Here is a 71,870-nt window from a genome sequence, read left to right as displayed (position 1 = left end):
AATCCAGTCCTCTTAGAATATAGAAAGTTATGCCGCGTCACACTATAGGCTACACCCACTTAGCTTTGTTAAGTTTTGGAAGCGGTGAGCTGAATAATTATAGCTGGCTAATTAGCATGAATATCTGGGCACTGCCAAGAGCAACAACAAAAAAATGGTGTTGGCACTGAAACATGGATTAACATTTGAGACATTACAGTGCATTTGGAAAGTATTCAGACCTCTTGACATTTTCCACATTTTGTTACCTTACAGTTATTTTTCCTCATTAATCTACACACAATTCCCCAGAATGACAAAGCAAAACTTTTTTTTAATACATTTTAGCAAATGTATAACAAAAACTGGAAATATCACAATTGCATAAGTATTCAGACCCTTTACTCAGTACTTTGTTGAAGCACCTTTGGCAGCGATTACAGGCCGACACTTCTTGGGTATGACGCTACATGCTTGGCACACCTGTATTTGGGGAGTTTCTCTCATTCTTCTCTGTAGATCCTCTCAAGCTCTGTTAGGTTGGATAGGGAGAGTCGCTGCACAGCTATTTTCAGGTCTTCCCGGAGACGTTCGATCAGTCCGGGCTCTGGCTGGGCCACTCAAGGACATTCACACACTTGTCCCAAAGCCACTCCTGCGTTGTCTTGGCTGTTGGCTTAGGGCTGTTGTCCTGTTGGAAGGTGAACCTTCACCCCAGTCTGAGAGCTCTGGAGCAGTTTTTCCTCAAGGATCTCTCTGTACTTTGCTGCGTTCATCTTTCCCTCGATCCTGACTAGTCTCCCAGTCCCTGCCGCTGAAAAACATCCCCACAGCATGATGCTGCCACCACCATGCTTCACCTATAGGGATGGCGTCACGTTTCCTCCAGACGTGACACTTGACATTCAGGCCAAAGGGTTCAATCTTGGTTTCATCAGTCCAGAAAATCGTGTTTCTCATGCTCTGAGAGTCTTTAGGTGCCTTTTGGCAAACTCCAAGTGAGCTGTCATGTGCCTTTTACTGAGGAGTGGCTTCCGTCTGGCCACTCTACCATAAAGGCCTGATTGGTGGGGTGCTGCAGAGATGGTTGTCCTTTGGAAGGTTCTCCCATCTCCACAGAGGAACTCTGGAGCTCTGTCAAAATGACAATCGACACAATCCTGTCTTGGAGCTCTATGGACAATTCCTTCAACCTTATGGCTTGGTTTTTGCTCTGACATGCACTGTCAACTGTGGGACCTTTCATAGATAGGTGTATGCCTTTCCAAGTCAGGTCCAATCAATTGTATTTACCACAGCTGGACTCCAATGAAGTTGTAAAAACATCTCAAGGATGATCAATGGAAACAGGATGCACCTGAGCTCAATTTCGAGTCTGAATACTTATGTAAATAAGGCATCTCTGTTTTGTTTAATTCATACATTTGCACAGATTACTATAAACCTGTTTTCACTTTGTCATTATGGGGTATTGTGTGTTGATTGATGAGGGACATTTTTTATTTAATCCATTTTAGAATAAGGCTGTAACGTGACAAAATTTGGAAAAAGTCAAGGGTCTGAATACTTTCCAAATGCACTGTATACAGCAATGTGCATAAATTCCTTCTATACCCTGAAGAATGTATTGAGAGGGACCTGATAAATGCATTTCACCAGGAAGGAGAATAGAATCAGAAACTTCTCATGAGGTTCAACACAGCATGGGAGGCTGCAACTCTTCTAAATGGTAAGCAACAACCTTTATGGCCCTGGCCACCATGCCAGAATGATAAATTAATTGGTTTTCCCTCATGTAAGCATACTGGTTGTACGGCAGATTTTTAATGTATAGTTTACGCATTTGCTTTTTGCTTCAATGCATCGTTTAGATTTATCTGTGATTCTTAAAAGGTCATTGCTTGTTTGATTTTGCAGGTCTAATTGCTATTGATAGATATACAGCTTTGCATTATTTTTCGGGTATAGGGACAATGACCAATGCAGCCTATTGGTTGTGCTCTGAGGCAACGCTGAAATTGGCAGTGCATCTAACATTATCTTTCCATGGTTCTGAATCAATGGTTAAGTGTGCTGTTTTAATGAGCGGATCTTGGGCTACCAGTCCTCGAGGGGCTTTTCTTCAAAAACAATTTGTGTGCAAAATGACAGTTGTTGTGTATATGGCTTCATTTCAGATAAGCTTACATTTTTGTAGATTTTGTATGTGGGACCAATACCATGTGTAGCCTGCTGAAAGTAGGTAAACTTTCACTCTGTAATCATTCATTTGCATTACACAGTCATTGTGTGATAGGCTACCGTAAATGTGATGTCAATACTAAACGACATACAGACTACTTTTTCGCCCCCACCCTGTTCTCTTGCTATAGCGTGTATACGTGTGTTGCTCTCGGAAAGGGCATTTACTCTTATTCACGGCAGATTCAAATTAGCTACTGATATTTAGGACATTTCACATCAACTATGACTATAGAATATGCACTCAGTTTGATTTAGTTTGCTTTTCTGAAGCTCTCACACACAGAAAATATTGAACACATGGAGAAGTGGCAGCAGCCTCTGGTAAGACAGAGTGGGGGCCTATGCATTTATGTAAACAACAGCTGGTGCACGAAATCTAAGGAAGTCTTGAGGTTTTGCTCGCCTGAGGTAGAGTATCTCGTGATAAGCTTAAGTTTAATTTTGTCTGGCTTGCCGTTCCAAAAATATATATATATATTTTTTTGTCATTAGGTGTAGGCAGGGCCATGAGTAAATAGGTAAACTGGGATATGACTAAAGAATTAATTAGTGGGATTTTTACACAAAAAAACAAGACCTTATCTAATTTAGCTAACTTTCTATTAAAATGTATTGATGTGAGATTATTAATTTATTTTGGGACATGAATACCGAGTATGTCCACTTCACCATCAGACCATTGTATTGGTAAACTAAACGGTAATTTAAAAGTTGTATTTTGGCATCAAAACACTGAAGTGTAAGTGGTCTCCAGTTTTTTAGGTGGACTGGATCTTTATATTTACCACCTGGGTCCTGCTTCTTGCTGAGTATCTGATAATTTACATGTTTTATAGGAATGGTTAAAACATGTTAAAAATTGACCTTTGAGTACATTGAAAATTGCCATCCAGACCTGGAGTTTTCCTGGACTTTAATTGCATCTAGAAGTTCCTCCTCTGTAATTAAGCTTTCACATGAGTCTTTCTGTACAATTTTACACTATTAATATAAAAATCCTTGCAATTAACTTCAGTTACTGGAGACTGCAATGAAAACACATGTTTAAAGAACTTTGCTTCCTCTTTCAAATATTGTTTGGTGAATCATGGATGACTCTGTCATTTGTAACAAGTTTATGTAATTTATTTTTGGTAGAATTTCTATGTTTAAGATGTAAAAAATATTGAGTGCATTTTTCCCTATATTCTTTGCAGTTCGCTACATTTTTGTAATATATTACACTTGATCATTCTTGAATAAGTTCCTCCATTTCTTTTTCTTTTTTTCCTCTAACTTATTCTGTGCCTCTACTTTACAGTTTTTATTGCTATCTGTCTGTACTGTTAGTTCCTCTATTTCCTTTGTTAAGATGAACTCTTTTGACCTACATTTTTTTTTTTTTTAAGATGAGTATTGAATTGCATGACCTCTTAAGGTACATATAAAGTGTCTCATACAATAAGGGAATCTGCTGTACCTATGTTATGTAGGAAAATGTATGTTATAAATTCTTCTGTCTTGGTTAAAAACAAGTTGTCATCCTCTAGGCTTTTATTAAATATCCAATATCTTTGCCCTCGTGGAAAATCTGTAAGAGTAATGTGTATATCAATTATTTGATGGTCCGACCGTATTCTGTCCCCTATCAACACTCTTTTAACTTTTGGTGCCAGCGGAAATGATGTAGGAAAGTACTCAAGACGACTAGCTTGACTGAGCCTCTGCTATGTATATGACACTGGTCAGGATATTTAAGCCTCCATATATCCACTAGTTCCAATATATCCATAACATTCGTGATTTTCTTAAGTGCATGATGGTGAGAGTTTGTAGTGTGATTTCCTTTACGGTCCATTTAGTTACTTAAAACAGTATTATAATCTCATAATAATTGAGTCATGGATTGCCTGTTAACTGGATAAATTATTATATATATTTTCAAAGAAGCATGGATCATCATTATTTGGATGATATAGATTAATGTGCCAAATCTGTTTATGGTCCAATATCATATTTAAAAGGATCCACCTTCCTTGCTGATTCAGATCAAAATTATTGTTAATTAATATCATCACCCCTTTTTAGTTTCTTTGCCCATGGGAGAAATATATTTCACCCCCCCCCAATTCCCTTTTCCATACAATTTTGACTAAAGGTGTAGAATGAGTTATATTCCTTCTCTTTTAGCCAGGTAAAAAATGATTGTCTGCAAAGCCATTACAATTATAACTAGCTATACTTATTTCACCACTTACCATAATGAGATACACATTTTGATTATAGTTACCATAATATATGTTTGTAAATTTACCATTAAGAAGTACCATGATAATTGAGTGTCCATACCATGATATTTGCACTGTTAATACTGTAGCTACAACTAAGTAAACCTCCAATATTCCACCCGCTAAAACCTCCCCCCATCCCATGTTGGGTTGCCGTCCCCGTGACTGGCTGACCACCCTTGTACACATGGATCCTAGAACCTTTGAGAGATAGGGGCCCACATCCTTTAAAAAGAGCACATGGTGCCACCTACAGTACAGAACCAGATTTGCAGCCAACAGCATTTCTAATACACTCGGTTGTACTGCACCTATTTATTAAAAAAATCTTGCATATCTTAATTTATTCCAAAAATTGACGAAATATATGCATAATAATACAAGCACTTCTACGAAGGATTGTTAACTATAACAATGACTGGCAGTAGAAAATCTACATTGTTGTCAACAGAGGTGGTAACATAAACTCACTCACCCCGCCACTCCCACGCACACGCACTCTCACACAACAACAAGCTCAAATGTTCAACAGTTGTTCCATCCCCAAGCCCAATTCAAGAGAAGACTTGATGTGTGAATGTCAATAAAGTTTGTCTGTTTAAGAAGACGTGCTGTCACGACTTCCACCGAAGGTGGCTCCTCTCCCTGTTCGGGCGGTGCTCGGTGGTCGTCGTTGCCGGCCTACTAGCTGCCACCGATCCCATTTTCCTTTTCGTTTGTGTCTGTCTGTTTTTTCACACCTGTGTTCAGTTAGTTGATTTCGGTGGGTTTATCTACACCCCGCTACATGCTAGGCTTTGTGCAGGGTTGTTTGTATGCATTTCATGTTAGGGGTGCGTGCCTGCACCACAGGGTTTTCGATTTGTTTCGGTAGTGTTACCGTGTTTTTTCGAGACTTTGTTTAGGAGTCAAGGTTTCTCCTCCGTGTGTAGTTAGTTTCCCTGTGGGTGGCGACTTCGCTTTGTGCGTGTTTTTCCCTCTTGTTGTACTGTGAATTCGGGACCACCTTATTAAACGTTTTGTGCCACTGGAACTTCTTTGCTCTCCTGCTCCTGATTCCTACACCCCCCCCCCCCCCCCCCTCCTACTAGGAGGCATTGTAACACGTGCCAAATTGAGCAGGAATGGGAAGATTTGATTAACCAATATCTAGTCCTAGCTGATGGAGCTCGGATACGTCCCTTTCCTCCAACACACACACGCTTGTCTCCCATTGTAACCCATCTTCCGAAGCACCTCTGTGCAGTCAAACCTGTTGATTATTCTGTGTCGCCAGGGCCACAATAACATGCCCCCTCTCTGAATGGCTAGTGTGACTCCCACCCCATGTGTTACTGCAGCCAGTGTTGACAGGACTGCCACTACCTGTGTTGTGGTACTCCAATGGAATTCCCATCAGCTAGGTACGAGGTTATCAAGGTTCTCATTAGTAGCTTTGAGAAAATACTTGTATATTATGCTCAACCATCCGGGGACTTTGGCTTTTGGACCAACCCTGCCAGGCAGGCTCAGACTCTTGAGGAGGCGGTGGGTTTGCATAAGTGGGTCTCTCACCTTTCTGTCTTGGCTGCATAGGCTACTTGCAGTAGGCCTAGGAAATGGACAAGGACTTCCTTAGTGGGTGGATTGCTCAGGTGGCTGTCTAGGATATAGGTTTGGCATCGTTCCATCATTATAGGACAAAAGATAAAACCATATATTTGTAATTTTATTTTTAAATGTATATCCCATATCTGTGCAAAACGGAATACTCTTGCTCTGTCACAACTCCTGCTCACAGGCACACATAGCCTCTGGCATTTGCAACCATTTTCCTTACTCACTCACATAACTCATCACACTTTTCCATTCACAACATTATTGACATCCTTGATAAAGATTTGCGAAAATGACTGTATAAAATAAATAATTTAAATACTGAGCTATATTTTATGCTAAAAAAATTGGGAAATTAAATTATTTTATACTACATAATATAATTGCTCCGAGAAAGAGATTTTGTTTAACAAGTAATACAACAACAAAAAATCGGAAAAAGGTAGTCGTCAAAATTATTGACACCTCTTTTTTCAATACCTTTCAATACCTCACCTTTTCTCACCTCACCAATGATAACACCACAGAGTCTTTTTATCAAATATTTTATGAGTTAAAGAACACATTAGGAGGGATCTTAGTATCCTTCCAGATCCTTCATATCCTTTGTCTGTGCGTATGAACTGCCCTCTTGAATTCAAACCACAGGTTTAAAATGGGTTTCAAGTCTGGAGACTGAGATGGCCTTTGCAAAATGTTGATTTTGTGGACAATTATATTTTCTTGGGGTTATTGTTTTGCTGGAAGATCCACAAGTTTTAGCCTTCTGGCAGAAGTAACCAGGTTTTGGGCTGAAATGTCATAGTACTGGGTAAAGTTCATTGTGCCATTGACCTTAACAAGGTGCCCCAGGACCAGACCTGCTTCCTCTGGTCCTGGGGCCCATGTTAAGGTTATTTGTTCTTAACTGACTTGCCTAGTTAAATAAATGTTAAATAAAATAAAAATCCCATCAGGTTGTGGTACAGCCTGGAATCAAACCAGGGTCTCTAGTGATGCCTCTAGCACTGAGATGCAGTGCCTTAGACCACTGTGCCACTCAGGAGCCAATGTGTAAAAACAAATAGGAGTTTGTCTTTAGTCACATAACGCACAGATCACACAACAGAAGGGATTTCTACCTCTCGTATCACTTCGTGTTTCAGTGTTTCCGTGTCTCATCTACTTGCAGAATAACGTCCTGTTGTTGCTGATGAAAGTTAGTCGTTTCCATACTTCTGTTACATCTAAAGGCACAGTGAAGTAAAAGTAACACCTCTTATTTAGTTAACCTGTTTGGGATAGGGGGCAGTATTTTCGAGGCCGGATAAAAAATTTACCCGATTTAATCTGGTTACTACTCCTGCCCAGAAACTAGAATATGCATATAATTAGTAGATTTGGACAGAAAACACTCTAAAGTTTCTAAAACTGTTTGAATGGTGTCTGTGAGTATAACAGAACTCATATGGCAGGCCAAAACCTGAGAAGATTCTATACAGGAAGTGCCCTGTCTGACAATTTGTTCTCCTTCTAGGGCATCTCTATAAAAAATACAGCATCTCTGCTGTAACGTGACATTTTCTAAGGCTTTCATTGGCTCTCAGAAGGCGCCAGAAAGTGGAATGAGAGCTCTCCAGTCTCTGGGCGAAAAACAGCAGGAGTTTTTGTGAGTGGTCCTGCTGAGAACAATGATGACACTGGAGCGCGCGTGCACGAGACGACTCCATGTTTTTCTTTCAGTGTTTGAATGAATACAACGTCGCCCGGTTGGAATATTATCGCTATTTCACGAGAAAAATAGCATAAAAATTTATTTTAAACAGTGTTTGACATGCTTCGAAGTACGGTAATGGAATATTTTGACATTTTTTGTCACGAAATGCGCCCGCGTGTCACCCTTCGGATAGTGACTTGAACGCACGAACAAAACGGAGCTATTTGGATATAACTATGGATTATTTCGAACCAAAACAACATTTGTTGTTGAAGTAGAAGACCTGGGAGTGCATTCTGACGAAGAACAGCAAAGGTAATCCAATTTTTCTTATAGTAAATCTGAGTTTGGTGAGGGCCAAACTTGGTGGGTGTCAAATTAGCTAGCCATGATGGCCGGGCTATGTACTCAGAATATTGCAAAATGTGCTTTCACCGAAAAGCTATTTTAAAATCTGACACCGCGATTGCATAAAGGAGTTCTGTATCTATAATTCTTAAAATAATTGTTATGTTTTTTGTCAACGTTTATCGTGAGTAATTTAGTAAATTCACAGGAAGTTTGCGGTGGGTATGCTAGTTCTGAACATCACATGCTAATGTAAAAAGCTGGTTTTTGATATAAATATGAACTTGATTGAACAAAACATGCATGTATTGTATAACATAATGTCCTAGGAGTGTCATCTGATGAAGATCATCAAAGGTTAGTGCTGCATTTAGCTGTGGTTTGGGTTTTTGTGACATATATGCTTGCTTTGAAAATGGCTGTGTGAATATTTTTTGCTGGGTACTCTCCTGACATAATCTAATGTTTTGCTTTCGCTGTAAAGCCTTTTTGAAATCGGACAATGTGGTTAGATAAAGGAAAGTCTTGTCTTTAAAATGGTGTAAAATAGTCATATGTTTGAGAAATAGAAGTTTTTGCATTTTTGAGGTATTTGTATTTCGCGCCACGCTATACCATTGGATATTGGTGAGGCGTTCCGCTAGCGGAACGTCTGTCCCTGACAGGTTTTAAATGTTTTTATTCCTTCACCATCTCCTACCCTGCTATACCAAATACTGATGAACTTGGAGCCGCGTCCTGGTTTTGTTGCTGAACAGATAATTACGGTCACAACTAACTTCCTCTTCTCAGTGATCCACAGTGGCTCCTGTTCCTGAACTGCTGCTGGCCATTCTGGATGGTCTGGTAACAGAAGAGCTGAAGAGTTTCCAGTGGTTGCTGACCCAGGACCTTCTGGAAGGCTTTCCACACATCCAACGTGAACTAGCTGGAGAATGCTGCAAGACTAGACACTTTGAATAAGATGGTGGAGACCCATTGTCCTGAGGGAGCTGTGAATATCTTACTTGAGATCCTGAGGAACATGAACCAGAACCAAATGGCTGAAACGTTAAAGAACAAGTACGACGAGGGTGTGACCAAAGAAGCAGCAGGTTAGAGGATTATAAAAGATTACAAAGCAAATAACAGGAAATTGATTATGCATAACAGGTAGACTGTAGAACGTAGACTAGACAACCCAACCGAATGATTATACTAAACGATTGTTCTCTCTCTTTTAGCCCAGAGTACTACAGTGGTTCTAGAAGTCAGAGGTAAACAACTCCACCCACCGGGAAGAATTTGGTATGTGACGTCATTATGATGTCATATTCTGGTTGTAAACTGTTTTTCTGGATGAAAATACATCTAACCCAATAATTTTCTGGCCGCTAAAAATATGTTTTACAAAACAACCTGATCAAAACACGTTGTAATGACATCAATTCAACCAATTCTATCTGCTGGACAGGCAATGATTATCGCATTCTGACTGATCCAATCCAGACACACACAAACACATACAATAATCACGGCAGTAATATAACTAATACATTCACTGGATCGTTATTTTTCCTTGCAGTCGAAGACAAACTGAAATGCTATCTTAAAATAAGTACTCCTGTATATATGAGGGCACGTCAAAGGAAGGGGATTTTATTCATCTAAATCAGATCTACACTGAGCTCCATGTGATCAATGGGCCTTGGACAGGGGGTCATAGATGAGCATGAGGTCATACATCTGGAATACAGATCACCAGCCACAGGAGAGACCACCATTGAAGCCTGCAACATTTTCAGATCCCGACCAGATCAAAAGAAGCCAATCCGAACAGATGAGTCTTCAATAAAGACTTACAGGTTGAGACCGAGTCTTCGTCTCTCACATGGATAGGCAGACCATTCCATAAAAATTGAGCTCAATAGGAGAAGCCCTGCCTCCAGCTGTTTGCTTTGAAATTCTCGGGACAATAAGGAAGCCTGTAGGACCAACTCGGAAGGATAGGTGGGAGCAAGCCCATGTAATTTAAAAAAATTACATTTTATTTCATCTTTATTTAACCAGGTAGGCTAGTTGAGAACAAGTTCTCATTTACAACTGCGACCTGGCCAAGATAAAGCAAAGCAGTGTGTGAGGAGGTAAGGCAATAAATAGGCCATAGTATGGGAGTAATTACAATTTAGCAAATTAACACCTTAGTGATAGATGAGCAGAAGATGATGTGCAAATGCTTCGTAGGTTAGCAGTAAAACCTTGAAATCATCCCTAGCCTTAACTGAAAGCCAGTGTAAAGAGGCTAGCACTGGAGTAATATGATACATTTTTTGCATTCTAGTCAAGATTCTAGCAGCCGTGTTTAGCACTAACTGAAGTTGATTTAGTGCTTTATCCGGGTAGCCGGAGAGTAGAGCATTGCAGTAGTCTAATCTAGAAGTGTCAAAAGCATGGATTAGCTTTTCTGAATAATTGTTTGACAAAACCTTCCGATTTTTGCAATGTTAGGAAGATGGGAAAAAAGCTGTCCTTGAAATATTCTTGATATGTTTGTCAGAAGAGAGATCAGGGTCCAGAGTAATACCTAGGTCCTTCACAGTTTTATTTGAGATGACTGTACAACTATCAATGTTAATTGGGGTGGCAGGTAGCCTAATGGTTAGAGGGTTGGACTAGTAAACAAAAAGGTTGCAAGATCAAATCCCTGAGCTGACAAGGTAAAAAACTGTTGTTCTTCCCCTGAACAAGGCAGTTAACCTGCTGTTCATAGGCTGTTGTTGAAAATAAGAATCTGTTCTTAGATGATCAAATTGATTTGACAAAAACTTGCCTAGTTAAACAAAGGTTAAATAAATTGTCAGATCCAACAGCATATCTTTTCGTTTCTTGGGACCTAGAACAAGCATCTCTGTTTTGCCTGAGTTTAAAAGTAAACATTTCCCGCCATCCACGTCCTTACGTCTGGAACACAGACTTCCAAAAGTGATTGAGTAGGCTGCATAGATTTCATGACTAGAAGCTCAAAAGACAAAAACGCGGTCATTTTTATTAAATTTTTTATAGAAATTTGCTGTCGTAAATGTTAGCAACATCTCCTCCTTTCCTTTCCGGGATGCGGGGGGATATGGTTACTAGTGTAACCAGGAGGAGAGGCCTCATTTAACACAATACATTTCATCAGGCTTGAGCCATGTTTCAGTCAGGCCAATCACATCAAGCCAGGCCGAACACTGCCATGTTTAGTTTTGCCCAACCTAGATTGAGGCACAGACACGGTCTCAATGGGCATAGCTGAGCTGACTACACTGACTGTGCTAGTGGCAGACTCCACTAGGCTGGCAGCCTGGTTAACAGCCTGCTGCCTGGCCTGCACCCTATCTCATTGTGGAGCTAGGGGAGTTAGAGCCCTGTCTATGTTCGTAGATAAGATGAGAGCACCCCTCCAGCAAGGATGGGGTCCGTCACTCCTCAACAGGCCCGGCATGGTCCTGTTTGTGGGTGAGTCCCAGAAAGAGGACAAGTTATCAACAAATTCTATCTTTTGATAGGGGTAGAAAACAGTTTTCAACCAGCAATTGAGTTGTGAGACTGCTGTAGAGCTCATCACTCCCCCTAACAGGACGGTTGCCTGAGACAATTACTCGATGCCGACACATCTTTCTAGCTAAATTACACTCTGAAGCTATGTTGCGCTCCGTTTGTTTTGGAGGTGGAAAGTCCACTGGACTCCTCTCCTCTCTGTTCCCATGGGGAAGTTTACAACTATTTGTTTTATGCTCTGTCACCCCCCCCCCCCCCCCCCCCCACCCCCCCACCCACCGACCTCGATGTGGCTCATCATCGGTCTGTGCTAGTATACCCCCCCCTTTGTGTCTCAGTACTCCCCCACCAGCGGTTGGTGTTGGTGTCCGAGGCACAAACGAAAAGATCGGACCCCATGTCAGTGACCTCGTTGTTATTAGATTGGCTGTAAACTTTCAACCAAATCTCCTGATGTTTGTGCTTCAAAATGCTCAGTGGCTGTCGAGGCCTGTCAGTCACCACAACTTCCACGTGTGGCAACCTCTTCAGTACCTGCGAACTGAGACGAGGATATCTGTCTGTGATATCACAAAGTGTTTCACCAGTGGGAGTCATCGGGTCAGTTGCGGGACTGACGCCATTAGTGTCATTGTAAGGGGTGACAGACCCCCACAAAGTGGAAACTGTATCATTGGAAGCAGAGTACACTGCGTGCCGATGCTCTTATTGCTGAGACGGCCACAGAGCTTGCGGAAGTGTCCGAAGGGCCGGAAAAGTTCATCTCAACTACAGGGTTGCACGACTTCAAGGAGGAGGAAAGTTGCTCATTCACAGAGATAGCTGGCTCAAAATCATGAAAACTATGGTCAATCAGGTTTGCTGATGGAATGTGTCGAGACACTGTGATATCTCCTTGGGTCAGATTCTGCACCAAGAGTTTTCTAAACATCTTTTCCCAAGGGGTGCTTTCGACAGATACCCCTCCTGGATGACTGCGTTGCAGCTAGCGTCAGGGGAAGACAGTGTGGTCAGCGGAGAAGGCACTGTGACCTGTGACCATACATGCTTGGTTTTCCAATCCATCAGTGGGAGTAAACGATCCATCAAGTCTGCTGCGAGTAGCAGGGGTTCAGATTCGAGGCTGGTAACATACACAGGGTGAACAAGCAATACTTCCTGGAAGTGTAGTTTCAGCATGATTCTCAATGTGAGAGGCGAGGTAGTCTGAGTGAAACCTTGAAGTGTAGTGTCGCATCGTCGACTTTTAACCAATGTTTAGTTGGTTAAATTTAACAATGTTTGTGAGATGAGCGATATTGTTGTGCCCGAATCAATTAGCTCATTACAAGCTAAGCAGTCCTTCAGGACTGTTTACAGGTATGGCCGTTTAGAGTTGTGTTTAGTAGACATATTCCCCACAATGTGGAGTGGTTGTTCGCAACGACTTGATGTGTCATTTCTGTTCAAGGTAAAAGCAGATCAACTTGTCAGATTTAGAGTGGACATGGCTTTTGCGAAGCTTTTGACCTTTTTCTTCACAACCTTTGTCTCAGAGTCTATAGACAAAGCCTGTGGGCTTGTGTCCTGATCGAGCGGTGCCCTGGATTGGGTCTCACGTGAGAGCATGAGAAATTCAACTTTTTACGTCCTTGCTAAGGTTAAAATTCCTGCGGACCTGGTATCCGTCAATTCCCCGTCTAGTCCTTGTGACTTACCATTTTCCATTTTCTAAACATTTTCTCACTTTAGTTCTTTACGTAGTTGAACTTCTAGAGAACATTGGTCTACATTTTGATTGTCCTTGAACCTTTTGTTACCGTTGTGCTCTGACACTTGGGTTGGGTGCAGGAACTTAGCGATCAGGTCGATTGTAGCAGTAGTAATTTTGATGGCGACGTACTTTACAGTTATTTTGACCGTGGTGGGTATTGGTATTGTGGTTTCGTGGTAGAAACCGTTGTTGTGCGTCATCTCTCAACGATCCAATACCTGATAATGCACCCTCTGACTGGAGTGAGTGCTCATGGTCAAACTTCAAAACCGAGATGTCAGGGCTTTTAACGTTGACTGCTTTTGATCAAATCAAATCAAATGTATTTATATAGCCCTTCTTACATCAGCTGATATCTCAAAGTGCTGTACAGAAACCCAGCCTAAAACCCCAAACGGCAAGCAATGCAGGTGTAGAAGCACGGTGGCTAGGAAAAACTCCCTAGAAAGGCCAAAACCTAGAGAGGAACCAGGCTATGAGGGGTGGCCAGTCCTCTTCTGGCTGTGCCGGGTGGAGATTATAACAGCACATGGCCAAGATGTTCAAATGTTCATAAATGACCAGCATGGTCAAATAATAATAATCATAGTAGTTGGCGAGGGTGCAACAAGTCAGTAACACAAGAGTAATTGTCAGTTTGCTTTTCATAGCCGATCTTTGAGAGTATCTCTACCGAGAGAGCATATTTAAATTCACACAGGACACCGGAAAAGACAAGAGAAATACTCCAGATGTGACAGACTGACCCTAGCCCCCTGACACATAAACTACTGCAGCATAAATACTGGAGGCTGAGACAGGAGGGGTCAGGAGACACTGTGGCCCCATCCAATGAAACCCCCGGACAGGGCCAAACAGGTAGGATATAACCCCACCCACTTTGCCAAAGAACAGCCCCCACACCACTGGAGGGATATCTCCAACCACCAACTTACCATCCCGAGACAAGGCCAAGTATAGCCCACAAAGATCTCCGCCACGGCACAACCCAAGGGGGGGCGCCAACCCAGACAGGAAGACCACGTCAGTGACTCAACACACTCAACCCACTCAAGTGACGCACCCCTCCCAGGGACGGCATGGAAGAACACCAGTAAGCCAGTGACTCAGCCCCTGTAATAGGGGTAGAGGCAGAGAATCCCAGTGGAGAGAGGGGAAACCGGCCAGGCAGAGACCGCCTCAAAAGCTGTGTTTGCAAGCTCTCTGAGTTGTTAGATAGGCAAGCCAACGTGGGCTGTAGGGCCCAAGTAGGTAATGAAGGTGGGATACATGTTCGACAGAAACATTTGTTTGAATGGTAACAACTCTTCCATTCCTGTTTCAGTGAGTAGGTCAAAGTAAGCTGAACGAAGCATATGATAGTAAGCTGTGTTCATTCCGAGCTTCTATGACAGTGTTAGCCAGTGAGCTACCGTGTTTGCGAGTCGCAGAACCACTGAATTCTAATTTCAAAGCTGTGGCAAGTTTAGCGTAGTCATTTTGCACATGTTGCAGTTGTAGAAGAATGAACCTCGTCACTTGTCTATTTGACGTTCACTTTAATTAACAGGTAAAGCCTGTCAGAAACCTTTGTGTTCAGGTAGCCATCCAGTGCTTCAGCTAGGAACGTCTCAGTATCGTTTGGCTAACTTGGAATGGGGTCAAAGGTAGGGAAGTTTTTGACGAGTTTGTCAAGGCGCTCCGTCAAACGGGCTGAGAAGGTTGAATTCATCCAGTGGGTTAATTGAGGCCGAAAGGCCAAGAGGAGAAGCCAAACTTTGGCTTTGTCGGCAAAGAGGCGCCATATTACTCTGTTCCAAATGGCCAAGAGGAGAAGACTAAGGGACACATGAGGGAGGTAAAGTCTGAAACGTTCTTTTGTCTTCACTCCTTTGAGTACCGAGCTCCGGTTGCTTGGTTGGGAATTAGAGTACTGATTTTAGACACTTGAGTGTCACACTTGCTCCATTCGGCCTCATACTTATCTGTCATGGTTTGCAGGTAGAGGCCAAGAGTATGGAGCGAGAGATTCAGTGATGAGATTTCCTCCTCTTGTTTAGAAATCAACATTTCGATCTTCATCCCCTGAGTTCTCTCATCCTTCATTTCGTCAGCGACTTCAATGAGTTCTGCTGATTTGTCATCCAACTTAGTCATTGTGTTCATTAACTGATCATCTTTGGTTTGCAGCATTTGGACTAGAACATTATAGCTTTGAGTAACGTTCATCAAAACTTCCTGCATGTTATCAAATTGTGGGCTCCTGTTTGTAGATTTATCTAGTTTAGCGTGGAATTCATCGTATTTAGTTTCGGCTAAGTCGAGTAGTTCCTGTGGAAAACTATTTTGTTGAAGATTTTGTGCTCGTTCATTGTCATAATTATTTGTAATCACTTTTAATTGTTCAGTTTTCAAATGCAGGTCCTCGGCTAGCAGAATGTGTTAATTTCCTGCTTTTGTCACTAGTTGCTCGGTTCTCTCCACCTCTCCCTTCATACCAGCCATGTCTTGCACTTGCTTCTGCTGAGAACTGCGGTACTGGACCGATGCCAATATTTGATGGCGACACATAAGGGCTAAATTGGAGAGAACCTTTACAACGCTTGCGCACGATGGTTGATTTTGGAGAGCCTTTTTTGCAATTTCTGCTGTCTTTCCGCCAATGGCATAGTTAGGGTTTGTATCACTGCTGAGGTCAGTGATCAATCCTTTAATGGGTGAGGGTTCACTAATTAGCGGGGGACTGGGAACCACGCCCTCTGATAGCTTGCACATTATAATTCTTTTTTTATTTGTATTTTTTCCAAAGTTTGGGTTTTGAGTTGGTGGAAGCTGCAAAGACGATTTTTATCTATTTAAATACGTTAATGAACCATCAATACTGGATTTGCAATGCGGGAGTTGAAAGTGAATGAATTTGCAAAGGCAAATTTAAATTATCAATCAATGTCAATGATAAATCAAACCTGTATAGGCTATTTGGGAATTACACTTGAATTAAGTTGAATGCGTAGCTGTATCAAGGTTAATGGGGTGGCAGGTAGCCTAGTGGTTAGAGCATTGGACTAGTAACTGAAAGATCAAAACCCTGAGCTGACAAGGTAAAAATCTGTCTTCTTCCCCTGAACAAGGCAGTTAACCTGTTAGGGCTAGGGGGCAGTATTGACACGGCCGGATAAAAAACATACCCGATTTAATCTGGTTACTACTCCTGCCCAGTAACTAGAATATGCATATAATTATTGGCTTTGGATAGAAAACACCCGAAAGTTTCTAAAACTGTTTGAATGGTGTCTGTGAGTATAACAGAACTCATATGGCAGGCAAAAACCTGAGAAGATTCTGAACAGGAAGTGGCCTGTCTGACAAGTTGTTGTTCATCTTGGCTCTTTTTATTGAAGACTGAGGATCTTTGCTGTAACGTGACACTTCCTACGGCTCCCATAGTGTGGTTAGATTAACCTCTTACATCTAGACGTTCCGCTAGCGGAACACCTGCTCCATTATCCAATGATGGGCGTGGCGCGAAATACAAACTCCTCTAAAATACAAAAACTTCAATTTTTCAAACATATGACTATTTCACAGCATTTTAAAGATAAGACTCTCCTTTATCTAACCACACTGTCCGATTTCAAAAAGGCTTTACAACGAAAGCAAAACATTAGATTATGTCAGCAGAGTACCAAGCCAGAAATAATCAGACACCCATTTTTCAAGCTAGCATATAATGTCACAAAAACCTAGAAGACAGCTAAATGCAACACTAACCTTTGATGATCTTCATCAGATGACAACCCTAGGACATTATGTTATACAATACATGCATGTTTTGTTCAATCAAGTTCATATTTATATCAAAAAACAGCTTTTTACATTAGCATGTGACGTTCAGAACTAGCATACCCCCCGCAAACTTCCGGGGAATTCGCTAACATTTTACTAAATTACTCACGATAAACGTTCACAAAAAGCATAACAATTATTTTAAGAATTATAGATACAGACCTCCTCTATGCACTCGATATGTCCGATTTTAAAATAGCTTTTTGGTGAAAGCACATTTTGCAATATTCTAAGTACATAGCCCAGGCATCACGGGCTAGCTATTTAGACACCCGGCAAGTTTAGCACTCACCAATATCAGCTTTACTATTATAAAAGTTTCATTACCTTTTGTTGTCTTCGTCAGAATGCACTCCCAGGACTGCTACTTCAATAACAAATGTTGGTTTGGTCCAAAATAATCCATCGTTATATCCGAATAGCGGCGTTTTGTTCGTGCGTCCCAGACACTATCTGAAATGGTAAATCAGGGTCGCGCGCGTGGCGCAATTCGTGACAATAAAAATCGAAATATTCCATTACCGTACTTCGAAGCATGTCAACCGCTGTTTAAAATCCATTTTTATGCCATTTTTCTCGTAAAAAAGCGATAATATTCCGACCGGGAATCTCCTTTTAGCTAAACAGAGGAAAGAAAACAAAGCATTCGGTCGACGCGGGCACGCGCCGAGTCTCACAGTACTGTAACCAGCCACTACCCAAACACGCTACTTTGTTTCAGCCAGAGCCTGCAAAGCCACGATTCAGCTTTTTACCGCCTTCTGAGACCCTATGGCAGCCGTAGGAAGTGTCACGGGACAGCTAAGATCCTCACTCTTCAATAAACAGAGACAAGAAGAACGACACCTTGTCAGACAGGCCACTTCCTGCCTGAAACCTTGTCAGGTTTTTGCCTGCCAAATGAGTTCTGTTATACTCACAGACACCATTCAAACAGTTTTAGAAACTTTAGGGTGTTTTCTATCCATATGTAATAAGTATATGCATATTCTAGTTACTGGGTAGGAGTGGTAACCAGATTAAATCGGGCACGTTTTTTATCCAGCCGTGAAAATACTGCCCCCTAGCCATAACAGGTTAACGAGAGTCTTGTCTTTAAATAGCTGTAAAATAGTCATATGTTTGAGAAATTGAAGTAATAGGATTTTTAAGGTTTTGAAAATCGCGCCACAGGCTTAAAGTGGCTGTTACGTAGGTGGGACGAATTCGTCCCGCCTAGCCCAGAGAGGTTAACCCACTGTTCCTAGGCCGTCACCGAAAATAAGAATATGTTCTTAAAACTTCTCTAGGGTAGGGGGCACTATTTTCACATCCAGATGAAAAGCTTGCCTCAAAGTAAACTGCCTGCTACTCAGGCCCAGAAGCGAGGATATGCACATATAATTGGTAGATTTGGATAGAAAACACTCTAAAGTTTCCAAAAATGGCGAAACCCCAGGCGAAACCCCGAGGACAAACCATCCCAAAAAATAATAATTTCAGCCTACCACTGTTTCCAATGGCTGTCATGTTTATTATGAGGCAAAATCCTCCCAGATTGCAGTTTCTAGGGCTTCCACTAGATGTCAACAGTCTTTAGAAGGAGTTTCAGGCTTGTTTTTGGAAAAATGAGCTAGACTTTGTAGTTTTCTAAGTGGCTCCCATTTTGGCTGTAGTGTTTTTATGCGCGTAGATGAGAACGCGTTCTTTGCTGTTTATCTCCGGTAAAGACAATAACGATTCTCCGTCTGAAATTGTATGGTTTATTTACGTAATAGGGTACCTGAGGTTTGATTATAAACATTGTTTGACTTGTTTGGAGAAGTATTGAATGACGCGCGCCAGCTAAACTGAGTTTTTGGGGATATAAAGAAGAACTTTATCGAACAAAAGGATCATTTGTGATGTAGCTGGGACCTTTTGGAGTGCCAACAGAAGAAGATCTTCAAAGGTAAGGCATTTATTATATTGCTATTTCTGACTTTCGTGGCGCACCTGCCTGGCTGCCCGGAGGACTGCGCAATCAACCTCCTTCCTGGGGCATTGCCCCCTAAGGGTCGGATCTACCCCTTGTCCATCCCAGAGAATGAGGCTATGGACACCTATATAGAAGAGGCCCTTGACATGGGATTCATCCATTCACGTCTCCGGCTGCATCCAGTTTCTTTTTTTTTTTCTTTCTTTTTTTTAAAGATAGTAGTCTCCGTCCCTGCAAAGATTACCGACCCCTCAATGACCTTACCATCAATAATCGCTTCCCTCATCCTCTTATTCTGGCCACAATAAAAGAAGTTGGACAGGCTAACATCTACGTCAAACTGGACCTACATAGTGCTTACAACCTGTTCCGTATCCAAAGTGGGGATGAGTGGAAGACTGTGTTCATCACCGCTAGGCGTTACTACAAATACCTGGTTATGCTTCACGGTCTCACCGAGTCTTCCAGTCCTTCACGAATGAAGTTTTCCAGGACATGATCAACCAGTTCCTCATGTACATTGACGATATCTTTATCTACTCTCACTCCAATGCAGAACACGTACAGCATGTGCAAACAGGTCCTCTAACGGCTACAGGACCACCATCTGTATGTCAAGGCTGAGAAGAGCTCCTTTAACCTGTTAGGGCTAGGGGGCAGTATTGACACGGCTGGATAAAAAAACATACCCGATTTAATCTGGTTACCACTCCTACCCAGTAACTAGAATATGCATATACTTATTACATATGGATAGAAAACACCCTACATTTTCTAAAACTGTTTGAATGGTGTCTGTGAGTATAACAGAACTCATTTGGCAGGCAAAACCCTGAGACATTTTCTGACAGGAAGTGGATACCTGATGTGTTGTATTACCTTTAAACCTATCCCATTGAAAAACACAGGGGCTGAGGAATATTTTGGCACTTCCTATTGCTTCCACTAGATGTCACCAGCCTTTACAAAGTGTTTTGAGTCTTCTGGAGGGAGATCTGACCGAACAAGAGCCATGGAACGATGATGGCCCATTAGACACCTGGCGCGCGAGTTCATGTTGGGTACCCTCGTTCCAATACGTTATAAAAGAGTATGCATTCGTCCACCTTGAATATTATTCATGTTCTGGTTAAAAAAGGCCCTAATGATTTATGCTATACAACGTTTGACATGTTTGAACGAACGTAAATATATTTTTTCCCCTCGTTCATGACGAGAAGTCCGGCTGGCTTAGATCATGTGCTAACAAGACGGAGATTTTTGGACATAAATGATGAGCTTTTTTGAACAAAACTACATTCGTTATGGACCTGTGATACCTGGAAGTGACATCTGATGAAGAGAATCAAAGGTAATGGATTATTTACATAGTATTTTCGATTTTAGATCTCCCCAACATGACGTCTAGTCTGTATCGCAACGCGTATTTTTCTGGGCGCAGTGCTCAGATTATTGCAAAGTGTGATTTCCCAGTAAGGTTATTTTTAAATCTGGCAAGTTGATTGCGTTCAAGAGATGTAAATCTATAATTCTTTAAATGACAATATAATATATAACCCTAAACCTCAACTACATCTTGTAATGAATAATGTGGAAATTGAGCAAGTTGAGGTGATTAAACTGCTTGGAGTTACCCTGGATTGTAAACTGTCATGATCAAAACATATTGATACAACAGTAGCTAAGATGGGGAGAAGTCTGTCCATAATAAAGCACTACTCTGCATTCTTAACAACACTATCAATAAGGCAGGTCCTACAGGCCCTGGTTGTGTCTCCCCTGGACTACTGTTTAGTAGTGTGGTCAGGTACCACAAAGAGGGACTTGGGAAAATTGCAGTTGGCTCAGAACAGGGCAGCACGGCTGGCCCTTAAAACTACATGGAGAGCTAACATTTATGAAATGCATGTCAATCTCTCATGGCTCATGGTGGAAGAGAGATTAACATCATAATTTATTGTTTTCGTAAGAGGTGTTGACAAATTGAAGGTACCGAGATGTTTGTTTAAAATACTAGCACACAGCTCGGACACCCATGCCTACCCCACAAGACATGCTGTCACGTCCTGACCATGGTAAGCTGTTATTTTCTATGGTAGAGTAGGTCAGGGCGTGACAGGGGAGTTTTCTAGTTTAGTTTTTTCTATCTTGTTATGTTCTAGTTTTGTATTTCTATGTTGGGTTGTTCTAGTTTTTGTATTTCTATGTTGGGCTTTGTTTGAGATGATCTCCAATTAGAGGCAGCTGGTCATCGTTGTTTCTAATTGGAGGTCATATTTAAGTTGGTGTTTGTCCCACCTGGGTTTGTGGGAGATTATCTTTGAGTAGTGTATGTTTCACCTCTGCATCACAGTTTGTTGTTTTTGTTAGTTCAGTTTATTGTTTATGTATCGCATAGTTTCACAGTGTAAATAAAATGTCGAACGACACACACGCTGCACTTTGGTCCGCTCATTCTTCTTCCTACGACAACCGTGACACATGCCACCAGAGATCTATTCACAGTCCCCAAGTCCAGAACAGACTATGGGAAGCGCACAGTACTACATAGAGCCATGACTACATGGAACTCTATTCCACATCAGGTAACTGATGCAAGCTGTACAATCAGATTTAAAAAGCAGGTAAAAATACATCTTATGGAATAGCAGGGACTGTGAAGTAACACAAACATAGGCGCAGACACATGCATAAACAAACATGATAACATACGCATTATACAGACAGGTACACGTGGATTTTGTGTTGTAGATATGTGATAGTGTAGTATGGGCCTGAGGGCACACACTTAGTGTGTTGTGAATTATGTAGTGAATGTATTGTAATGTTTTAAAAATTGCATAACTGCCTTAATTCTGCCGGACCCCAGGAAGAGTAGCTGCTGCCTTGGGCACAGACAACAGCACAAAGGGCAAGAAGATAGAGAAAAAATAAATCACGCAAAGCAGCCACATCTGTCAGTAAGAGTGTCCATGATTTGAGTCTTGAATGAAGAGAATGAGAATAAACTGTCCAGTTTGAGTGTTTGTTTCAGCTCGTTCCAGTCGCTAGCTGCAGCGAACTGAAAAGATGTCTGTGCATTGGGGACCTTTAATGTGACTGGCAGAACGGGGAGGATGATGGCTGCATTAGATATCTCAGAAATGGGAGAGTGAGGCCTAAAAGGGTTTTATAAATAAGCATCAACCAGTGGATCTTGCGACGGGTATACAGAGATGACCCGTTTACAGAGGAGTATAGAGTGCAGTGATGTGTCCTATAAGGTGCATTGGTGACAACCAAAAGAGAGAAGCATCAGATACTCCAAATAGATCAACAGAGGGAACACAAGAAAACAAAAATGGCATGCCAGAGACAGGTTTTTTTATAGATGTGACCCAATACATATATTTGTAAATGCAGTACTCTGTTCTGAAAAGATGAGCCTTGTACAATGAATTTTTGTTATTTATAACCTGGAGATTTCAAAATAACCCTTCGTCTACATTTCACAGGTGTCACGTCCTGACCAGCAGAGGGAGCAATTGTATTAGTTTTGGTCAGGACGTGGCAGAGATTTTGTGTTACGTGTGAGTTGATTGTTGGACTCCCAATTGAAGGCAGGTGTGTTGAGTTGCCTTTGATTGGGAGTCCTATATAGTAGTGTGTGTTTTTCCTTGGGGTTGTGGGTAGTTGTTTTTGCACTGCGTTTTGTGTGCCTGCAAAACTGTTCCTGTCGTGTTTATAGGTTTTTTCCTGTGGATGCTTTACTCGAGTTTATTAAAAATATGAGTATCCACATTCCCGCTGCGCCTTGGTCCATTCCTGACGACAGACCTTACAGAACTACCCACCACCAAAGGACCAAGCAGCGGAGGAGGAAGGAGCATCGGGTTGATGAATGGACTTGGCAGAGTGAACGACGATTCTGGGAGGACAAACTAAGGGAGCTAAGGGAACCCGAGAGGCAGCCCCAATAAAACATTTTGGGGGGGCACAAGGGCTGTTTGGCGGGGCGAGATTGGAGCCCCAGGCCAGCTCCACGTACTCCTTGTAGGGCAGAGACAGACTGGACAGGTCCCGTGCTTTGGGGTTGGGGCTGTGGTGAGGCCTGGGATTTTCAGGCCGGTAGGCACAGTACCAGCGCCCCGCATGTGCCAGGGCGAAGTGAGCATCGAGCCTGAAGGGGTGATGCCAACCCTGCGCTCAAGACCGCCAGTGCGCCTCTACGGTCCGGTGTTTCCCACTATACGCACTAGCATTGAGGTGCGTGTCTCCAGGCTGGCACGTCCAGTACCAGCCCCACGCATCAGGCGTCTAGTGCATCAGCCCAGCCTCGCCAGTCAGGAGCTGCCAGAGCTGCCCGCCAGTCAAGAGTCGCCAGAGCTGTCCGCCAGTCAAGAGTCGCCAGAGCTGCCCGCCAGTCAGGAGTCGCCAGAGCTGCCCGCCAGTCAGGAGTCGCCAGAGCTGCCCGCCAGTCAGGAGTCGCCAGAGCTGCCCGCCAGTCAGGAGTCGCCAGAGCTGCCCGCCAGTCAGGAGTCGCCAGAGCTGCCCGCCAGTCAGGAGTCGCCAGAGCTGCCCGCCAGTCAGGAGTCGCCAGAGCTGCCCGCCAGTCAGGAGCCGCCCGCTAGTCAGGAGCTGCCAGAGCCGTCTGCCCGGAGATGCCAGAGTGGCCCGTCTGCCCGGAGATGCCAGAGTGGCCCGACTGCCCGCATCAGCCAGAGCGGCCCGACTGCCCGGATCAGCCAGAGTGGCCCGACTGCCCGGATCAGCCAGAGTGGCCCGACTGCCCGGATCAGCCAGAGTGGCCCGACTGCCCGGATCAGCCAGAGTGGCCCGACTGCCCGGATCAGCCAGAGTGGCCCGACTGCACAGATCAGCCAGAGTGGCCCGCCTGTCTGGGTCTGCCAGATTGTCCCGACTGCCTGGATCAGCCAGAGTGGCCCGACTGTCCTTCGGCCCAGCCCGAGTGGTCCGTCTGCCAGGGTCAGCCCAAGTGGCCCGTCTGTCCGGCGCAGCTATCGGCACCACCGAAGTGGGCGACGCCGAAGGTGGAGCGAGGTTCACGTCCCGCACCTGAGCCACCTCCAGGATAGGTGGGTTGGGGAGGGAGGGTGTAGCACAGTGCCGTCGTTGACGGCAGCCACCCTCCCTTCCCTCCCTTGTTGTTTAGGGGGTATTGTCTATTGGTTTTGTTGGGGTATTGTGGATTTTTTGTGTTTTCTTTTTTAAGGTGCATTCCGGGGTCTGCACCTTTAGGGGGGGGGGTACTGTCACGTGCTGACCAGCAGAGGGAGCAATTGTATTAGTTTTGGTGAGGACGTGGCAGAGATTTTGTGTTACGTGTGAGTTGATTGTTGGACTCCCAATTGAAGGCAGGTGTGTTGAGTTGCCTTTGATTGGGAGTCCTATAAAGTAGTGTGTGTTTTTCCTTGGGGTTGTGGGTAGTTGTTTTTGCACTGCGTTTTGTGTGCCTGCAAAACTGTTCCTGTCGTGTTTATTGTTTTTTTCCTGTGGATGCTTAACTCGAGTTTACTAAAAATATGAGTATCCACATTCCCGCTGCGCCTTGGTCCATTCCTGACGACAGACCTTACAACAGGCCATGTGGAGCTTATCACTGAACATTCTTATGTCGTGTTATTGAAGGCAGTGCTTTGAATGGGGAGCCTTCTCAAATATTTTACATTAAATAGTGTTGTGAATATCATGCATAAATCTAAATCAATGCTTTTTCTTTGTCATGTCTCAGGAAGAACAGTCCGCACAACACAACTGAGCACAAAATACACAGATAGTGAGTGGAACAAGGCAGATTTTGAAGATGAGTTAGTCCCATAAAGAGATGGACTGACATTAACATAGTTCTACATCTTACAATTTTCTCAAGGAGTTTTATGCATCTAACCATTGCTAATACACCACACTGACTATCAACTCAGATGCAGCGGCAACTCGGTACTGGATTGAAATAGAGAGGCATCAGTCATCGGACACCAAAAACAGAGCAATGGACACGGACATGAAAAAGCGAAGGCCGTGTTGCCAGAGACATTTTAACTAATGTAGTGAGTTTTGAAAAGTTCAGACTTGTTCCACAGATGTATTTATTTTTTACTTTGAGATTCCAGTGTTCAAGACGCTTTGTTTATTGGGCAGAATAACTTGTTGTCTCTTATTGTCACAGGCTTTGGCCAGTCACCTAAAAGAGATGTCTGCTGAAGAGAGGCAGTGAATTGAGGGGGCAACTGAAGACATGATGTCTGATGTGGAGACAGACCCCGAAGACCCAGAAGGTTAAATCCCACTGGGTTTCACTTTACATTTCACTTTACTTTAAGTTGCTTGCTCCTGGGTGGGTACATGATCATTAGAAGTATACCCTATGTAACTACATTGCTCCTTTTTTTAAGGGGTGGATCAGCTTTAATATTGCGGAAAGATTGTTGCTTCCATCAATGTAATTGTCTGCATCATTTCCAATCCCCCATATATTTTTGGGGTAAATATATATCCATATACATACATATATGCATACATAAACATTCATACATATACACATAAGTACATGCATTCACCTACATATATATATATGTACATACATACATACATACATACATACATACATACATACATACATACATACATACATACATACATACATACATACATACATACATACTTTTTTGGAATATACCTTTATTATTCCCTGCAAACCCTACCACCCTTCCCTCAATTGGAGTAAACTACATATTATACACATTTTAGAGACACAATCTATTGTACAATAGTTATATTTTGTTTGTTTTTAGTCCTTTATTTCTGATGTCCATCCAGTTTGATTTATATTTGTGAATGTGCTATTTTACAACATTTCTAAACCTATATACATTTTACAGACCCTGTATGTTTTACATTGGTTATCTTGTTATTAGTCCCACCCTTCAGCTCCATTCAACCCCTCCCATCTATCCCTTAACACCATCCATTTTGGATTTCTATTTGCCATATATTTTTCTACTGTGCTGTGATGCTTCACAAAAGTACTGAACCTTTCTATTCTCATAGCTTCTATAGATTGTAAATTAAAGATAACAATTTTTGCCAAAATAATTATTCTATTATTGACTATGACTTTTCAAATCACCCAGTATTGCTATCTCAGCGTTAGTTCTAGGCAAATGTTTCAATTCTTTCGCCATTCCTAGACCTGTGACCAAAAACGAGCTACATATGGACAGTACCAAAATAAATGATCTAATGACTCGGCCTCCTCACAGCAAAATCTGCAGAGCAGGGAATATTGTATCCCCCATATATATAACATTCTATGCCTTTAGTGAGAGGTCTAATGCTTTAATATTTCATCATTTCTGCCCTCCGAATTCATATTCGTTATATAAATAGGCCCTTTTAATTTTGTCTGGCTTGCCATTCCAAATGAAATTGAATATTTTTTGTTCATATAATTTAAAAAGCAGGTCACTAGGTGTAGGCAAAACCATAAGCAAATAGGTCAACTGTGATATGACTAAAGAGTTAATCTGGGTGATTTTTCCACAAATAGACAGGTATTTTCCTTTCCATGGTAGCAAGACCTTTCCATGGTAAAAAGTATCTAGATCATCTATGAGACTGTGGAGGGATTCTAATTGTGGTTTTAAAAGAAAACATGAATCATCAGCGTAATTTGGTGCATTTTTCCCATATTCCATCCAGTTCGCTTTATTTTTATAATATATTACACTGGATCTTTCTTGAATAAGTTCCTCCATTTCTATTTGTTTTTCCTTTAACCTATTCTGTGCATCTGTGGTACAGTTTTTATTGCTATCTAACTGTACTGTTAGTCCTTCAATTTGTTTTGTTAATGTGGACTCTTTTGATCCAAATTGCTTTTGTTTTATAGATGAGTACTGAATTGCATGGCCTCTAAAGGCACACTTAAAAGTGCCGCATACAATAAGGGGATCTGCTGTACCTATGTTATGTAGGAAAAAGTCAGTTATACATTCTTCTGTCCTAGTTATAAACAATTTGTTATCCAGTAGGCTTTGATTAAATTTCCAATATCCTCGCCCACGTGGAAATTCTGTAATTCTGTAAATATATGCCAATTATGTGATGATCCGACCGCATTCAGTCTCCTATCCACACTTTTTAAACTTTTGGTGCCAGAGAGAATTACTTTAGAAAGTAATCAAGACGACTACCTTAATTAAGCCTCCGCCATGTATATCTCACTAGGTCAGGGTATTTAAGCATCCATATATCCACTAATTCCAATATATCCATGATATTCATGATTTCCTTAAGTGCGTGAGGGTGATAGTGTGATTTGCTTTATGGTCCATAGCGGTATTTAAAACCGTATTAAAATCCCCCAACTAGTCTAGTGTTCCTTGTGGAGTTGATAAATTCTTATATATATTTTCAAAGAAGCTTGGATCATCATTATTTGGACCGTATAGGTTAATAAACCATATCTGTTTATTGTCCAATAACATATTTAAAATAATCCATCTACCTTGACGATCTGTTTGGACAATTTGCACATTTGGATCAAAATTACTAATAATTAATGTCATCACCCCTTTTGAATTTCTTTGGCCATGGGAGAAATATATTTCGCCCCCCCCAGTAATGTTTTCCACAAAACTTCATCTAAAATTGTTGAATGAGTTTCCTGTAAACAATAGATATTATATTCCTTCTCTTTTAGCCAGGTAAATACTGATCGTCTTTTCTTATTATTGGCTAAGCCATTACAATTATAACTGGCTATACTTATTTCACCACTTACCATAATGAGACACAAGTTTCAATTCTATTTATCAAAATATATGTTTGTAAACGTACCATTAAAAATTAACATGATGATTGAGTGTCTATATAGCTGTACCATGATATTTGCATTGCTACTAAGTAAACCTACTAAGTGTTCCACCCGCTAAAAGCCCACCTCATCCCTAGTTGGGTTGTCATCCCAAGCCCGGCAGACCACCCCCGACCCCCGGATCCCATAGCACCCGGAGAGACCGGGATCCATCCTTTGAAAAGAGCACACAGTGCCACCTACAGAACAGAAACAGTGCCACCTACAGAACAGAAGCAGATCAACCGCCAAATGCATTTCAATCGCCCTCACCTCGATTTGTATTATATATAGCCATTAATATATATATAGATATTAAAAATCCTGTTTCTTATTTTCCATAATTAGCTATTAATATTTGTGGTTATGTAGGCAATTTATGCAAAGGATTTTTACTTCTCACCAGTCTCGTCATTACCAAAATTGCATTATGGCAAGCAATTATTATATTAGCAAACAATTATTGTGAATCATTCTATATTGTCCCTATCATCTTTTACTCCCTTGCAACAGTTGTGGAATGCACACAGTCATACACACTCATATACACTCAACCCCTTTCCCCCACAACATCCATAGACTCACATTCTCAACAGTTGCACCATCCCAGAGCCCAACTCAAGAAAGGTCTTGATTTATGAATGCAAATACAGTTGCAGCTGTATGGGAAGGCCTGCAAAACTGTGCAAAAAAATGGGCAGAAATGGGAAGAGATTTTATTAACCATTGTCACGTCCTAGAACAACTACATTGTTCTTACATTACACTTGATTCTGTTTACCCTTTGAACCAGGTAATAACAAAGAAAGAAACTCACTGAAAATAACCAGAAATGACAGGGGGTGCCTTGTTAGAATTGTTGCTACCAGATTCTAGCCTGTTTACATCATTAGATCAAGATGGTACAGTATCAATCCTGGTATTACCTGTGGATTTGATGGTAGTGGCATTGTATAGTTACATGTAACAAGGTCACATTTTGGTTTGAATTATTAACATGGTAAATCAGAGGACTTTCAATTATATGCAATTAAATATGCAATTAAAAAACATTAGTTATGCATATTAGTAACATATATGCCAATTATGTGATGATCTGACCACATTCTGTCCCCTATCAACACTTTTTAGACTTTTGGTGCCAGAGCGAATGACATAAGAAAGTAATCAAGATGACTAGCTTAATTAAGCCTCCGCCATGTATATCTCACTAGGTCAGGGTATTTAAGCATCCATATATGCACTAATTACTGGAACAAGAAAATGTGGAACAAGACATTTTGTATTAACATCCAGTAATTACAAATGGGGATTTATCTTCTGCAAGTGGATGTGTAATTACATTTGTTGTTTCAATTGTGTAGTAACTGATACTGCTACAACCATATGTAATTACATAGTAATACCTATGTAAACACTATGTCGTTACTACAGTTATTACTGTGTAGTTACATATTAATAGGGCCAACTTAATGTAAAGCATTGCCAAAGATCTTGTTCCAGGATCCTTAAAGATTTTGTCAGGATATGTATTGATCTTGATAGTATTGTAAATGCATTTCCAACCTTATAAAATATTAGAACGGAGAAACAAAAACTGCACTTTAAATAAAGTTATATATTATTAGATTATTGTTTGTTAGACTTTTTTTATTTAAATGTTTTACCTTAACAGATGAGACTGACTACTGATAAGTTGATTATCAGCAGTCAGTCTTATTTTTCCCACTCACAATCAGGCCAGACCAGGTAGTATGTGATATCTGCTCTGAGCACAAAGCTGTGAAGTCCTGTCTGGTCTGCACCGTCTCCTGCTGTGAGATCCATGGTAGAACTTTCCTGCAGTCAAATGACCAAATCGCCCTCTAGTGGCCTCAAGTGTGGAAAGTTATTGGTATTTTTCATAAAGTCATAATTATTAAACATAATTTCTAAAAACCAGACGAAAATCCGGTGTTTCTATGTCAAACGGTGTTGTTATATTTCAGTCTTCTGTGACGTATATAAAGTGTAATATTGGGATGCAAACTCAAAATTGAATACCTTTCAACTCTATATCTGACATGGTACAGATGTCTTCTTTTTCTTTTGCCCATAACCATGTGAGGTGTATACTTTTGTTTCAAAGTAGATTTGTTTAAGACTACCAAGAAAGACTGTGTGACCCTGATTTAGCCCCCTGCAGTAAAAGGTTAAACACCACTACAAAGTACCCTACAAAGTATGCATAAAAACACGCACTGTTGGAGGTGACCGGAAAACCCAGGGCAGAGATTAGGCCAGGGGCACCACAGAGTTTTAGAGGTGTTCTGCAGAACAGACTAGACTCTTATCTGCAGCCTGTGTCTAGTAACAAAGCACATGAACATGATACTGTCTATGATGAGATAAAACAAGCTGGAAGATAGGTTTGTTTTTTACTATTTTTTAACTGGATGACCAATGCTCCTCACAGACTGAGGGTTTAAAGTGATAGTTCACCCAAATTACAAAATTAGATATTGGTGTTCTTACAGTAGTTTACAGAAAGTGTAAGACAGCAATCCATGCGTTGTTTGCGTTTATCTGGCTATTGTCTGCAAATGCTAAGATATTTGCATTTTTGTCCAAAAACCAATACAAGTCAATATCCCAAATATTAGCATATTTTGTCCAAATCATCTTAAAGTAGCTTTTTTAAGCCAAACAATTGATTTTTGCTCTCTTATCTTGTTACCTTACATTGTATTTTCTGTGAACTATCACTTTAATTAAGATAGGAATACCTTTATGTGCTAATTGACCCATTGTCAAGCCCCACCCCAGAATTTGATGCATTTAATTAACTCGCATTTAATTGACTGGCTGAGTCAATCGCAGTGTCGTTAATCAAGTTAAAGTCCAGGCCAAACTATCTTTTCAAATGCATGCAATCTAGATGTTTTGATTTCTGTAGACCATCGGAAGGAGCAAAATCTAAAGTTTCTAACACCTACATTTTCCAAAACAACATTTGCCAAACAAATCTTGTTTGGGAAAAATATCCTATTATATTTTGTTATATTCCAATATAGTCTCACCATAAAATATATGTAGGCCTATTGTAATTAAACTCAAAATATGATATTACAGTGGCTTGAGAAAGTATTCACCCCCTTGGCATTTTTCCTATTTTGTTGCCTTACAACCTGGAATAAAAATAGATTTTTTGGGGGGTTTGTTTCATTTGATTTACACAACATGCCTACCAGTTTGAAGATGCAAAATATGTTTTATTGTGAAACAAACAAGAAATAAGACCAAAAAAACTGAAAACTTGAGCGTGCATAACTATTCACCCCCCCCCCCCGAGCCACCTTTTGCAGCAATTACAGCTGCAAGTCTCTTGGGGTATGTCTCTATAAGCTTGGCACACCTAGCCAATGGGATTTTTGCCCATTCTTCAAGGCAAAACTGCTCCAGCAGCTTCTAGTTGGATGGGTTATGCTGGTGTACAGCAATCTTTAAGTCATACCACAGATTCTCAATTAGATTGAGGTCTGGGCTTTGACTAGGCCATTCCAAGACATTTAAATGTTTCCCCTTAAATCACGTGAGTGTTGCTTTAGCAGTATGCTTAGGGTCATTCTCCTGCTGGAAGGTGAACCTCCGTCCCAGTCTCAAATCTCTGGAAGACTGAAACCGGTTTCCCTCAAGAATTTCCCTGTATTTAGCACCATCCATCATTCTTTCAATTCTGACCAGTTTCCCAGTCCCTGCTGATGAAAAACATCCCCACAGCATGATGCTGCCACCATCATGCTTCACTTTGGGGATGGGGTTCTCGGGGTGATGAGAGGTGTTGGGTGTGCGGCAGACATAGCGTTTTCCTTGATGGCCAAATAGCTCAATTTTTGTCTCATCTGACCAGAGTACCTTCTTCCATGTGTTTGGGGAGTCTCTCACATGCCTTTTGGGGAACACCAAATGTGTTTGCTTATTTCTGTCTTTAAGCAATGGCTTTTTTCTGGCTACTTTTCTGTAAAGCTCAGCTCTGTAGAGTGTACAGCTTAAAGTGGTCCTATGGGCAGATACTCCAATCTCCGCTGTGGAGCTTTGCAGCTCCTTCAGGGTTGTCTTTGGTCTCTTTGTTGCCTCTCTGATTAATGCCCTCCTTGCCTGGTCCGTGAGTTTTGGTGGGCAGCCCTCTCTTGGCAGGTTTGTTGTTGTGCCATATTCTTTCCTTTTTTTAATAATGGATTTAATGGTGCTCCTTGGGATGTTCAAAGTTTCCGATATTCTTTTATAACCCAACCCTGATCTGTACTTCTCCACAACTTTGTCCCTGACCTGTTTGGAGAGCTCCTTGGTCTTCATGGTGCCGCTTGCTTGGTGGTGCCCCTTGCTTATCGGTGTTGCACGCTCTGGGGCCTTTCAGAACAGATGTATATGTGTGCATGTATGTATATGTATGTGTATATGTATATATACTGAGATCATGTGACAGATCATGTGACACTTAAATAAAGTCCATCTGTGTGCAATCGAACGAATTATGTGACTTCTGAAGGTTATTGGTTGCACCAGATCTTATTTAGGGACTTCATTGCAAATGGGGTGAATACATATGCATGCATCACTTTCAATTCTTAAAAAAAATAAAAATTATTTCACTTCACCAATTTGGACTAATTTGTGTATGTCCATTACATGAAATCCAAATGAAAATCCAATTGAATTCCAGGTTGTAATGCAACAAAATAGGAAAAACGTCAAGGGGGTGAATACTTTTGCATGGCACTGTATGTTCTTTTGAAATACATTATTTTAGTATGATAGTGTTTTTTTAAGACCTGCCTGAATGAAATAATGGATTTCTTTGTGATGGTCTATATTACACTGGATTTATTAGACTGCAACAAAAAAATATGACATTCCAAAGGTGCACATTGGCGGCTACTGATAAGTGCTAAGGCCCGGCGATGCTAGTGTAATTATAACTTCCCGGGAAACTTTTGACCTGGATTGCAACATTATCTAAGGAGAACGTGGCTTGACAGTGGGACAATTGAAATGGGGTACACAGCTTGTCTCTTGTTCCAACGTAATGTGAAGTATCACATCATAAAACAGGAATTCTTCTGCTGATAAAAAAAAGAGCATCAAGTGCAGTATCTCAACAGGCATTTTTATTTAAAGACTGAAAAAAGCACAAAGAGAAAAGACTGAATCATCATATTTTTTGTGACTGCACAATAACAGTACAGGCTCATTCACACATGGAGGTTCACAGAGATCCCACGTATTTGCCAAATTCCATTTCAGTCCCTATTCAAGTAGCCATACCATAGACCTCGCTGCTCCTACCCTGCCCTTTCCCCATCACTGTTGTTTCTCCTTTTGTGTTACAATGACTACGGGAGGGAATGTCTCCCTGGCTCGACACAGGAGCAGGCTGGCAACCGTTACTGTGGCGCCTACATAACAGGGAGGGTGGGGTCTGAAGGCCCAGACACCACGGTGGTGTCGATTGGCGCTATGAGAGCGGGATTGACAACAATGATGTCAGTGGCAACAGTGTCAATGGTGGCAGGGATGTCGACGGCAGCGGGTATAACAACATCGATAGGCACATCCACGGCTGGGTCGACAGGGGCTGCAGCTGCTGGGTCTACTGGGGTGGCGGTATCCACAACTGCTGGTTCCTCAGCTGCGTGGTCCACTGCTGGCTCAGCCTCGGCTTCAGCGGCAGCCTCGTCCTCTCCAACCTCGTCAGAGTTCAGAGGGAGGACGGGGGCAGCAGGTGCAGCCTGGCCAGGATAGGGATAGTATCTGACATAGCCGCCATAGTGGGGCTGAAAGAGGGATAGTGAGCATGAGAAGGGGTTGAACACACACTCACATCACAATGAACACATTTGTAAGCGTTATATTACAGTAATTCTTATCTCTTCTCTTAGAGAGATGGAGAGGAAACCCACTGATGCTTTTTAACGATTTAGCAGATTATTTCAAACTGATTTAAAGGACCATGAGCTCACCACTGGGGCCTCTTCATCTGAGTTCATTGGTGGTGGTGGGTAGAAGAATTTGGGGTCTTGAGCTGGGGCAGCAGGGGCTGCAGCAGGGGCATTCAACTGTTCACACCACAAATGGTTCAGGCCAAAATAGTTTTCAGACAACATTATGGCATCACTATTAGCTCTAAAACAGGGTATTGTGTCTTGAGTCTCGCAAGGAGTGATAGAAGTGTTAGAAAAGCTAGGGATGTTTATGAGAAGAATCTTTCTACAGTTTTTTAAAGAGTTTCGAAAAGTAGCATTTACCATTGGGGGCTGAGCTGGTGCAGCCTTCGGAGGAAAGAAAATAATTCAATTGATTAGATGATCACTGATAGGGTTGATATACAGAGCTAATTATTTCATTATGTTTCTTTATTTATGGGATTGTTGAGTGGGGGTGTTTGAGGAGTTGATAAATGGAAATGGCCTAAATATGAAGGAGAGCAAAACACTACAGCATTGGAGAGATGGATAATGTAGATACTGCATATGTACACTGAGTGTGCCAAACATTAGTAACACCTTCCTAATATTGAGTTGCACCCACTTTTGCCCTCAAAACAATCTCAATTAGTCGGGGCATGGACTCTACAAGTTGTCAAAAGTGTTCCACAGGGATGCTGGCCCATGTTGACTCAAAGGCTTCCCACAGTTATGTCAAGTTGGCTGGATGTCCTTTGGGTGGTGGACCATTCTTGATACACAGGAAACTGTTGAGCATGAAAAACCCAGTAGGGTTGCAATTCTTGACACACTCAAACCAGTGTGCCTGGCACACACTACCATACCCCATTCAAAGGCACTTAAATATTTTGTCCTGGCCATTCACCCTCTGAATGGCACACATGCACAATCCATGTGTTAATTATCTCAAGGCTTAAAAATACTTCTTTAACTGTTTCCTCCCTTTCATCTACACTGATTGAAGTGGATTTCACAAGTGACATCAATAAGGGATCATAGCTTTCACCTGGATTCACATGGTCAATCTATGTCATGGAAAGAACATGTTTTGTACACTCAGTGTATATGTTATCAATCGATAGTATATCATTCTCGATGGCTTTTTAGTATTTGGAAAGCCTAGTGGTGAAACTCAAAGTTAAACCTTTTGATAAAAAAACACTGTTTCAGTCAAATGTATAGCCTATCCTCAGTGGAATAATGTTATATGTCCTTCTTTCACAATGTGACGTATGTCTAACATGTTGTACATACGTCTAAAACTAAATAGCTGACATCAATATGATTTAAATTGAACATTTAATATGCTTTCGATTTAAATGCATCCATGATGTATGCAGAGATTAAGTTACTATATATAGGGGTGGCAGGTAGCCTAGTGGTTAGAGCATTGGGCCAGTAACCAAAAGGTTGCTGGATCGAATCCCGCAGCTAACAAGGTAAAAATGTGTCCTTCTTCCCCTGATCAATGCAGTTAACCCACTGTTCCCCAGTAGGCTGTCATTGTAAATACAAATTTGATCTTAACGGACTTGCCTAGTTAAATAAAGGTTACACATCTAATTTTTTTTCGTCCATATGAAACTTGTCCAGTTATTTGCCTTTGCCTTTTTTTAAATTCCAACCCCTCCAATGTACATACATATTCAAACAGATTAGGTTGGAGAGGTTATAGCACAGGGCAGCTGCGGTGCAGTGCCCAATTAGCAGTTTAAGCGGTTAAGTTCCTTGCTAAATGGCATGTGAGATAATGATGCCAGCATCATTGCCGTCTCAATGCCGCCAGATCCCTCCCCCTCTCATCAGCAATAGGATTCGAACTGGTAACCCTCCGGTTGCTGGTTTGTCGCTCTAAACTCGAGGCTACTGTCACCTTCTTTTTATTCCATTGAAAGTTGTTATGTTGTTATATGTCTAACATATGTCTAACATGTTGTGCAAGTTCAATCCGAAACAAAATGGCTGCCCTCTAACCAGTTGTCCGAGGGAACCATACATTCTGTAGAGCTCCATCCATCTCAGGGCCTCGTTGGCATGTGCTGCAACCTGCTGGGAAATACCAGATGTGGAACCAAACATCTAATTAAGCTAGTAGTTAAGATAATTGAAACCCCTTTCCCATGTCCATGACATGACGTGACATGATGATTGCATGATGTTGTTAAGAGATGTCGAAACTGAAATCCACCTACCTCATCGCTTCCACTATCAGGAGTCTGCAAGGCACAACACAGCATTTTGATAATCATCATCCAGTCAACACACAGACTTATGTCAACATCAAGAGAACACCAGCGTACAATTGAAGCTCAAGCATAAAACGATTCAATTAGAATGTAAACAACATGGTCTGGGTTTGGAGACTTACTGGAGCAGCCAGGGAGAAGCCCAGCAGGCACATCAATAGCACCACAGATATCATCTTGATCCTTAAACAGAGAAAGAGGATATACGGTCAGGTTCGAAATTATTGGCACCCTTGATAAAAAATGAGCAAAAAAGACTGTATAAAATAAATACAAATATCGTATGCTCCAAAAAACTAGGAAATAATATTATTTCATACTAATACAATTTCTCAGAGTTAACAACTAATATTGTTTTCTCTCAAAAAGTAGCCCTGTAATTAAGTGATAAGGGGAAATCAAGGATCTGGAAAGATTCTGTATGGAGAAATTGTATAAGATCCCTACCAATGTGTTCTCCAATCTCAAAAAACATTTTAGAAAAAGGCGCCATTATCCTCACAAGGTGAGGTATTGAAACAAGGGTGCATTTTATTTTGAGAAAAATATTACTTGCTGAACAACATTTATTTTCAGCAGCAGTTTCTTGAATATATGCTTAAAACTATTTAATAATGTAACGTAAGTAGTCTATGATATAATAATACAGCAAAACAAAAGCTTTCTCCCAACTGTAAACTGTATACTTTTCTGTATACTGTGAAATGAAAATCTAGAATCTCACCTTTGTCTTGGTATCAGGAGAAAGTGAAGCAGTGGTCTTGATGTGGGAAAGATTGAACTACATAATTTCTCACTCAAAGTCAATTTATACTCTGGAACCACCTGCGACAACCAATCAGGTCTTTGCACCCCGACAAATGTGCATGCCACTGTTGTTTGATGAAATCTTCTTTCTCTTCAAAACTCAAGTAAGACGTGGAGTCTTAATGCCCCTATTATCTTTAATTACACACCGTGCAATTATGCTTACCACACCACACATCCCCCCTCCCAAGTAAACCCCAAACTTGAAAAGATTCTCAAACTAAAGAAGAGGGCATCAATCGAGTGTATCTCTCATGGTTACTTTAATAAAATATCTCTTTTGGGACTTAAAAGTTTTCACAGTCTGTGCAATTATCTCCATAAAGGCATAAGGGGTAGTGCCAAGTCAATCAAACTCAGAACAAAGGCCTTGATAGATATTGGAGCTCAAAAGCGTACATTCCTTTAACATTTTTAATTAACAGTCTGTCAACACACTGACTAGAACACACTGATGGTGCAGAGAGATATTAAACATCAATCCTTCTCTTTTGTCATTGTTGTGAACACAGTGATATTTTTAACAGGTTTTTATCTTGTCAACGTCTGTTTTTTTCCCTCTTCATTGGTTAGGGCACATCTGATTCATATCACAGATGCACAAGGGTATTTTCAATGTTGGGTGTAAAGGTTAGGTTAGCCATGATGGTGGTGTGGACCAAATCAGATAAGAGGAGTTACATCAATGTGTAAAAGTCAGGTGCAGTATTCTAAACATTCCACAATCCATAACATACACACATGCCACTTAAGAATATGCTGAGCTGTGAGAGTTTATGGAGATACGATAAGAATCTTGGCAACTTGTTGCTTTCTGCTTTGTCTAGTGAGCAGAAAAATACTATTGTGCTGAAGGAAGAGGGAGGTTGTGAAAGTGGGTGCCTTTTAGTCAAATTAAGAGGACTGCCACAGCATGTCTATGACTTTGTACCTTACTAAACATAACAGGTCTCTTCCACTTCATTATATTTTCACACCTGGTCACAATACTCTATTTGTAGTAGGTTTTATAGGTTTCTCGCAGTCATAGACTGAATTGTACACCAATTTACAATCATAGCATTAATCATAAATCATTATCAAATAGTTAAATTCTAAAATAGCAAAACACTTATAATATAATACAGCGTTATAATACGCAATATATATAACAAATACTAAAAAGACAAGGTTTGGGGTGGCAGCTTTAGAAAAAACATCTTTGGAGTTCTTAGGTAGACATTTCTAAGGCCCCTGGGCTATAGAGTATGGGGTGTGCATTGATCAGTTTTGTGAAGTATGTAACGGGAGAGTTCAGATATCAATCAATCATTCAACTGTATTTATAAAGCCCTTTACATCAGCCGATGTCACAAAGTGCTATACAGAAACCCAGCCTAAAACCCTAAACAGCAAGCAATGCAGATATAGAAGCATGGTGGCTAGGAAAAACTCCCTAGACATGCAGGAACCTAGGAAGAAACCTAGACAGGCACCAGGCTCTGAGGGGTGGCCAGTCCTTTTCTGCCTGTGCAGGGTTGAGATTATAACAGTACATGGCCAAGACGTTCAAACGTTCATAGATGACCAGCAGGGTCAAATAATAATAATAATCACAGTAGTTGTAGAGGGTGCAACAGGTTAGCACCTCATGAGTAAATGTCAGTTGGCTTTTCATAGTCGAGCATTCAGAGTTAGAGACAGCAGGTGTGGTAGAGAGAGAGAGTCGAAAACAGCAGGTCCGGGACAAGATTGCACGTCCGAACAGGTCAGGGTTCCACAGCCGCAGGCAGAACAGTTGAAACTGGAGCAGCAGCACGACCAGGTGGACTGGGGACAGCAAGAAGTCATCAGGCCAGGTAGTCCTGAGGCATGGTCCTCCAGGAGAGGGAGAGGGAGGGAGAGAGAATTAGAGGGAGCATAATTAAGTTCACACAGGTGAAATACTCCAGATATAACAGACTGACTAGCCCCTGACACATAAACTACTGCAGCATAAATACTGGAGGCTGAGACAAGAGGGGTCGGGAGACACTGTGGCCCCGTCCAACAATACCCCCGGACATGGCCAACCAGGCAGGATATAACCCCACCCACTTTGCCAAAGCACAGCCCCCACACCACTAGAGGGATATCTTCAACTACCAACTTACTACCCTGAGACAAGGCCGAGTATAGCCCACGAAGATCTCCCCCACGGCATGAACCCGAGAGGGCGCCAAACCCGGACAGGAAGATCACGTCAGTGACTGAACCCACTCAAGTGACGCACCCCTCCTAGGGACGGGATGAAGGAGTACCAGTAAGCCAGTGACTCAGCCCCCGTAATAGGGTTAGAGGCAGAGAATCCCGGTGGAGAGAGGGGAACCGGCCAGGCAGAGAGAACAAGGGTGCTTCGTCGCTCCAGTCCCTTTCCATTCACCTTCACACCCCTGGGCCAGACTACACTCAATCATAGGACCTACTGAAGAGACGATTCTTCAATAAAGACTTGCGTCTCTCACATGAATAGGCAGACCATTCCATAAAAATTATAGGCAGACCATTCCATAAAAATTGAACTCTATAGGAGAAAGCCCTTCTTCCAGCTGTTTGCTTGAAATTCTAGAGACAATAAGGAGGCCTGCATCTTGTGACCGTAATTGTGTAGGTATGTACAGCAGGACCAAATCGGAGAGATAGGTAGGAGCAAGCCCATGTAATGCTTTGTAGGTTAGCAGAAAAACCTTGAAATCAGCCCTTGCCTTAACGGAAGCCAGTGTAGAGAGGCTGGCACTGGAGTAATATGATCAAATGTTTTGGTTCTAGTCAAGATTCTAGCAGCCGTGTTTAGCGCTAACTGAAGTTTATTTCGTGCTTTATCCGGGTAGCCTGAAAGTAGAGCATTGCAGTAGTCTAATCTAGAAGTGACAAAAGCATGGATTAACTTTTTGTTTTGGACAGAAAACTGTTTCAGATTTTTGCAATAGTGGCCTTTGCATGTCATTGGAGTGTTCAGTTTGTGGCTGTTGTGGGTTGCCATCCCAGTAATCTGCTGTCTGGTTGGAGGGAGTCAGTTTCCAAACTGGGAGTTCTGCAGGGATTTAGGACATTTCAGGCTGATCTGCTCCCGTCTGCTCTCCAATGTCATGATTCCGAGGGTTTTGACAGCGTCCCGGTAGCTGGTTTACAACCCGCCCAGAATTATTCTGCAAGCTCTCTTTTGGAGACACTCCAGCTGACCAGTCAGGGTTTGAGTGAGGCCAGGGTGCCAGGCAGGTACAGCATACTCCAGAACTTGTCTTACGTAGCTGATGTAGATGAACAGTGGTTACAGAGAAGCGCTTAATGCGTTTGAGGAGGAACAGCTTCCTGCTGGTCCTTGTAGTCATGGTGTCAACCTGGCTGCTCCAGCGCAGTGAGACCCAGCATTCTGACCTTTGTTGTCTCTGACAGGGGGACACCGTTGATGAAGAAGGATGGTGCAGGGAGTGGGGTTTTAGAGGTGACATGCATTACTACACATTTCTTCTCATTGAGGAGCATGTCATTGGTAGCGGTCCAGGTACTGTGCTCGTCCAGTGCTTTTGCGTTGATGCTGGTTGCTTCAGTTTTCTCGTTTCAAGAAGATTCATGTCATCAAGATATTTCCACCCAGGTTTGGCAGCTTCATGTGCAGCATCATTGATGAGGGCAAGGAAAAGGATTGGGCCAAGGATGGCCCATGTGCTACCCAACATGTGAGGGACTCTCATTCAGATAGGGCTGCACGATTGCGCACTCGTTGTCTCCTATCAGATAAAGTCACAAATCCATGGGGCTATTTCAGGCCTCACCCCCATTGACAGGATCTTTTTGATGACCATAGTGTGGTTAACCCTGTCAAATCAAATCAAAGTTTATATGTCACGTGAAATGCTTACTTACAGGCTCTAACCAATAGTGCAAAAAACGTATTAGGTGAACAATAGGTAGGTAAAGAAATAAAACAACAGTAAAAAAGACAGGCTATATACAGTAGCGAGGCTATAAAAGTAGCGAGGCTACATACACTGGTTAGTCAAGCTGATTAAGGTAGTATGTAAATGTAGATATGTTTAAAGTGACTATGCATATATGATGAACAGAGGGTAGCAGTAGCGTAAAAGAGGGGGTTGGCGGGTGGTGGGTGGGACACAATGCAGATAGCCCGGTTAGCCAATGTGTGGGAGCACTGGTTGGTTGGCCCAATTGAGGTAGTATGTACATGAATGTATTGTTAAAGTGACTATGCATATATAATAAACAGAGAGTAGCAGCAGCGTAAAAAAGATGGGTTGGGGGGCACACAATGCAAATAGTCTGGGTAGCCATTTGATTAAATGCTTTGCTGTCAAATGCTTTGCTGAAATCTGAGGTTACCAATGAGCAGACTGAGCTTGGTTTTGGAGAGACTGTCAACAAGGGCATAGGTGGTGGACTTAGGGCTAGGGTCCTTTTTTCTCAATTTCTGCCTGACTGACATGCCCAAAGTATACTGCCTGTTGCTCAGGCACTGAATCCAGGATATGCATATAATTGGTACCATTGGAACAAAAACACTTTGACGTTTGTAGAAATGTTAAAATAATGTTGGAGACTATAACACAATAGATATGGTAGAAGGAAATCCAAAGAAAAACCAACCAGAATTGATTTTCTTTTGAGAGCACATGCTCTTACAATGGAAAGTGTAGGGAAATAATGAAATCTAGCTCCCAGTATGCAATTCCTATGCCTTCCACAGGGTGTCTGCACTCTATGTTCAAGGTTTCAGGCTTGTTTCTTCCAAAACGAATGAGAAAGAACAGTTTTAGTACAAGGACACAGTCTTGGAAATTCGTGTTTGGGCGCGCAATGAAGACAAGATGCACCTGCTAATATCGGTTTCCTTTTGAACATACTTCTTTCCGTATTAAATATTATAGTTTGATTACATTTTAGGGTATCTGAGGAGTCAATCAAAACATATTTTGACTTCTTTTAACAAAGTTTAGAGGTACATTTTGGATTCCTTTTTGGATTATTTTTTTTACTCAAATCGATGGCGCCAACTAAACATACTTTTTGGGATATAAAGAAGGATTTTATCTAACAAAACGACACTACATGTTATATCTGGGACCCTTTGGATGACAAATCAGAGGAAGATTTTTTTTTTAAGTAAGTGAATATTTAATCACTATTTGTGAATTTATGAAACCTGTGCCGGTGGAAAAATATATTGATGTGAGGTGCCGTCCTCAAACAATCGCATGGCATGCTTTCGCAGTAATGGCCACTGTAAATCGGACAGTGATATAAGACACTTGTATCTACCTAAACATTTAATATTCATAATTGTTATGATTATTTGTTTGAATTGTGCACCCTCCAGCTTCACCGGAAGTTGTCCCGCTAGCGGGACGCATAGCCCTAAGATTAAGACTTCCAAACTGTCTGAGGTCAAAAGAGATGTCGTTGAGTATCCATTGGAGAGCAAAGCCTTCATCAATCTTTGCAAACTGGGACGTCAGAGAGATTTTTCTTAGTTGTTTTACATGGGCAGGTTGGGATGGGGGTGACTACTTCTTTCCACTACTTCTTTCCACTGCTTAAGAACTAGGCCCTCCTTGAAGAGGAGTTGAGAATGTGACATAGGGGAGTACTGATTTCACAGGCAAAATGTTAAAACAGTTTCTGGGGTATTAGGTCTGGGCTGGGTGCTTTGCAGACCTTGATTGCTTGGAGACTTTTGGAGACATCCCAGACTGGGAGGGTGGGAAGCTGGTGGGGGGAAGGGAGTAAAGCTTTCATATACTATAGGCAAATGTAGCTTAGTTTAACAGTGTTGTAGATGACAGCTACACCCTTAGAAAAAAAGGTGCCGTCTAGAACCTAAAAGGGTTCTTCGGCTGTCACCATAGGAGAACCTATGCGCACCAGGTAGAACCCTTTTTCTTCCATCTAGAACCCTTTCCACATTATGTTCTACATTGAAACCAAAAGGGTTATACCTGGAACAATAGAGGGTTCTACATGGAACCAAAAAGTGTGCTCCTACTGTATGGGAAAAGCCAAACAACCCTTTTGGAACCCTTTTTTTCAAGTTTAAGAAAGTGTTTTCCAACACTCTAAATTCTTACAATGCATGAAATGTGGTATAATATAAACACTTTGCAGAAAATACAGCCATAAGATTTGATTTATTTTACCTTTATTTAACTAGCCAAGTCAGTTAAGAACAAATTCTTATTTTCAATGACGGCCTAGGAACAGTGGGTTAACTGCCTTGTTCAGGAGCAGAACGACAGATTTGTACCTTGTCAGCTCAGGGATTCGAACTTGCATACCTATCAAAACCATACCTGTGCCTGAGGTACATTCAGAGCCAGAGATTTTGACTGTTTACTGTTGACTTCCCTTTCGACGGAACAACTCAGTTACCATGAAGATTTCTGTTGCTGTCCTTTTTGCATGTGTCGTCGGCACAGCTCTCTGTGCGCCTGTAAGTACAATACCTTATTTATATGTTTTTATGTACAAATTGTGACTCAGGCTGATGTTTATGTTCATGTTCATGTGAATTGAATTGTGTTGTAATGTTGAAAGTGTTATTCCACTTCCGTCATAGGCAGTGTAGTTAATTGAGTATGAGGCACCTCAGGCACAGGTAAGAACTTCTGAAAGAACCAACTCACCATTAATTTGACTCAAAAAGCCACACAGAGTAGCAAGAGAGACACATGTTTGATGTTCATTGTTCAATGCATGTTTAATGTTTGTTCATGAGGAGGAACACTTGAGGAGCTTACGCAACCCATTCATTATGATGATGCAATCTCTATTGCACTCCACACTGCCCTTTCACACCTGGACAAAAGAAACACCTATGCGAGAATGCTATTCATTGACTACAGCTCAGCGTTCAACACCATAGTGCCCTCAAAGTTCATCAATAAGCTAAGGACCCTGGAACTAAACACTTCCCTCTGCAACTGGATCATAGACTTCCTGACGGGACGCCCCCAGGTGGTAAGGATAGGAAACAACACATCTGCCACGCTGATCCTCAACACAGGGGCCCCTCAGATGTGCGTGCTCAGTCCCCTCCTGTACTCCCTGTTCACTCATGACTGCACGGCCAGGCACGACTACAACACCATCATTACGTTTGCCGATGACATAACAGTGGTAGGCCTGTTCACCGACAACAACGAAACATCCTATAGGAAGAAGGTCAGAGATCTGGCCGTGTGGTGCCATGACAACAACCTCTCCCTCAACGTGATCAAGACAAAGAGATGATTGTAGACTACAGGAAAAGGAGGACCAAGCATGCCCCCATTCTCATCGACGGGGCTGTAGTGGAGCAGGTTGACAGCTTCAAGTTCCTTGGTGTCTACATCACCAACAAACTAGCATGTTCCAAGCACACCAAGACAGTTGTGAAAAGGGCACGACTCAACCTATTCCCCCTCAGGAGACTGAAAAGATTTGGCATGGGTCCTCATGGGTCCCCATCGAGAGAATCCTGACTGGTTGCATCACTGCCTGGTATGGCAACTGCTCGGCCTCCGGCCACAAGGCACTACAGAGGGTAGTGTGTACGGCCCAGTACATCACTGGGGCCAAGCTTCCTGCCATCCAGGACCTCTATACCAGGCGGTATCAGAGGAAGGCCCTAAAAATTGTCAAAGACTCCAGCCACCCTAGTCATAGACTGTTCTCTCTACTGCCGCACAGCAAGTGGTACCGGAGCGCCAAGTCTAGATCCGAGAGGCTTCAAAACAGCTTCTACCCTCAAGCCATAAGACTCCTGCACATCTAATCAAATGGCTACCCAGTTAATTTGCATTGCCCCCCACCCACCTCTTTTACGCGACTGGTACTCTCTGTTATTATCTATGCATAGTCACTTTAATAACTCTAATTACATGTACATATTACCTCAATTACCTTGACTAACCGGTACCCCGTCTATATTGTCTCGCTATTGTTATTTTACTCCTGCTCTTTAACTACTTGTTACTTTTATTTCTTATTCTTATTTTTTTACTTTAAGGTCTACACGCATGTGACTAATAAAATTGGATTTCATTTGATTAGACTCAATTTCCCCGCAGAGAAGAGCGAGAGAACCCTAGCGAGGCATGTCTCTCTTTATGTTAGTTACCTTGACGTTGTTCTTCCTTGGGTTTCAGCAAATGACTCTAGAAGCCCAGCAGAAGCCTGGAATGTTAAGTTGTCTTATTCAGAAATCTTATTCGGTTAATTAAGGAAAATGTTTAATAGAGATGTCATTGAGACACATTTAATCATTTTCAGTCAACAGCACTTACCATCATCTAGTAAGTAGCCAGGCAGTGCCAGCCAACTAAAACTCTGTTAGGGCCCCAAAAGCTAGGGCCAGCCCTGTAAGTAGTGAATATTGAATGCTACATTAATGCTATAGTTTAAACCTACAGTGGGAAAATGGGAACCTGTGGATATTATGGATGTTTAGAATGTGTTCTCAGCTGCGGAACACCAGCCTCTGTTATGTTTACTATATCTACCTACTGTATGAGCAATTCTACACACATTAACAAAGTCTCAATAGATATAATGGAATGTAAAGAATGATGTGTTCCTATTCTGTCCCACAGCTCTTCCCATCCTAAGGCTTCATCAAGCGTGACATCCCTCAGGGTCCCGGTAAAGCTTGTCTCAGGGTGGTGAGTGAACACTGAACTCTGACCCTTCTTAGAACATACTGTATCAACCTTTGACTTCTCCATGGGTAGGTTTTCCTCAGAAGGGATGGAAATAGAGATGGCCAATCCTAAACATTACCTTCTGTCTTGTCCTCCAGTTCTACCCATTCAGTTTTGAACAGGCAGCCCCTGCAGCAGCCCCTGCCGCAGGTACGATAAGATACCATATGATAAAAATGGTACTACTAGGGTTATCTGTTTTTTGGTGCATAGAGGGCAGAATTGTAGAACCTGTAGACACACTGGACATGCTGTTTCTTTAACTGCTTGAGCATTCAATGAATTATGTCTGAGTTTTATCAGTTTGTGATAGTATCGAGTTGGTATGTAGGGAGTTTTTACCATTCAATGTGAACTCTGGCTGAACAGTTGGTGGCATGCCTGAAAGAAGGTTTTAAGTGATTCTAGTATAGTGGGTGCTGTAAAGAATCCAAGACTGTAGGCAACGACTTGTGAGGTGAACAGCCATAAAGGAGTTCAAAAGATGGTACCTGTCTCTCATTCTATTTTGAGGAGTGGAGTGTGTTCTCACAATATACCTGTTCTTACTTGTAGACCCCTGGAGGGGATGATGAGGAGAAGGATGACTAGACCAGAAAGAGAATAATAATTTTTCTGCTGAGGTAAAGGGAAGGGAAATCTTAACGCTACAGCATATAAGGACGTTCAAGACGATTCTGTGCTTCCAACTTTGTGACAACAGTTTGGGGAAGGCCCTTTCCTGTTTCAGCATGACAATCTCCCTGTGCAGAAAGCGAGGTCCAGAAGAGCAGGTGTCCACATACTTTAGGTCATGTAGTGGATTTGTTGGTAATGTTTCTCATATTTGTTTATTTCGTACGATCATCTGATTGAACATGGCTGGTAGGAACCAGAAGACCTGCTTTTAGTTTGCTTTACTGTTACTCTACAATACACCATACATTTATGTTGATTTGAAGGACAATGCAGTGAAATTTATTTTGGAGTGACATTCAATGCTTATTCTACAGTCAAAAAGGCTATTATAAAGCTTAGCACCCACAAAATAAAAATGCAGGGAAATATAATTTATTCCCTGTGATATGACTGTTCAAATTTAAAACTTTAATATATATTTTAGACTTTTATGGCCATGAAGCATTACAGTTACTGGTAACTCATTTTGTAGTAAATTAAGAGGGAAACATTGTCATTATCAACAGATATCCATCCATCCACACTGTCCACTTGAAATGAACATCTACAAATATTGTACTGTTAAAGAATAATTTAATAAAATGAACTGTTTAATCAAATAACTTATTCTACTCTTCAAATTCACACAAATATATTATACAGGGAAAACACTCAATGATTGCTTGTAAACATACTTTAATTGCCTTTACAAAAATACATGGCATAAATTAAATGTAGCAAAGAAAAGATTGTAAGGCAGATAATGTCCACCCATACTCTCTATTGCCTACTGCAATATCAATGATGCATGCTTACTATACTCATTACAATAGCTTTCGCTAGAAACTTCAAGGGGAAAAACTCTAAAGCACAGCAGATTAACAGCACTCTACATTGATACTCATAACCATACTACTGTAAATACCCCAATTAATATCAAAAGGCCATATTGAAGCATCAAATCATCTGGTCTTCTCTGGCTCGGCAGACCTTGTACTTCCTTCAAGCTGGTAACTAAAAGAACAGCAGGAATAATGTAATGAACAAAATATATTGTGTCTTCATTTTGTTGTCAAAGGACTTTACAGCATAATTACGACTTACATTCCGTTTCCATTCTATGGTTGCACATGAGGTACCTGTGGACCAAGAAAAATGTCACTGTCATTCTTGGATTCCCCCTAAGCTATAGATTACATCTTGTAACAGAGTAGGTAGAAAAAACATAAATCACTTGAATACTATGTTCAAGAAAGGAGTTGTATTTCAGTCAAAAGTTCACTGTCATTGTTGTATTCCTTAAACCACAGATGACATATAGTAAAAGAGTAGGAGAAAAGAAGGTAAATAACTTGCAAATGGTGTTCAGTAAAGGAGTTGTAGATATAGTTATGATAGATATAGTTCTAGCCTTCCAACCTGGCCTGTCTGCACTGTCTGCTCCTGCTCAGCTGGCTGCAAAGGATCCTGGGAATGAGGAAGCTGGGAGTTGTATGGTGGGAATGGGATCTGAAGAAAAAAGAGCACTTGTAGTCTTAGACACAAGAGCAGGTGTTTCCAAACTTTTTGCATCTGGGACACCTTTTAAGATAACAAATTCATGAGGGACCCACTCATAACATTAGAACACAACTCTTACTTTAGAGTTCAATAAAAATAGCATACAAGCAGTTTTACTATGACTTCAGTGTTTGGCCGGGCTAAGTCTCTGACCCTGGAAATAACATTTTAAAGGCCCCCACTTTGCATGTTGCAGTTTAAAAGTTAATTTCTTGCAACTCTGAAAATGTTTCTTTGGGGCAGGGATAACATTTGCAATTGTAAAGCTTAAATGACAGTGAATTATGTTCAATACAAACATTTAGGGGAATACAAGAAGATTTTAGTTGAACATTTTTATAATTGATGACCACTGTGGATACCCATATCCCTGTGGCGCCTCCCAGGCCCATGTTGTGCATATAAGGGCAAAGAACATCAATTGTGGCTAATAATATTATTACATTGCATTATATTGCACCCTCTGAACTCTTTCTACTGATCCTTTCTCCAAAATGTGTTTCTTCTGTTGTTGCTAGCAATACTCATAAAAATATAAGATAAATTAAAATCGGATATATTTTGAGATTTGGCCGCAATACCCCACTTTGTCCCTGCTCTATAGCATCTGTAATCAAGGAACGTGTACATCTTTGCACCCATTACAATAACTAAAGGTCAAGAAAGGGATGTCCTACATTGAGTCTTGGCTGTGGCACAGTTTGTGGTTGATATTCATATGGGAACAGCTGTGAAAAGATAAAACAAAAATAAAGCAAATAAATACATAAATTCCAACATCAAACTCAAACTTCCTTTAAAGACAGAATGGATTAACTAAGATACAAATGTTTACACCAGATTAAACATATTATTTATATTTAACTTGATATATCCAGGTCAGTGTATATGTATGTATTTATATGTATATGATGGTGTACTTACTACGTGCATATGCTAAAAGTAAGGAAGGAGGTGGGTAGAAAACTAAGTGTGTCATTGTAGCAAAGTATTTATAAACTACTTAAACATTTAGTTCATTTTTGTTATATTATCGAATCAATAGGCAATAATTGATTATGGCCCAATATGCCTGGCGTTCAAGGAGTTTTTCATTTTGATTGGGTTATGTTGCCTAAAAACCTTTAGAACTTTTTATTTATTTATTTTATTTATTATTTTGCTCCTTTGCACCATATTATTTATATTTTAACTTTGAACTTTCTTCAAATTATAAATCTACCATTCCAGTGTTTTACTTGCTATACTTTATTTACTTTGCCACCATGGCCTTTTTTGCCTTTACCTCCCTTATCTCAAATCATTTGCTCACATTGTACATAGTCTTATTTTTGTCTACTGTATCATTGATTGTATGTTGTTTTACTCCATGTGTAACTCTGTGTTTTTGTATGTTGTCGAACTGCTTTGCTTTATCTTGGCCAGGTCGCAATTGTAAATGAGAACATGTTCTCAACTTGCCTACCTGGTTAAATGAAGGTGAAATAAATAAATAAATAAATAAAAATATGCGCAATGTATAGGCCATAATGATTTAATATAACGAAATGTTGTTTAAATGCTGAGTGCTTTATGTCTGTACCACACTACTCTGTCGCACTCCCAAATACTTCAAAATGTATTTATTTGTAGGCTATAGCCTGGAAATAATTCAAATAATCTAGCCTAAATAATATATTTTAGGCTCCCTGTCTGGCTCTTGACCTATTTACAGTGTTTATATGCAGTTTAATATGACATGTAGCCTATTTTAAATGATGTGCACTTCTTACATTCACCTTTTCATGTTTATTCAAATAATTTTCATTAAAATCATTTGATCGGGTTTCAATACTTCAAAACCAAATGGTAGGTCCAGTTAGTCACCAAAATGAATGGGTGTTGGTTAAATTTGGAGCAGCATTTTTTTTTCTTGTGAGTGCAGAGCGGATTTTAGCAGAGAGAGTGTTGGAAAGGACGTGGAGCGCAGGTGTTGTGTGTGAGCACCGCTCCATGAGGGATGCCCTGGATTTCAAACCTCTAAATTCTGCTCACCTACTCTGATCCAGGTCCCACTGAAATAAAATTAATGGTTGTAAAAAAGTAAATGATATCAGGATTTACCTTTTGCTGCACAAACTCATAGGGGTAGTACTTTAAAATAGGGGGAAAGGAAACAGAGAAACAATCATTAAACTACTGCAGTATAGATAAAATACATTTAATGTGATCTGTTCTTTAGTAAAATATTCAATGGATGGGTTCTCTTACAAAACAGTATAACAACCCTCATTTCCTGCTGTGCAGTTTGGAATGTACCATGTCATAACTTTACCCACTTAAAGTCATGAGTCACCTGAACTTAAATAGAGCCTATCACATTTCATATAGCTGTAATTGAAGAGAGATTTCTTCACATACTACAACACCTATAATTCTGTGGAGGGATAAGTAACTCAACTTGAGACAACACTTACAATTTCTACACTCTTTCTTCCTGGGGCCTTAGGTAGGGAATATTTGATGAAGGCTTGAGAGGGATAGGACTGCTAAAAGAAAAGAAAGCGGAAAGTTAAAATAAATGTTCAATGTGGCAGATGGTTGATATATTAAAGAAGGTGAAGTATGCTTTAGTAGTATCTATAGTATTTACTGGTCCATTGATCTGGCCACCATTAGACCTGCCAGGGAATCTCTGTGCAAACACCTAATATAAAGTAAAAGAAACAAAACAGTTAAACATTACAAATAAATGAAATGACTGTAGTATGTAATTAAGACAAAACTCCAGTGTAACTGGTAAAGTTCAAGATGATTACTCATCACAGTCTGAATTAAATAGGCAAGTGATAAGTCAAGTGAAAGTAAATCATTAAGTAAGTAATAACTTAAGTAATTGCTAAGTAGGTCATTAAGTCACTAAAGAGACAATACTTCGATCATATCATTTTAGAGAGGTCTCATAGTGAAGATGATATAAGAGCGTACTATTTCCATGCTGATGGGGCCGTTGAGTCCAGGCTGAGGGTAAGGCTGGCCTGCTGGGTAGAGGACTTCATTCACCTGGGGATAAAACACTTGGGTCAAAAGTCAAAGAAACAGAAGTGTCCTCAAATTCATTTCAGTACTTAATCTTCTCATGTTCTGTTTGGTTTCATACTATGTTGAACAACACAAAGAGAAAGAAGGTGACCAACATAATGCAGTAGAATATTACAATATGCATTTGTTCTTACTTGTGTGGCTGGTCCTGATTGCCTTGGACCCCCATAGTGGGGCAAGTAATTGAAGAAAGATTGACGCTGTGAATATTGAACAAATACTAAACAATCACAATTTTGACAAAGCCGTAGTCAATTTAAAGGAATGACAGACTGTTGACAGACACACAGTGGAAAATGAGACGTGAATAATGTGCTCTGAACTCTTAACACCCAACTATGTTCTTTTAAGGCCAGATTCTGGAAATAGATCATGATACGCTTGGAAAGTGAAGACGTCATAGAATACAAAAGGTAATTAACTAATAGGATAAGTGAATTGTTTTACCCCACAGTTAATCAAGACGATTAGCTAGCCAGTTCAAAGTATTAACAGTTAGTTAACAATTGCACATAAACTAGCTACCGTAGCGATGCCATGTCAATAACCTGTCTCCAAAAATGACAAGGGTGTCTCCAGTTGTTTACAATTTTCCCATTGTGACGCGCACCCTTGCACATCCACTTTCTATGCGTATTCAAATTCCTATTCTTGAGAAATACAGTAGTAAAGTTTTCCTTGGCCATTTTTTTTAACTTACAGGAGCTGCAGATATTGAGCTGGCCAAACAAAGGCAGATAATGGTGATCTTCATTTTCAGAGGAGAACCTTGCACATGAAAGAGGGTATAATGTTAATTTAACACCCTCCAGTGTCGAAAAGTAGTCAACTCTATTACATAAGACACATTTTAACACTGAACACCAGTGCTGAATGACTGCAACAATAACCAGTGTTGGTCAGTGTTCAGTTTTAACGTATTTCTTACAAAAATTCTGTGAAAGTCTTAAAGTCTTTAACACTTACAAAAGTCTAACAATATTTCTGTGTAGGTTGGGACACTATAGAGACACTTTGATTGTTAAATTTAACTCTATTAAAGTTAACACTTGCAATTTTGCTGTGTGAATCCTTAGGCACCCAAAGCATTCTGTATATTCATTAGAATAAAGAATCCCATAGCATTATATTGTACAACATCCAGATAAAATGCATTTTGAGTAAACAAGATCTAGCCACATTACCTTTGGTGATACCAGCATAGATGAGGAATATGGAGGGTCATACAGTGCAGAGGTCTATCTCTGCTTTTAAACAGTGTCAGCTGAGATTTCAGCCAACCAACATTGACCTGCTGTGACACTACATAGAGAATGAAAATGTGGCTGTCTAGTCGTGAGCTTTGGTAAATGACAGTGGTCAGATATAGTATAGTAATCATAAACGCAGGGAATGGATAATTACACTGTCTGCAATAGTGCACACTTCAGCACATTTACTGGAAAGCACATCATATCTTATTGCAAACAGAGAATATTATTTGGTACGTTTGAATTCAATCCAAATGCAGTCAGTGAATTTGATGAATCCAATTATATTGTATGATGATATTGCTATATCCTATGATATGTATGATATTGTACAGTCTTTAAGTGTGTAACCTGCTTGGTTGCTGTAATCTTTGACCTTCTTTCAAAGCGTCAGCTGTTTTGTTTTAATACTTTGAGTGTGTATGTAACAAGATTTTTTTTCCCTGTGTGAAATTATAGTAAACAAACCATATTCAACAACAATTAATTAAAGATGTTCTTAAATAACAACACAATGCAACATCAAGTATACTGTAAATTGATAAAGTTTATTACCAATCCAATTGATAACACCATCGTGTTCGTGAGAGTCAATCTTTGCATAGAGTGGTCATAATAGTTTTTAGGCCAAACCTTGTCTCATGGTCTGACAAACACCACTATTTGCTCTGTCACCTTTCACATCAGATGCAGAACTGCGACATCGGCAGATGCAGTGGATTAAGATGCATCCAAATCTGATATCTCTAGCTTAAACGGACAGATTTTTATATAACCATGTTTTGTATGGCAAGTTTGTTCTCTGTTTTGCTCTCCACAAACATCTGGTGCTTGTCTGAAGTTGATACAGCCGATCTGCCAACTTCTGTCTGCAGCATCTGAACAATTTGGGCTACACACCCCTGTGGAAAGGTGAGACTCTCACAAACACGTACATGTCGTTTGTTTTGATCTAGAACACCCACAGGCCTCACAAGACTAGTCTGAAGGTTCCCCGGGTACCAGTTGAAAAAATGAATGGAAGCATACTGTATATTGAGACTGTTTAGTGCCAAAAATAAGGGGTTAAATACATGTCAGAAATGCAATAAAAAACTAATAACACAGAGTCATAGTATTCCACCTAATTGTCTTATCCTCACTATATGATAAAATTTGAAATCTTTTGTTGATTTATTTTATTTTTTGTCTTGTTAAAAAAAAAAGAAGTGACTTCTAAAATGACTTTATGATGATGATTTTACAGGCAACATATTGTCACGTCTTTCAAGGAGCAGGAAACGTGTGAGTCAGGCGCAGGAGACCAAAGGTCCGTAGAAAAATATTTAATTAAGTCCAGAGTGAATACAACAATTAGGCAGGGTGCAAAACACAAGCAGGAGGTAGAACAGCTCCAACACTTAAAATATACGGGACGCAGCCCGGCAACCCTAATGCCTAATATCAGCGTTGTGTAACTCAAACACATAGGAAAATAATCCAGCCCTAAACTCAAAACATAACACAAAACAATCCCACACAACTCCAAACAAGAAACTGACAAACTAAATACCCTCCCACTAATTACAAACAAGAAACAGGTGCGCACTAAACAGACATAACTAACAGACACATGAAACATGGATCGGTGGCAGTTAGTAGGCCGGTCGACGACGACCGCCAAGCGCCACCCGACCGGGGAGTGGCGCCACCTTCTGTGGACGTTGTGACACATATTCTCAGAATTTATGTGGCCCTTAAGAACGTAGCGTAAGCTCACTCCACAGCTAGCTCGAAATGTCAAGGATGGAGCCATCCAATTGGTACCTTTTGGTTGGCTAGAAAGCTTAGAATGTTGTCAAGGAGGGCGGTCACGTGTGTAGCAAAGCAGAGGTCCTGAGTTAGAGCCAAATGTGTGCCGATTCGGGGGGTAGTGGAACTCACTTACCAAGCATTGTGATGTCCGTAACATGGGTGTCCCTGTAAACTTTTCAAAATGTTTTTATTTATTATTATTTTAAAAAATGTACTACTTTTTCTCCAGAATTTCATGATACCCAATTAGTAGTTACAGTCTTGTCCCATCGCTGCAACTCCCGTATGGACTTGGGAGCGGCGAAGGTCAAGAGCCATGCATCCTCCAAAACACAAACCCCGCAAACCTTCGAAGGATAACCCAGCCGGCCAAACCCTCCTCTTCCCGGGACGACGCTTGGCCAATTGTGTGCTGCCTCATTGGTCTCCCGGATCGTGGCCTTCTGCGACATAGTCTGGGATTGAACCAAGTTCTGTAGTGACGCAGCTAGCACTGCAATGCATTGCCTTAGACCGCTGCACCACTCGGGAGGCCGGGGTCTCACAGACACAAAATAATATCTTTAGAAAATTCTCTACATGTCTGCCATTTCTAAACCAAGTTCTACCTAGAGGCTTCATCGGACCCCTGTGCTTTCATACATCTATGCAATTACTGTAGAGAATGAACGATGATGCTGAATAGAATAACAACATGTAAAATAATGGTTAAATATAAGAACATAATCTGGATTGAATATTTTAGGCTGTGTTAAGCCTATAAACCTAATTCAGAATTCTCTTCATATCTGATCTTTTTTTTCTGATTGTCCATGCTCAGCTTTGTGTTTCTGTGTTCAACTATTGGCAAAAGAGCTAATCTAATTGGTCAAAATACCAAATCGGAAAAAAAGAAAAAAAAGAGGAATTGGGCTGCCGTGTAAACGCACACATATGAGATTTGTGCATTCACACTGATGTAGCTTCTTTGTAATTCTTGAATTGCATTTATGATATGCTAAAAGGGTGTGATTAGCTCATCCTTTACTTTAATATAGACCCATCCCCTGATAACAGTTTGGCACTGGAGAAAATGCTCACGGTTCTTGTATATCTCTCTAATGAGTGATTTTGAAGGTGGTAACACCAATGACATAAAAATTGGGGACACATTATATTTGAAAAATATATATTTTTTAACAGCCTTCCTTGTTTTGATTGTTCTTTGATTGATCTATACAATTATATTATTACAATGTGTTAACTGTATTTTTGATTTCACACATTGGGAAAAATATATATTAGATAGGCCCAATAATTGACAAAAGATCAGAATGTGGCTGCCTGTCTAAATGCAAGTTTTAAGATACCTGTTTGCAAAACTATGAATACAAATTCACTGAAAAGTGTTCTGTTCCCAGACTATTAACTATACCATGTTAGCAATATAACATCTGGTGGGAGTGAGCCAGATACTGTAGTTGCTGACATTACAAGATTGTGTTAGCCTGCTTAGATAAAGGTAATAGTTTGTGGAGCTAATACAATTCTTCAGGTATTAGCTAAGATTGCTTACTATCACATTACAGTGACAAACAATTGCTCAAGTGCCAGGGTTGAAATAGTATTTGAAATCTTTCAAACACTTTGAGCATTTGTTGAAGCCTACCTGGAGTTGCACTTTTTGGACAATGCCGTTGCGCCAGGCAAGTGCAATCAAGCACAGCTTGCTTATGTATAATAAAGATACTACATGCAGGACTGGTGCTATCTCCTACTGCCATTATGGCCTTGATCAAAACATTTAACCCCTAAGCTGCTACAAGGATTATGTTGTATGGCTGACCCTGCACGTCACCCCACCTGTTGTGTGAATAGTCTCAGGACTTTGGGTGCTGTGACAGTAAAAGTGTCAATTTTAATTAAGGGAACGTTAATTTTGGTTTGGAATAAATGTATAATGAAGGTTGTTATAAAAATAAAGGTGTTATGACTGGTTTCATAACGGTGTTAGGTATACCCACTTCATATGAAGTATTACTGAGATACACTACATGACCAAAAAGTATGGGGACACCTGCTAGTCAAACATCTCATTCCAAAATCATGGGCGTGAAGATGGAGTTGGTCCCCCCTTTGCTGCTCTAACAGCCTCCACTCTTCTGGGAAGGCTTTCGACAAGATGTTGGAACATTTCTGTCTGAACTTGCTTCCATTCAGCCACAAGACCATTATTGAGGTCGGCACTGATTTTTGGCACTAGGCCTTGCTTGCAGTCTATGTTCCAATTAATCCCCAAGGTGTTAGATGGGGTTGAGGTCAGGGCTCTGATCAGGCCAGTCAAATTCTTCCATACCGATCTCAAACAAACAACGTCTGTATGGACCTTTCTTTGTGCACAGGGTCATTGTCATTCTAATCCAGGAAAAGGCCTTTTCCAAACTGTTGCCACAAAGTCGGAAGCACAGAATCATCTAGAATGTCATTGAATGCAATAGTGTTAAGATTTCCCTTCACTGGAACTAAGGGGCCTAGCCCATCTCATGAAAAACTGCCCAAGACCATTATTCTTCCTCCACCAAACTTCCTGGCATCCGCCAAACCCAGATTCGTCCGTCGGACAGCCAGATGGTGAAGCGTAAATCATCACTCCAGAGAATGCGTTTCCACTGCTCCAGAGTCCAATGGTGCCGAGCTTTACACCACTCCGCATGGTGTTCTGCTGCTTGGCCATGGAAACCCATTTCATGAAGCTCCCGACGAACAGTTCTTGTGCTGACGTTGCTTCCAGTGGCAGTATGGAACTCGGTAGTGAGTGTTGCAACCAAGGACAGAAGATTTTGCGTTATGCGCTTCAGCACTCGGCTGTCCCGTTCTGTAAGCTTGTGTGGCCTACCGCTTCGCAGCTGAGCCATTGTTGCTCCTAGACGTTTCCACTTCACAATAACAACACTTACAGTTGACCGGGGAAGCTCTAGCAGGGCAGAAAGTTGACAAACTGACTTGCTGGAAAGGTGGCACCCTATGACAGTGCCATGTTGAAAGTCACTGAGCACTTCAGTAAGGCCATTTTACTGCCAATATTTGTCTATGGAGATTGCATGGCTGTGTGCTTGATTTTATTCACCTGATAGCAATAGTTGCAGCTGAAATAGCCAAATCAACTCATTTGAATGTTTGTCCACAGACTTTTGTATATATAGTGTATGTATGGTTGTGTTCATCTTTTTACAGGCCATGTTGTTCTTTTTATGGATGTATTTGCAGTTTTGAGGGTGTCCTATAGTTTTTATAGTATCATATTGTTTTGAGAATGTAACAACATTTGGAAAATTTACGACACTGAGTTTTGTGTCTTGTGTACACTGTTTACAAAATTGACAACATTGTTCCAAAAATGCGTACTCGATGGAATTATTTGAATGCTGAATGTCATCAATGCCACAGACTAACAAGCAGAGACAAGAAATAAAATTGAGGCATGGTATGGAGAAGGTTGGCAAAACATTCTGGGGGTTTTATTAACATTATTCTGCCAGGTACAAACAATTACACACAGCTTTCATGCATCAAGCCATCGGTTCAGCACCATGTTACTCTATGTTTATTGCTGGGTTAAGCAATGCATTTACTGAATCAATCTAGGACACTAAGAGCAGCTGTGGAGTTGAAGGACATCATTGTTTCATCGAAGGGTATTGTAGATCTCCAAGTTCTGGTAATCTGAAAAGAGTAAGAAATGAGGGATTGAAAAAACAGAAATACATGTAAGTACAAAGTCAAGTCTTCTTTCAAAGCTTCTCTGAGTCTCTAAGATTTAACCACAGGAGGTATGATAATGTAGGTCTTATGAATTTAGAATGTACTGTAGATTTTACACAATAATACAAGAAACTGAGCACAATTAAACATAGGTACTATAGCACCAAACAACATCATCAAGCCTATTGCTTTGCTCTGTGACAGAACGGTTAATGAGCTTAAATATGGCAATACATGTGTGTGTCATATGGTAGAGCATTTTTACATTCACGTCATTTAGCAGACGCTCTTATCCAGAGCGACTTACAAATTGGTGCATTCACCTTAAGATAATTTTTTTTTGGGGGGGGGGGTGTTAGAAGGATTACTATATCGTATCCCAGGTATTCCTTAAAGAGGTGGGGTTTCAGGTGTCTACGGAAGGTGGTGATTGACTCTGCAGTCCTGGCGTCGTGAGGGAGCTTGTTCCACCATTGGGTTGCAAGAGCAGCGAACAGTTTTGACTGGGCTGAGCGGGAACAGTGCTTCCGCAGAGGTAGGGGGGCCAGCAGGCCAGAGGTGGATGAACGCAGTGCCCTTGTTTGGGTGTAGGGCCTCATCAGAGTCTGAAGGTACGGAGGTGCCGTTCCCCTCACAGCTCCGTAGGCAAGTACCATGGTCTTGTAGCAGATGCGAGCTTCAACTGGAAGCCAGTGGAGTGTGCGGAGGAGCGGGGTGACGTGAGAGAACTTGGGAAGGTTGAACACCAGACGGGCTGCGGCGTTCTGGATGAGTTGTAGGGGTTTAATGGCACAGGCAGGGCGCCCCGCCAACAGGGAGTTGCAGTAATCCAGACGGGAGATGACAAGTGCCTGGATTAGGACCTGCGCCGCTTCCTGTGTAATGCAGGGTCGTACTCTGCGAATGTTGTATTGCATGAACCTACAGGATCGGGTCACCGCCTTGATGTTAGCGGAGAACGACAGGGTGTTGTCCAGGGTCACGCCGAGGCTCTTAGCACTCTGGGAGGAGGACACAATGGAGTTGTCCACCGTGATGGCGAGATCATGGATTAGAGCAAATGTCTTACTCACATCTCTATTCATCTTCCTCATCGGATGTATGAGTCTGCAATGACAGTGGTTGCCAATTAACCAATCAGCACTCCTATTTGAGCAGTTGTTTCACTTCACCTCACAATGGCTAAATGAATGGTTGAAGACACTGTTCCCAGATTTTTTGACAGTATCTTTAAAGTAACCCACTATAACATATTGGAAATCAGTGTTTTTCATTTTAAAATGAGATGGACTTACTAGCCAAAGTCCATGATCAACAACCTGTATTACACTATATATATATATATATATATATATATATATATGCATATGCCTGGGGGCACATTGCCTGGAATTGCCCGGCTTGAGAGGAGTCGATGCCATCATGAGAGGAGTCGATGCCACTATGTCACCTCCTGTTGGGCGCACACCTCCTGTTGGGCGCACCCCGAATCAACTGCACCCATGGTCCCGGTGAAGGTTGATGGACACGACACGGAAGCGCTATTGGACTCCGGAAGTATGGTTACGCTCGTAACCACGAGCCTGCTGAACCAGGAGACCGAAAGGGGTAGGGAGATGTCCATTTCCTGTGTTCACGGAGACACAAAGCGGTATCCAACAGTATGGACCACCATCGTGACGCCACAAGGGAGCTGCAAGATGACGGTGGGTGCAGTGCCAGAGCTGCCAGTACCTCTCCTAGTGGGATGGGATTGTCCGCTGTTCACGGCCCAATGGGGGCATGAGTTGAGGAAGAAGGTACGAGCTGGCGGAAGAAGAGAGCGGGGACGACCAATAGCCTGTGAGGCCCGGAAGTCACCAGTTAACCAGCATGGGTCTGCGGCTCCGGAGTCGGAGTCGGAGGCGGCGCCGGAACCCGACCCCCTGGGGAACCCCTGGAGGAGGAGCCCATCCTCCCCCTCCTCGATTTCGAGGGGCCAGTCAAGATCCCCGCTGGGGGCAAACTGAGGGGACAATTCGAGATGGCCCAGTGGGAGGATCCGAACTTGAAAGCCGCCACAGCCCAAGTGATAGCGGTGGATGGACAGCTACTTCCAGGGGTGAGTGACTGGCGATACCCCCATTTCCAAATCAAGAATAACCTTTTGTATCCGATGTCACGCCGAAAGGAGGAAGTTTGAGAGGTATTGTTGCTGCCCTGATGGTACGTGGGAACCGTTCTTCAGCTGGCCCACACCCACCTGTTGGGTGCACACCTGGGAATGGAGAAGACCAGGGAACGGATTGCCGCCCGGTTCCACTGGCCCGGGATGAGGAGGCCCATGGAAGACTACTGTCGCAGCTGCCCGGAGTGTCAACTCACTGCCCCGAAAGCCCACTTCTGAAGCCCATTGGTCCCCCTACCGATCATTAGGGTGCCCTTTGAACGCATCGCCATGGACATAGTGGGACCCCTGGTAAAAACAGCATGAGGACACCGGTACATCCTGGTGATAGCAGGTTATGCCACCCGGTATCCTGATAGTAGGCCATTCCCTACGGGCGGCGGTATCCAAGGGAATTGCCCGGGAGCTGTTCCACCTCTTTAGCCAGGTGGGCTTCCCGAACGAGATCTTGACAGACCAAGGTACGGAGTTTATGTCCCGCCTCATGAAAGAGTTGTGTGCCCTCCTGCAGATCAAGCAGATCTGGACCTCCCAGATGCTGCAGAAGGTCATAGAGCAGGACGGGAAGAACTGGGACCAGCTACTACCCCACCTAATGTTCTCAATCCGAGAAGTACCCCAATCCTCCACTGGGTTTTCCCCGTTCGAACTCCTCTACGGGAGGAGGCCACGCGGCCTACTGGACCTCGCAAAGGAGGTGTGGGAAGCCCAACCGACCCCATTACGCAGCGTGATGGAGCACGTGGAGACAATAAGGGAGTGGATGACAGCCATATGGCCTGTCGTGAGGGAACATATGAAGAAGGCCCAACGCACCCAAGCCCAGGTCTACAATCGGAGAGCCCAGCCCTGAGAATTCCAGGAGGAAGACAGGGTGCTGGTCTTAATCCCCACGGCCGAAAGTCAGTTCCTGGCAACATGGCATGGACCATATGAGGTGGTCGAGAAGATGGGACCTGTCAATTACCGCGTACGGAAACCTCAACAGATTTACCACGTGAACTTGTTGTAGAAGTGGCAAGAGAGGACAGCCTTGGCCGTGTTATGGTCGGGACCCAGGACGCCAACGGCACCAGTGGTGGTCCCAAGCAATGAGGACCCTGACCCGTCCCAGAAGCAAGGGCTCAGGGAGCTTGTCGATCGGAACACGGCGGTGTTCTCCGAGAAGCCGGGCTGCATGACCCCCATTGAACACCACATCCGTACCCAGCCCAGCAAAACGGTAAGAAAGAGGCCATATCGGATTCCGGAGGCCCGAAGGAAGGCCGTGAAGCAGGAAGTGGAGGCTATGCTGAGGATGGGGGTCGTTGAAGATTCCCACAGTGCATGGTGCAGCCAAATCGTGTTGGTGCCCAAACCGGACGGTAGCTTCCGCTTCTGTAACGATTTCCGGGGGGTGAACGACATCAGCTTTTTCGACGCATATCCCATGCCGAGGGTGGACGAGCTCATTGACCGATTGGGAAAGGCCCAGTACATCAGCACCCTTGACCTGACCAAAGGATATTGGCAGGTACTGTTTGCAGCCTCCTCCAGGGAGAAGATAGCGTTTTCAACACCAGACGGGTTGTATCAGTACCGGGTGCTACTGTTCGGTCTCCATGGAGCCCCGCCCACATTCCAACGGCTGATGAACAAAGTACTTCGACCCCACCAGCAGTACGCAGCGGCCTATTTGGATGACATCATCATCCACAGCCAAGGTTGGGAAAAGCACTTGACGCGCCTCCAGGCGGTGCTGGACGCACTCAGACAAGCCGGGTTGACCGTGAACCCCAAGAAGTGCAAACTAGGTTTCGAGGAGGTGGAGTACCTGGGGTATTTGATCGGACGGGGGAACGTCAAGCCCGAGGAGAGGAAGGTTCACGCGGTGCGTGACTGACCCATTCAACGCACCAAGACACAGGTCAAGTCCTTCCTGGGACTGACAGGATACAACTTTCTGAAGTAGTTTTCTCTAGTTTATTTTCCCTTCTGCGTTGACAAATATTGAAGCTAAAGGGGAATCAGCGATTAATTCTAATACGTTAGTAGTGCAGCAAGGAGGAAGCCTGTATAGAATACAAATATTTAAAAGACTGCATCCTGTTTGCAAAAAAGGCACTTAAGTAAATCAAAAAAAAAATGTGGAAAAGAAATGTACTTTATGTCGTGAATACAAAGCGTTATGTTTGGGGCAAATCCAACAGAACACATCATTGACTACCACTCTTCATATTTTCAAGCATGGTGGTGGCTGCATCATGTTTTGGGTATGCTTGTCATTGGCAAGGATTAGGGAGTTTTTTAGGATAAAAATAAATGGAATAGAGCTAAACACAGGCAAAATCTTAGTGGAATACCTTGTTCAGTTGCATTCAAACAGACAAATTAACCTTTTAGCAGGACAAAAACCTAAAACACAAGGCCAAATATACAGTGGAATTGCTTTCTTAAACGACTTTGAATGTTCCTGAGTGGCCTAGTTACTGTTTTCACCTAAACCATTTTGTAAATCTATAGCAAGACTTGTAAATGGCTGTGTAGCAATGACAGCGGCTGAATAATTTTAAAAGGAATAATGTGCAAATATTGTACAACCCAGGTGCGCAAAGCTCTTAGAGACATACCCAGAAAGTCTCACAGCTGTAATCACTGCAAAAGATGGTTCTAACATGTATTGACTCAGGGGTGTGAATACTTATGTAAACGAGATATTTCTGTATTTCATTTTCAATAAATTTGCTAACATTTCTAAAACCATAATTTCACTTTGTCATTATGAGGTATTCTGTGTAGATATATATTATAAAAATATATATTTAATCCATTTTGAATTCAGGCTGTAAAATGTGGGGTATGCCTACTTTCTGAAGGCACTGTATTAGGCCTGGTTTTAATACTTGTATTCTTTCTGACTCCCTTACTTGAGTTAATCACTGATCTTAAATTACTTGATAGGAAGCCTAAAAGCAAGAGATCAGTGACTTTCAATGTGGCACCGTCATAGGATGCCACCTTTCCAACAAGTCAGTTAGTCAAATTTCTGCCCAGCTAGAGCTGTACCGGCCAACTGTAAGTGCTGTTATTGTGAAGTGGAAACCTCTAGGAGTAACAACGGCTCAGCCACGAAGTGGTAGGCCACACAAGCTCACAGAAAGGGACCGCCGAGTGCTGAAGAGCGTAGAGCGTAAAAATCGTCTGTCCTCGGTTGCAACACTCATTGCGGAATTCCAAACTGCCTCTGGAAGCAACGTCAGAATGGGTTTCCATGGCCAAAAAGCTGCACACAAGCCTAAGATCACCATACGCAATGACAAGCGTCGTTTCGAGTTTTGTAAAGCTCGCCGCCATTGGACTCTGGAGCAGTGGAAATGCGTTCTCTGGAGTGATGAATCACGCTTCACCATCTGGCAGTCTGATGGACGAATCTGGGTTTGGCAAATGCCAGGACAACGTTACCTGCCCCAAAGCTAGGTCCAGACGAGCAGGTGTCCACATACTTCTGGTCATGTAGTGTACTTGTTGGTAATGTTTCTCGTATTTGTTTATTTTGTATGATCATCCGATTGAACCTGGCTGCTACTGTAGGACCCAGAAGACTTTCTTTTAGTTTGGAATTCTGTTACTCTACAATACACAATATATATTTATGTCGATTTGGAGGCCTATGCAGTGAAATGTATTTTGCAGTGACATTCAATGCTTATTCTATATCGTCAAAATATGCTAATATAAAGCTTAGCAAAAGCAAATGAAAAATGCTGGGAAATAGAATTTATTCCCTGTGATATGACTGTTCAAATTCAAAATATTATTATATATTTTTGACTTTTATGGCCATGAAGCGTTACAGTTACTGGTAACTCCTTTTTCAGTAAATTAAACGAATGGACATGGTCATTATCAACAGATATCCATCGATCCACACTGTCCACTTGAAATGAACATCTACAAATGTTGTACTGTTAAAGAATAATTTAATAAAATGAACTGTTTAATCAAATAACTTATTCTACTCTTCAAATTCACACAAATACATTATACAGGGAAAACACTCAATGATTGCTTGTAAACATACTTTAATTGCCTTTACTAAAATACATGGCATAAATTAAATGTAGCAAAGAAAAGATTGTAAGGCAGATAATGTCCACCCATACTCTCTATTGCCTACTGCAATATCAATGATGCATGCTTACTATGCTCATTACAATAGCTTTCGCTAGAAACTTCAAGGGGAAAAACTCTAAAGGACAGTAGATTAACAGTGCACTCTACATTGATACTCATAACCATACTACTGTAAATACCCCAATTAATATCAAAAGGCCATATTGAAGCATCAAATCATCTGGTCTTCTCTGGGTCGGCAGACTTTGTACTTCCTTCAAGCTGGTAACTAAAAGAACAGCAGGAATAATGTAATGAACGAAATACATTGTGTCGTAATTTTTTTGTCAAAGGACTTTACAGCATAATTAAGACTTACATTCAGTTTCCATTCTATGGTTGCACATGAGGTACCTGTGGACCAAGAAAAATGTCACTGTCATCCCCTAAGCTATAGATGACATCTTGTAAAAGAGTAGGTAGAAAATACATAAATCACTAGCACACTATGTTCAGGAAAGGAGTTGTATTTCAGTCAAAAGTTAACTGTCATTGTTGTATTCCTTAAACCACAGATGACATATAGTAATAGAGTAGGAGAAAAGAAGGTAAATCACTTGCAAATGGTGTTCAGTAAAGGAGTTGTAGATATAGTTATGATAGATAGAGTTCTAGCCTTCCAACCTGGCCTGTCTGCACTGTCTGCTCCTGCTGAGCTGGCTGCAAAGGATCCTGGGAATGAGGAAGCTGGGAGTTGTATGGTGGGAATGGGATCTGCAGAAAAAAGAGCACTTGTAGTCTTGGACACTAGAGCAGGGGTTTCCAAACTTCTTGCATCTGGGACACCTTTTGTGATAACAAATTTATGAGGGACCCCCTCATAACATTATAACACAACTCTTTAGAGTTCAATAAAAATAGCATACAAGGAGTGTTACTATGACTTCTGCAGTGTATGGCCGGACTAAGTCTCTGACCCTGGAAATAACATTTTAAAGGACCCCACTTTGCATGTTGCAGTTTTAAAGTTAATTTCTTGCAACTCTGAAAATGTTTAGTTTGGGCAGGGGTAACACTTAGCAATTTTAAAGCTTAAATTACAGTGAATTATGTTCAAAACAAATAGTTGAACATTTTTATAATTGATGACTACTGTGGATACCAATATCCCTTTGAGCCTCCCAGGCCCATGTTGCGCATATACGGCCAAAGAACATACATTGTGGCGAATAATATTACATTGCATTATATTGCACCCTCTAAACTCTTTCCACTGATCCTTTCTCCAAAATTCGTTTAATCCGTTGTTGCTAGCAATATTCATAAAAAGAAACAATAAATTAAAATCTGATATATTTTGAGATTTGGCCACAATATCCCAATTTGCCCCCTGCTCTATAGTATCTGTAATCAAGGAAACGTGTACATCTTTGCACCCATTACAATAACTAAAGGCCAAGAAAGGGATGTCCTACATTGGGTCTTGGCTGTGGCACCGTTTGTGGTTGATATTCATATGGGAACAGCTGTGAAAAGATAAAACAAAAATAAAGCAAATAAATGCATAAATGCTAACATTAGTCCGAAAATTCCAGAAAAAATGTATTAAATTTTTTTGACAGATTAAACGTACTCACGTTTGGAATCTGTGGCATCTGAGGGATATTTGGCATCATCTAAAACAAAAAGAAATAGCTATAACTTCATTTAAAGACAGAATGGATTAACTAAGATACAAATGTTTACACCAGATTAAACGTATTGTTTATCTTTAACTTGATATATCCAGGTCAGAGTATGCGTTTATATGAATATGAGGGTGTACTTACTACGTGCACATGCTAAAAGTAAGGAAGGAGGTGGGTAGAAAACTAAGTGTTTCATTGTTGCAAAGTATTTATAAACTACAAATCAGATATCTTAAATGTTTCGTTCATTTTTGTTATATTATCTAATCAATAGGCCATAGTTGATTATGGCCCAAAATGCCTGGTGTTCAAGGAGCTTTTCATTTTGATTGGGCTTTTTTGTTTAGAACCTTTATAACTACCTAAAGAAAAATCAAAAGCAACTCTGTATCTCTGCCCAGTCTAGCAAGAGTGGCCAAAAGGGTGTTTAGCATCCCCAGTGGCTCTGCAAGTGTGGATAGGATATTCTCCGCTCCTGTCCTGCTCTCCACACACAGTCGCATGAGCCTGAAGCCACAGACTGGCAAAACTTGTGTTTAAAAAAAAAATATTCTAAAAATGAATTCAAAGGCAGCAACACAGAATTTCTTGTTTAATTTGTAATTAATTCTAAGTAAGTCACAGCCTATATGCTCAATGTATAAGCCATAATGATTTAATATAATGAAGTGTTGTTTAAATGCTGAGTGCTAAATGTCCGTACCACACTACTCTGTCGCACTCGCAAATACTTCAAAATGTATTTATTTGTAGGCTATAGCCTGGAAATAATTGAAATAATCTAGCCTAAATAATATATGTTAGGCTCCCTGTCTGGCTCTTGACCTATTTACAGTGTTTATATGCTGTTTAATATGACATGTAGCCTATTTTAAATGATGTGCACCTCTTACATTCACCTTTTCATGTTTATTCAAATAATTTTCATTAAAATCATTTGATTGTGTTTCAATACTTCAAAACCAAATGGTAGGTCCAGTTAGTCACAAAAATGAATGGGTGTTGGTTAAATTTGGAGCACCGTCTTTTTTTTCTTGTGAGTGCAGAGCGGATTTTAGCAGAGAGAGTGTTGGAAAGGACGTGGAGCTCAGGAGTTGTGTGCGAGCACCGCTCCATGAGGGATGCCCTGGATTTCAAACCGCTAAATTCGGCTCACCTACTCTGATCCAGCTCCCACTGAAATAAAATGAATGGTTGCAAACAAGTAAATGATATCAGGATTTACCTTATGCTGCGCAAAATCATAGGGGTAGTACTTTAAAATAGGGGGAAAAGAAACAGAGAAACAATCATTAAAATACTGCAGTATAGATAAAATACATTCAATGCAATCTGTGCTTTAGTAAGATATTAAATGGATGGGTCTCTTAAAAAACACATACATTATAACAACCCTCATTTCCTGCTGTGCAATTTGGAATGTACCATGTCATAACTTTACCAACTTAAAGTCATGAGTCAACTGAACTTCAATAGAGCCTATCACATTTCATATAGCTGTAATTGAAGAGAGATTTCTTCACATACTACAACACCTATAATTCTGTGGAGGGATAAGTAACTCAACTTGAGACAACACTTACAATTTCTACACTCTTTCTTCCTGGGGCCTTAGGTAGGGAATATTTGATGAAGGCTTGAGAGGGATAGGACTGCTGAAAGAAAATAAAGCGGAAAGTTAAAATAAATGTTCAATGTGGCGGATGGTTGATATATTAAAGAAGGTGAAGTATGTTTTAGTAGTATCTATAGTATTTACTGGTCCATTGATCTGGCCACCATTAGACATGCCAGGGAATCTCTGTGGAAACACCTGTAATATAAAGTAAAACAAACAAAACAGTTACACATTACAAATAAATACACTGCTCAAAAAAATAAAGGGAACACTAAAATAACACATCCTAGATCTGAATGAATGAAATAATCTTATTAAATACATTTTTCTTTACATAGTTGAATGTGCTGACAACAAAATCACAGAAAAATAATCAATGGAAATCCATTTTATCAACCCATGGATGTCTGGATTTGGAGTCACACTCAAAATTAAAGTGGAAAACCACACTACAGGCTGATCCAACTTTGATGTAATGTCCTTAAAACAAGTCAAAATGAGGCTCAGTAGTGTGTGTGGCCTCCACGTGCCTGTATGACCTCCCTACAACACCTGGGCATGCTCCTGATGAGGTGGCGGATGGTCTCCTGATCTCCTCCCAGACCTGGACTAAGGCATCCGCCAAATCCTGGACAGTCTGTGGAGCAACGTGGCGTTGGTGGATGGAGCGAGACATGATGTCCCAGATGTGCTCAATTGGATTCAGGTCTGGGGAACAGGCGGGCCAGTCCATAGCATCAATGCCTTCCTCTTGCAGGAACTGCTGACACACTCCAGCCACATGAGGTCTAGCATTGTCTTGCATTAGGAGGAACCCAGGGCCAACAGCACCAGCATATGGTCTCACAAGGGGTCTGAGGATCTCATCTCGGTACCTAATGGCAGTCAGGCTACCTCTGGCGAGCACATGGAGGGCTGTGCGGCCCCCCAAAGAAATGCCACCCCACACCATGACTGACCCACCGCCAAACTGTTCATGCTGGAGGATGTTGCAGGCAGCAGAACGTTCTCCACGGCGTCTCCAGACTCTGTCACGTCTGTCACATGTGCTCAGTGTGAACCTGCTTTCATCTGTGAAGAGCACAGGGCGCCAGTGGCGAATTTGCCAATCTTGGTGTTCTCTGGCAAATGCCAAACGTCCTGCACGGTGTTGGGCTGTAAGCACAACCCCCACCTGTGGACGTCGGGCCCTCATACCACCCTCATGGAGTCTGTTTCTGACCATTTGAGCAGACACATGCACATTTGTGGCCTGCTGGAGGTCATTTTGCAGGGCTCTGGCAGTGCTCCTCCTGCTCCTCCTTGCACAAAGGCGGAGGTAGCGGTCCTGCTGCTTGGTTGTTGCCCTCCTACGGCCTCCTCCACGTCCCCTGATGTACTGGCCTGTCTCCTGGTTGCGCCTCCATGCTCTGGACACTACGCTGAAAGACACAGCAAACCTTCTTGCCACAGCTCGCATTGATGTGCCATCCTGGATGAGCTGCACTACCTGAGTCACATGAGTGGGTTGTAGTCTCCGTCTCATGCTACCACTAGAGTGAAAGCACCGCCAGCATTCAAAAGTGACTAAAACATCAGCCAGGAAGCATAGGAACTGAGAAGTGGTCTGTGGTCACCACCTGCAGAACCACTCCTTTATTGGGGGTGTCTTGCTAATTGCCTATAATTTCCACCTGTTGTCTATTCCATTTGCACAACAGCATGTGAAATGTATTGTCAATCAGTGTTGCTTCCTAAGTGGACAGTTTGATTTCACAGAAGTGTGATTGACTTGGAGTTACATTGTGTTGTTTAAGTGTTACCTTTATTTTTATGAGCAGTATAAAATTACTCTACTATGTAATTAAGACAAAACTCCAGTGTAACTGCTAAAGTTCAAGATGATTACTCATCACAGTCTGAATTAAATAGGCAAATGATAAGTCAAGTGAAAGTAAATCATTAAGTAAGTAATAACTTAAGTAATTGCTAAGTAGGTCATTAAGTCACTAAAGAGACACTACTTCGATCATATCATTTTAGAGAGGTCTCATAGTGAAGATGATATAAGAGCATACTATTTCCATGCTGACAGGGCCGTTCAGTCCAGGCTGAGGGTAAGGCTGGCCTGCTGGGTAGAGGACTTCATTCATCTGGGGATTAAACACTTGGGTCAAAGGTCAAAGAAACAGAAGTGTCCTCAAATTCATTTCAGTACTTAATCTTCTCATGTTCTGTTTGGTTTCATACTATGTTGAACAACACAAAGAGAAAGAAGGTGACCAACATAATGCAGTAGAATATTACAATATGCATTTGCTCTTACTTGTGTGGCTGGTCCTGATTGCCTTGGACCCCCATAGTGGGGCAAGTAATTGAAGAAAGGTTGAAGCTGTGAATATTGAACAAATACTAAACAATCACAATTTTGACAAAGCCGTAGTCAATTTAAAGGAATGACAGACTGTTGACAGACACACAGTGGAAAATGAGACGTGAATAATGTGCTCTGAACTCTTAACACCCAACTATGTTCTTTTAAGGCCAGATTCTGGAAATAGATCATGATACGCTTGGAAAGTGAAGACATCATAGAATACAAAAGGTAATTAACTAATAGGATAACTGAATTGTTTTACCCCACAGTTAATCAAGACGATTAGCTAGCCAGTTCAAAGTATTAACAGTTAGTTAACAATTGCTCATAAACTAGCTACCGTAGCGATGCCATGTCAATAACCTGTCTCCAAAAATGACAAGGGTGTCTCCAGTTGTTTACAATTTTTCCATTGTGACGCGCACCCTTGCACATCCACTTTCTATGCGTATTCAAATTCCTATTCTTGAGAAATACAGTAGTAAAGTTTTCCTTGGCCATTTTTTTAAACTTACAGGAGCTGCAGATATTGAGCTGGCCAAACAAAGGCAGATAATGGTGATCTTCATTTTCAGAGGAGAACCTTGCACATGAAAGAGGGTATAATGTTAATTTAACACCCTCCAGTGTCGAAAAGTAGTCAACTCTATTACATAAGACACATTTTAACACTGAACACCAGTGCTGAATGACTGCAACAATAACCAGTGTTGGTCAGTGTTCAGTTTTAACGTATTTCTTACAAAAATTCTGTGAAAGTCTTAAAGTCTTTAACACTTACAAAAGTCTAACAATATTTCTGTGTAGGTTGGGACAATATAGAGACACTTTGATTGTTAAATTTAACTCTATTAAAGTTAACACTTGCAATTTTGCTGTGTGAATCCTTAGGCACCCAAAGCATTCTGTATATTCATTAGAATAAAGAATCCCATAGCATTATATTGTACAACATCCAGATAAAATGCATTTTGAGTAAACAAGATCTAGCCACATTACCTTTGGTGATACCAGCATAGATGAGGAATATGGAGGGTCATACAGTACAGAGGTCTATCTCTGCTTTTAAACAGTGTCAGCTGAGATTTCAGCCAACCAACATTGACCTGCTGTGACACTACATAGAGAATGAAAATGTGGCTGTCTAGTCGTGAGCTTTGGTAAATGACAGTGGTCAGATATAGTATAGTAATCATAAACGCAGGGAATGGATAATTACACTGTCTGCAATAGTGCACACTTCAGCACATTTACTGGAAAGCACATCATATCTTATTGCAAACAGAGAATATTATTTGGTACGTTTGAATTCAATCCAAATGCAGTCAGTGAATTTGATGAATCCAATTATATTGTATGATGATATTGCTATATCCTATAATATGTATGATATTGTACAGTCTTTAAGTGTGTAACCTGCTTGGTTGCTGTAATCTTTGACCTTCTTTCAAAGCGTCAGCTGTTTTGTTTTAATACTTTGAGTGTGTATGTAACAAGATTTTTTTTCCCTGTGTGAAATTATAGTAAACAAACCATATTCAACAACAATTAATTAAAGATGTTCTTAAATAACAACACAATGCAACATCAAGTATACTGTAAATTGATAAAGTTTATTACCAATCCAATTGATAACACCATCGTGTTCGTGAGAGTCAATCTTTGCATAGAGTGGTCATAATAGTTTTTAGGCCAAACCTTGTCTCATGGTCTGACAAACACCACTATTTGCTCTGTCACCTTTCACATCAGATGCAGAACTGCGACATCGGCAGATGCAGTGGATTAAGATGCATCCAAATCTGATATCTCTAGCTTAAACGGACAGATTTTTATATAACCATGTTTTGTATGGCAAGTTTGTTCTCTGTTTTGCTCTCCACAAACATCTGGTGCTTGTCTGAAGTTGATACAGCCGATCTGCCAACTTCTGTCTGCAGCATCTGAACAATTTGGGCTACACACCCCTGTGGAAAGGTGAGACTCTCACAAACACGTACATGTCGTTTGTTTTGATCTAGAACACCCACAGGCCTCACAAGACTAGTCTGAAGGTTCCCCGGGTACCAGTTGAAAAAAT

At 41.4% G+C, this 71,870-nt stretch overlaps 3 protein-coding genes across 5 annotated transcripts; all 3 read right to left on the bottom strand.

Annotated features, from left to right (window-relative positions):
* Positions 1 to 33,163: 33,163 nt before the first annotated feature.
* On the bottom strand, positions 33,164 to 37,045 carry LOC106602737 (uncharacterized). Its single transcript, XM_014195565.3, has 7 exons — positions 36,993 to 37,045; positions 36,391 to 36,451; positions 36,215 to 36,238; positions 35,997 to 36,068; positions 34,323 to 34,346; positions 34,038 to 34,133; positions 33,164 to 33,851 (listed from the first exon to the last, which is right to left on the bottom strand). The coding sequence occupies exons 2-7, from the start codon at positions 36,442 to 36,444 to the stop codon at positions 33,474 to 33,476; spliced, it is 648 nt and encodes a 215-aa protein (XP_014051040.1). The 5' UTR covers positions 36,445 to 36,451; positions 36,993 to 37,045; the 3' UTR covers positions 33,164 to 33,473.
* Positions 37,046 to 47,122: 10,077 nt separating this feature from the next.
* Positions 47,123 to 52,369, bottom strand: LOC145878554 (uncharacterized). Of its 2 annotated transcripts, none has more exons than XM_082973899.1 (11): positions 52,269 to 52,369; positions 51,785 to 51,852; positions 51,219 to 51,284; positions 50,971 to 51,045; positions 50,636 to 50,689; positions 50,460 to 50,531; positions 50,107 to 50,136; positions 48,681 to 48,731; positions 47,863 to 47,952; positions 47,548 to 47,582; positions 47,123 to 47,457 (listed from the first exon to the last, which is right to left on the bottom strand). In XM_082973899.1, the coding sequence occupies exons 2-10, from the start codon at positions 51,836 to 51,838 to the stop codon at positions 47,562 to 47,564; spliced, it is 513 nt and encodes a 170-aa protein (XP_082830025.1). In that variant the 5' UTR covers positions 51,839 to 51,852; positions 52,269 to 52,369; the 3' UTR covers positions 47,123 to 47,457; positions 47,548 to 47,561. The 2 variants fall into 2 exon arrangements, with proteins under 2 accessions (XP_082830025.1, XP_082830026.1); XM_082973900.1 differs by having other exon boundaries at positions 50,460 to 50,528.
* Positions 52,370 to 64,080: 11,711 nt separating this feature from the next.
* Positions 64,081 to 70,908, bottom strand: LOC106602787 (uncharacterized). Of its 2 annotated transcripts, none has more exons than XM_045717648.2 (12): positions 70,790 to 70,908; positions 70,306 to 70,373; positions 69,740 to 69,805; positions 69,492 to 69,566; positions 67,576 to 67,629; positions 67,400 to 67,471; positions 67,042 to 67,071; positions 65,766 to 65,804; positions 65,604 to 65,654; positions 64,813 to 64,902; positions 64,508 to 64,542; positions 64,081 to 64,417 (listed from the first exon to the last, which is right to left on the bottom strand). In XM_045717648.2, the coding sequence occupies exons 2-11, from the start codon at positions 70,357 to 70,359 to the stop codon at positions 64,522 to 64,524; spliced, it is 552 nt and encodes a 183-aa protein (XP_045573604.1). In that variant the 5' UTR covers positions 70,360 to 70,373; positions 70,790 to 70,908; the 3' UTR covers positions 64,081 to 64,417; positions 64,508 to 64,521. The 2 variants fall into 2 exon arrangements, with proteins under 2 accessions (XP_045573604.1, XP_045573605.1); XM_045717649.2 differs by having other exon boundaries at positions 67,400 to 67,468.
* Between the last annotated feature and the right edge of the window lie 962 nt (positions 70,909 to 71,870).

Source organism: Salmo salar, chromosome 04, assembly GCF_965601325.2.
Source record: "Salmo salar chromosome 04, fSalSal1, whole genome shotgun sequence".
NCBI lineage: Eukaryota > Metazoa > Chordata > Actinopteri > Salmoniformes > Salmonidae > Salmo > Salmo salar.
This window is presented reverse-complemented; position numbering and strand designations above follow the sequence as displayed.

What these genes read in the sequence shown, in the direction of transcription:
- LOC145878554 (XM_082973899.1), bottom strand. Translation starts at nt 51,838, where the DNA reads ATGAAGATCACCATTATCTGCCTTTGTTTGGCCAGCTCAATATCTGCA. An exon ending in AATCAGGACCAGCCACACAA is followed by an intron (nt 51,046 to 51,218) that starts GTAAGAACAAAT and finishes TTTTATCCCCAG; the next exon opens with GTGAATGAAGTCCTCTACCC. An exon ending in TGCCACAGCCAAGACTCAAT is followed by an intron (nt 47,953 to 48,680) that starts GTAGGACATCCC and finishes TTTTTTCTTCAG; the next exon opens with ATCCCATTCCCACCATACAA.
- LOC106602737 (XM_014195565.3), bottom strand. Translation starts at nt 36,444, where the DNA reads ATGATATCTGTGGTGCTATTGATGTGCCTGCTGGGCTTCTCCCTGGCT. An exon ending in CTGATAGTGGAAGCGATGAG is followed by an intron (nt 36,069 to 36,214) that starts GTAGGTGGATTT and finishes ATTTCCCAGCAG; the next exon opens with GTTGCAGCACATGCCAACGA. An exon ending in ATGGTTCCCTCGGACAACTG is followed by an intron (nt 34,347 to 35,996) that starts GTTAGAGGGCAG and finishes TTTCCTCCGAAG; the next exon opens with GCTGCACCAGCTCAGCCCCC.
- LOC106602787 (XM_045717648.2), bottom strand. Translation starts at nt 70,359, where the DNA reads ATGAAGATCACCATTATCTGCCTTTGTTTGGCCAGCTCAATATCTGCA. An exon ending in AATCAGGACCAGCCACACAA is followed by an intron (nt 69,567 to 69,739) that starts GTAAGAGCAAAT and finishes TTTAATCCCCAG; the next exon opens with ATGAATGAAGTCCTCTACCC. An exon ending in GAAGAAAGAGTGTAGAAATT is followed by an intron (nt 67,072 to 67,399) that starts GTAAGTGTTGTC and finishes CCTATTTTAAAG; the next exon opens with TACTACCCCTATGATTTTGC.